A 72,089-nucleotide genomic window follows, 5' to 3' on the forward strand; every position below is an offset into this window, starting at 1 on the left:
GTTAAAGTAAAAAAAGTAAAAGTTAAATAGTTTGTATTTCAAAGTTATGGTGTAAAATTTGTAGTCCCACAATCGAATAGAACAATTAAAGAGTGTAACTCTTATATAGAAGCTCTCACATAGTGTAGTAAGTGTGAAAATATAGGGATCAAGCCCATGTGCTCGTGAGACCCAAGGATTCTAAAAGGGATTTGGACCCATTGGACCAAAAAACCTTAGTGCGTGTGTGCGCATACCTAAGAATCAAAGCATCACATGCCTATAAATTTACATATCTAGAGAGACTTCTATTACTATAAATTCACATTACTTTTCCTCCTTCGAATTCATTCAATTTTCGAGCTTTTTATTTGCATAACGCCCTTCTGTTTTTCAAGAGATTTATTTGTGTCCTTGAGAGTACTAATCTCAGTACAAATTCAATTGTACGTATACACTTAGAGTGTTGTCTTGTACACATGTTGAGCGTTCTGTATCTTGGGAGATAGTCATCAAAGACTATTGGCTTTCATAGGGGCGAAATATATCCTTTAAGGCTATTGTGTTCCAATACAAGCCTCGCTCATTTCAACATTAAGATAGTATATTTTACGGTATTTAAGAATATACTTTGTTACTTTATTTCACATCATTTTTCTATTGATTGTCTGTAATTTAACGCCATAGGTTCTAACAGATGTGACAAACTTTATGAGAAGGAATTTGTTTAGCTAAGCTAACTTAGCCATCCGAGCCATCAATAAAAATATTTTTTTGTTTAGTTATTGGACAACTTCTCCCCTTTATTACATTTCTCTCTTCATCCTCTCTCTTCTCTCTCTTTCTCTCTTTCATCTACAACCTTCTTTTTATGTCTTCTCTACCTCCTTCTGTCCTCTAAAACATCAATCTCCCCTATCTTCACCCTCTACAAACAATTGTAGGCTTTACCCCTTTTATCAATTTTCTTTGTCTCTCTCCATATTATATTATCCACCTCTCTCCCTCTACAATTATGACCATTTTAGGGAGACAGACATCGAAATTTATAATTGCTAGTAAGTTATACTCCATTTTAAAATTTAACATGATCTAATACAAGAAGTTGCGGTTAGGTTTTCTTTCAAATCAAATATAGAAAACAACAAATTGGCCTCCCAAATATGAATAAATTTAAGGTACGAAATAAAGATATAAGACCTGTGTCGTGTTTCAAAGAGGATTTCTATCAAATTTTGAAGCAACCTAACCACATCAAAATTGTAAATCAAGTTATAAGAGATCTATTGATACGAAAAGTGATAAATAATGAAGGTTTTAGTTTTACCGGCCAGCTTGAACCTAGTAAGTCAAACAATTATTCTTCTCGTAAAGTTTTGCCAGTAATCATATTTTAACCGTGAGATTTACACACGACTGGACAAGATTTTGTGTCAAAATTTTGAGTCAACCGAACCTGACCCTTGATATATAATCTTGTGACTGAACATCTTCTAATTCATCTCATTTCTTTTCTTTTATAATAATAATAACAATAAAAAGATGATTCAAGCAACTCAACTAGACGTTAACGGTGTTATGAGATGAAAAAATACCAGGTTTTAAAACCAAGGTTTGGGTTGATCTTTAAAGCTCAAAACTATTATTTTGAGCCCCTAAAATTATGGGGCAACAACCTATGAGCCAGCCACGCAACCGGACCTTACCACCTCCTCATTCATTTGGTCGAATTGCAGATATCAACATTTCAAATCGACCATTGCAAGAAGTGTAGTTTGTTGACTTCCTAGCTTTGGTATTTATGATAAGCTAGGGTGGCAATGTGTATGTTTGTGGTCGTGTTGAGGTAAGGGTATTATAAAAATTTGCCAAATCCTATCCAGTAATATTCTTGTCAAGAATATAAAATCACACCGACACTTTCATTAAATAGGTAAACCTGACTCAACCCATATAACTTGTTTGATAAAATAAAATTAATTGAGAAAAATAACTTTCATTTCCACAACAAAAATAAAATATTATAATTCAAACTAAAATCATGCGACTGTAAATCAATATCTACCAAAGTTTAAAATTAAAATTCAATGGTGAAAAATAACTTACTTTTGATTTTATTTTTAAAGTTCATAGAATTTGATCCTTTACAATCCCATGGCATTAGATCATGTTTTTGGATGTCATAAGGTGGTCAGAAAACTTTCCTTAATAAGTTAGTGAGGAAAATATTTTTTATTATTATATTAGTGTTTTGTCTAAGCAAAGTGTTTTTCATTATTTTGTCTAAGTTAGTGAAGCATGCTAGCCTTACTTAGTAAGATTGAATACTAAGGGCCGTTTTGCCCACATGGATCACCATATTAGGAATCAAGCCTCACGTACCTTTAGATTTGAATGAAATGAAATTAAGAAAATAAGAAAAGTGTTTTTCAGTCCCAAACTAAAAGCTTAACCATTAATTATTGAAAAATATCTTTAAACACCCAATAGATTTTATAAATTTGAAAAAATATATATACACTATGAAAAAGTTATACGAAATTCTAACAAAAAAGAAGTAATTTAAAAAATTCTTAAATAATTATTAATATATATTTAGAGAGCTACTATTGGCACCCCAACTTTTACTTATTACACCCCCAATTTATTAAACTATTTATAACACCCCAATTTAAGATTAAAACCCACCATTCAAACATTAGAAAGGTTTAGCTCAAATATAATCTCAACCTTACAAAACGTTATAACATTGGTTCAAACAATTTCAATAGTTGTTTGCAATTATGATTATGCTTGTATATAATCTTAAACCCAAAAAATGGAAACCTACAAGAAAAAAGAGAGAGGGAGAGAGAGAGAGCATCCATTTATTTTCTTTAATTTTAATTGGGGTGTAATAAGTAAAAGTTGGGGTACTAATAGCAATTCTCTATATTTAAAACTACACGTTAATGATAAAATAATTAAATGTATCAAAGTGGGTTAAGCAAGTTGACAACCCTAACCCAAACTTGACCTATTTAATAATCGTGTTAGCTGGGTCAACACTATTATGACTAAACCCAATTCGGCTAACCTACTTATTTCTTATCGTTTTTGAGTCATGTTCGCACATCATGTTAAGATTGCCACCCCTATGATAAACCATCAATCTCTAAGGGTACATTTGGGTGCAGATCTTCATCCAAGGTCAATTGCCTTCCTCTCTTTGATAGTGAATTCCAATTATTAAACTTTTACTCTATTGAACCTATGAATACAATCGAACAATCAACTTGGTATAAATTTTGGCAACGTAATAAGATACTTTCTAGATGAAATTTCATATATTTGGCATTGACACCTTCATTTGTATTGCATTTTTTTTTTTAATTCATGTTATATCATCGTGCACCTCCTCCGAGATATTGTAGCTGAGGCTCTTCTGCACATAATGAGTATATGTTGGTATTCCACAGTAATATCTATATTTTATCTAATTATTAGGATATATATTTTCTAATTGTGTCATCATTAGCTAATTAATTGCAAGTGCACATCACCACTTTTCTAACATTTAGAATTCGACACTTATCCTATCTACATCACTTTTATCATAGTCCACTTTCCCGATTCGGGGACCATGGGTGTGGTCCTCTTCAGGTCTAGCCAGTCCAGTAACTATGGTTGGCTGGACATTTCCTTGTACCTATATATAGTATGTGTTTTAGGAAAATTAACTTCTTCTGAAATGGTTTCTTTTATAGGATATTTATTTACATTCGATTGCACAAAGTAACATTTCTTTAGGACAATCACAAGTAAACGTTATAAAACCTTTTAAAACTCCTCTACATAGTTGAAACTCTGGTGGCCCTAAAAAATAGAAGGGTACAAATACAATAAGTGCCACCCACCACAGAATGGACCACAACCAACAGCCATGAAAGTCCTGTGAAAGTAAAACTGAAAGCCAACACAGAGTGGACCACTAAGGTTTTGATATAGACATCACTTCATGACCCTAAAAAGAGATCATTTCGCACAATTAACACCTAAATGCTTTTAGTGTGTTAACTAGTAGAATGCAACTATGAGATCAGACAAGTGAGAGAAAAACTAAAGAAGCTGAATTATGTGTGCTTTGTAATTAATCCACCATACACTAGAGGTTGAAAAACTTGAAGATGACAGAGAAAATCAATAATTTTCTACTACAAGTCGAAGTTGAGTACTTAGTATTGGGTCAACATCCGTAGACTCATGGAAGGGAAACTCATATATCACTCAGTCCCAAGTAATTACGAAATCCAACAGTTGGGATAAATCTTAAGAGAGATGCAAAATATTATCTAGACACAGTTGGGATTGTGAGTGAACATATGAATTACCTTTCCACAAGTCTATGGATCCCAACCCTCTAGTATTTACATCATTTTTGTTAGCATTTTAGAGTGACTGAGGAGTCGGTCCAAGAGGAATATCATCAGTTTAATATACAAATGCAGCACAAAGTGGGAGGGAATGTTTAAATGACCCTTAAAAATTTTAATATGCATACCTTAAAAGGAAGATGGGTGATTTTGGTTACACAAGATTAGTAAGTACAGACATACTAAAACTCATTTTATTCTATTTCTCTTTCAAGGAAAAAGTCTGATACAAAAACATTTTTGAAATTTAAAACTTAAAATCATCTATGTTAACAAACCATTTACCCCCGATGATGGATATCTGATGGGAATGACGCAACTATCAATATAAAAGGTTCTCGAGTCGATTTGGAACACAATATGTGAGCACATGACATCAAGAAGCAGTGGAGGATAATACAACACTCCCCCTCACCCATTAAGATGGAAAATTCCTTCGAGAGTAAGCACAAACCATTTATTACCCCCTAAAGACCAATCTGATGGGGAAGCCGTAATTAGGAATTTAAGAGGTCACGGATCGAACTGGGGCACGATACATGAGCACACCCATCTCCCTAACACACACTTAATTTAGTCCGCTTACCAACCAAGTGAACGACACCTTCAAAATGAATTCAAAACATTCTACCATTTCTTCTCAGGGAATTTGTCATGAGTACAAGTGTAGCCGATGGAAATTACAGGGCTCAAAATACATCCACAAAAACATCAACCAAGACCTATATTGCCACCAGCAACTGCTCCCTTTGTAGCCACCAATGAACTACAAACCTTACAATTACCTATTCTATACAAGTACGAATCGAGAAGGCATTAAGTAAACAAAAGAAAGAAATTACACCTTACATGTGGCATGCAAACTGGTTAACCATCATCATCATTTGACGACCTCTTTGCTTTCTCTCTCCTCCCAGTAAGCTGCCTTCAACGCCTCGTAGGAGAGCTTCCCACTTAACCCTTCTGATGTGTCGTTCAAGATTGGACCACTATAATGTTGGTGTTGCTGCTCAGGCCACATCCTTCCACTTCTGCTACCTGTATCATACCCTGGGGTTGACATGTAGTTGGAGTCGATCACCATATCACCCTCCAATATACGTAGAACCTTTTTTCCCAGGGAACAAAATTATGATAAAGAATCAGGAAACAGTCACAGCAAAAGAATGGCTGTTTATAAAATAATATATGATGGTCTTAGGTTATAATAATAATGAGAGAAATCTGATGTACTTATTAGGCATTATTACTAATACAAGTGACACTATTATTGTTTGAAAACTTTTTGCCCGGGACTAATCCGTGAAAGAAGTCAACAATTCTTGGGAGTCTTACCAGCTTTAGATAATTTGGATTCTCTATGATGGGGATACAATCTGTACAAGTGCGGGGTTTTTTTATTTGTTTTTACAAATTTATGTACATTGAAAGATGACTTCAGATCCTACCTGAGACATTCGAGGTCGTGCATGGGGATCTCTCCGGATGCACAAGGACGCAGCATGTAGCATGCAATAGACCTCATTTTCAGAATAATGATGCTCCAATCGTGGGTCCACCAGTTCATCGATTGCATATTCTTCTAACAAAGGACGTGCCTGATCCAGATTTTAAACATGAGCAGCACCAATCAAGGGTTAAAAAAAAGACCACAACAACCTATATTCTGATGGAATATAATAAAGTGGAAAAAATTTATGCCCATTTCCTAATTATTTAGAGGGAACTTGTTTCTAAAACATTCATCCTTAATATTTTAATTGTATGGATAAAATTATAATTGACCACTTCATACCCATTCAGTTAGGCACTGCTGGCCCTTGGGCCGATTGATGTCAACAGCTTTCCGTCCCGTAACAAGCTCCGCCAATACCACTCCAAAGGAATACACATCAGCCTTTTCTGTGATTTGACCACTTTGAGCATATTCTGGTGCCAAGTACCTAAGTAGAGGAAGAAGAATGGCTCCAACTTTGTCAATGCTAGCTGTGAATTTAATTTAAAAGTTTTTTAAAAAAATTACTATCCTTTGAGGTTTACCCGAATGTTCCGATTACTCTGGTTTCCACACCCAAATCTCCATCTGGCTGCCACCTTGCCAAGCCAAAATCTCCAACCTTCACAAATCAGAAGTTGATATCAAATCCCAATCACTATACATATCTTACTACTATGGGTAAGCACATTAAGACGACGATATGAGAATATATGGAAGCATGGACAGGTATAACATTTTGACCACTTAATTTTCCTCCAATAGTATTATTTTTTTACGTTTAGAATGAGGATATATTCTTTAAGAAGAATGGCTTGAGTTAAACTTGGATAACGAGGCATGTTTTGTTGTCAGCTAATATTTGTATTTTTGGTCTTTCAATGACCTCCATATCTGTGTCCTGTGCATATATTTGATAGTCTCTCTAATATGCAATGTTTTATAGAGTGATTTATATAATCTCTCAAATTTTAGAAAAGAAATATGGTCATATAGATTATATTTTGGCTTAAACTTAATATAATTATTTTTTGCATTTCTTTAGAAATTCAAGACAAGAAAAAAAAATAGTACATCTTTAAGGTTGGTTATAATTACAATGCTGTTTTGTATACTGAATGAGATGCCTAGGAATATGCCTATCAATGAAAAAAGAATGTCCAGGAAGCTGTTCATGAAATCCATCTAAAATTGTTAGAATTCCACCAAGGTTCCAAATGAAATAGACAACTTAAAGGTTCAAATTTTTGTCGTTTTTCTAATACGAGCATTCCCCTTCATGTGCAAGGATTTAGAGGTGGTGGTAGCCTTCAATACTAAACCGTCTTGTAACACCTATCCCTGTTCTTCATTACATATTCCTCTAATTCAAGTTCCTTCATTAGAGTAGAGCCTATCCCTGTTCTTCATTACATATTCCTCTGAATTCTAGTTCTTTCATTAGAGTAGAGCCTCCAAAAAATATTTAGAAACTTGCATTTTTTTTTTTTTTTCAGTTAGAAATTATACTGGATGATGTATTAAACAAGAAAATCATATTTAAGTTTTCAAAGCTAAAAAACTCTTCATTGTTAGGGATGACGTTTAAATTTTTTTTTTAAATCTTCAAAATGAAAAATAATATGTGTTGCATTTCGAAGGTCATGGATTTCAACCTAGCTTACCAACAAAAATAGATGTGTTTTAATGAAATTCTTGAATTTCCATGCAAGTGAAGAGAACTAATACCGAACATTTTTATGGTTATGATTCATAAACTTATAGGGTGCATTGTATTTGTCAAACAAGAAGTTAGATTGCTGAATATGCACCTAAAGGCTCAATGCAAGTAAACTAATACCACTAAATCCAATAAAATACAATATAATAGAAAAAGGAGGGAGAGCCATACGAGTGGTTCAAAATCATGGGTGATGAGAATATTGTTGGGCCGCATATCACGGTGGACAATGCGTCCTACTCTACACTCTTCATGTAGGTACCGCAACCATCTAGTAGCCCCAACTACAATTTTTTGCCATACAAACCATTCTAGCGGATCTCGATTACGTCCTACACATTCCCAAACCCTTATTAAGAACTCAACACAAAGTAAAAAACATAACAAACATGATAAATCTCAAAATATAATCAATGAATAAATGCATGCCCTATTTCCAAACAGATTTACACAACACATCTTAACAAGTTTTATGAAAAAGATGATCAACAACTTAAAAGACCAAGAAACTTCTGATTTTGGAGATGGCCAACAACGTGTTTTACAATTTGATTTAGATCAGTAAGTACACTAAAATAAAAGAAAACCTTAAAAACATGACTATTGTTTTCTTTGATCTTCATCTATCCTAAAAGATGTGACATTTACTGTAAATTACCATTAGTTTAGTACATTAAACATACAATAATAAAGTTAAGTTTCTACAATGGATAACAAAGAAATTACCATAAAGATGAGAATCTAGTGATCCATTGCAGATATATTCATAGACCAGCAACCGTCTTTTATCTTCAACACAGAACCCAATCAGCATTACAACATTCCGGTGTTGTGCACAGCTTAGTACCTCCACTTCCGAGCAAAATTCAAGATCCCCTTGAGAACTAGCCAGTTTGTGTTGCTTGACAGCAACTGCTTGGCCATCTGGTAAAACCCCCCTGTGAACAGATCCAAACCCACCTTCGGCCAAGAAATTTGCTTGCGAAAATCCACCGGTAGCAAGTTCGAGCTCAGCATAGCTGAACCACCTTGGAGGTTTTCCAAAAACAGGTGCCTTGTGCTGACATATTGAACACAGTGGAGGTGGACCAGGAGGGGCATTTCTGGACAGTGAAATAGCTTCTCTGACATTCCCACTAAAATCCATATCATGCCTATAATTCAACTTTCCAAGTCCAGCTTCTCGGTCAAGTTTAGAGAATTTCTCGAGCAGGGCCTTGGTTGTGGATATCTGAGCTCTATCATTATTCCTTTGTGAGCTTTCCTCGGCATGCGTTGAAGATTGGCGGCTTGAACTGAGAATTTCTGCCATCCACGGTTGGAAACTTAGACTCGTTGAAGGTGGACTTAGATTTTCGCTGTCTGTGTCAGAGCTACTATCATCCAAATTCCGATTTTCTTTTGTGATTATCGAGTCCTCTTTCTTTAGGTCTCCATTTATTTCAGAAATGAAAAATGGTGAGGTTCCAGGATCTGAGCTTGATACAGATGATGTTCCAACTTCAGTTGCAGTGAATGGTGTCCCCAGCTCTGGGCTACTACTTGGAGTCACAACAGGCCCTCGAATCGAATTCAACAGATCACTGTCCTTTTCCAGATTTTTTTCAGATTGTTCTTCTAACTCAGAAGGCAATGGACAGGCCATTTCAGGATCCGACATGGGTGATCCAACCAAATTTAAACGAAGAACCTTTGGATGAGAACGTTTCATAACCACAATGTTACATTGGAGCGCTTCCATGCAGCGTTTCTCTTCGTGTTTGAGCTGTCTATAAACAAAAGCCTTTAAATTAGGAAATGGTCGAAGAAACATAATCAAGGGAAATGAGAGAACATAAATGATGACCCATGAAATAAAAAATTGCAAAAAGCTTGATTAAGAACAAACAAAATGTTGGGCATTAAATTGTTCACATCAATAAATAAATCCACATGACCAAATTGCATTCCTTGAAGCTAAAACCAAAATTGAAGGATATATTAGTACCATTACCTGTCCAACACAACCCAGTTAGCTTGAGCACGCTTCGATTCTGCAGCCACTGCTCCACATGGAGATCCAGAAACAATCTTTATCTTGACATTTATCTTTACAACAAGGATTGAAAAATAAAACATTCAGTAGTGATTAGGGAGAGTAAAAAGCATTATGTCACGGACCTAACCCGCTTGGTAACTAGCGCCTGTGCGCCATTCAAGTTAATCCAATAATCCCCATGATCTAGCTCAAGTCCGACTTTTCCCAAGTGGCCCCAACTCACTCAGGAACGCACGCATGCACAATGCACTCTCCCCCCCCCCCCCCCCAATAGCACATACAAACAATCTCTTGAGTTGAACTCTTGAAAGCTAATCCTAGAACCCTTGGACACATACTCACACGTACCATGCCCACATAGAAGTCATTCTGCCCCTTGTCCCCGAACACCCACACACATCCCCATGCCACACCCCACACCTACCCCCTCCCATACACACCCACCCCACAAGAGATAGCACACACAAACAGTCTCTTGAGTTGAACTCTAGGAAACTAATCTTAGGACCCTTGGAGTGAGGCTAACTTGAGTTAGATCGGAGGGATTAGCTTCAGTGCCGCACAGGCACTAAGTAACAAGGGCTAGGTCCATTAGAATTGAATAAAAATAAGTAAGATACTACCCTGTTTGGATCATAAACATCATGGAGCTAAAGCATCATTTGAGAGTACGAATCTGTAATATTGCACTTCTGCTCTGAATTGGTTCCCAAGTAAGACTTGCGGTGGCCACTGGTACAATCGCTTGCAAACAATGGGAAACCCCATAGTTTTCTACCTGTACAGAAGAATAAGGCTCCGTAATTAGTCATCAGCTTCACCTGCCAATTTACTGGGTTGGCATGGGAAATAAAAGCAAAACAAAGGATATCAAAAAGACTAATATTCAAATGTTCAGAATTGAACAAGGTTTAGATGGTCGTATGCCTAAATATATACTATAATTTGACTTAGTTTAGAATTGGGTTTTGCACGATCAATTTGAAAATTTCCCCACAACATGAAACTGATGAAAGATTTGGAAATTTCCGCCCATGCTTCAAAGGAAATTATTGCTAAGATAAGTGAAAGAGATTCCACACACTATGGGTTCATCCCAAAAGAAAGTTCCGTACCAAGTCAAATAATTCAAATATTTACCCTTCAAACCAACCTCTAATCTATAAGAAATTACAGGGCAGATATGGAAATTGAAGCACCCACTAATCAGATTCAAAAGACAAGAAATAACTTTTCCCTTCTCAAGAGAAAAGAAAGATGAAATAAAACATTAGTAAAATCAAAGTGGAGTTATACAAACCTGCCAATCCATCCTAAATCTATTAAAAAACAAGAACCCATCAAACTTAAAGGCATTTTATCCATCAAATAAGTCAACATTTATAAGTTAAAGAAGGATTAATAAGGCTGAGAGAGAGAAGAGAATACCCGAACTATGTGCAGGAACCACAACCAGTAACGTTATACAGTCCCCAGGTTGAACAACATGAGTCAAAGCCCACACAAGAGCAGTTCTTGGGATTTCTTTGGACGCCTTAACAGCCACGACAACCTTCTCCGCCACATCAGAACCCTTCTCCTGCTTCCCACGCTTTTGTTGAATACTCATCAGAACAAAAATTTCAAACCACACCTCTTGGTTCAGCAGATTCAATCCATCAAACCCATCAAAATAGAGATTGATTTCTCCCCAACAGAGGCCGAAGAAGATGAGATGAGATGAGCTGAGCTTCTCTATTATTAAAAATGGAGACACAAACCCTGGCAACTTTTATCTTGCGATCACGGATGACAAGACGCTTTTAACCTGTTTAGACGAAATGCTCAAGAAAAGGCAACCTCAAAGATGCTTTTTTTCTAAGCGAGCTGTAACTATGAATAGAAATCAAAAGATATCTTCTTCTCTGAGAAACCCTCAAAGGTCAGGTGATTTGACAGTCTTAAACCCTTCGATTTCCATTTTTTTTCTTTCTTCTTTCTTTCTTGATACCACCACTGAAAAATCCCACCCGAATCTTCTAAAAATATTAATTAATTTTCTTCAAAAGAACAAGAAATCAAAGATAAATGTCTCAAAAGTAATGTAGAGTGTCGTATACGAGAAAACGACACGGATCTCACTATTTCGAACAGCAATGGCTTTCCAATCGAACCTTCAAATCGCAGAGTCAAAAGAGGGGGAAACAAACAGTGAGAGAGAGAGAGAGGTGAAATATACAGGATTGAGGTTTCTAGCTCGGAATCTTCATTTTCAAATCTGACAAAAACAATCAAATCGATTTTGATACTTGAATAGACTTTGAAATTTGGAATCTATCTTATAAAACTACAAAACAACAGAAAAAATGAGAGAAAGACAACAAGAAAGATTAAACTAAAACTTCCGGATCAGATTCAAGATATTTCTTGCAATTAGTCAAAAAGGAACAGTTTCCCAATGCAGATAACCTGAAATCTTCGATCTGAAGTTCAAAAAAAAAAATTGATTCTCACAAATCAAACACTAAAACAACACAAAATCCAACCGAGATGGAGTTCTCGATCCATTTCTTCTCCTCTCTTACAGAAAGTACAGCTATAAGGATCAGCAAAAACAACAAAGACGATGACCTTTGATTTCGAGATTAAACTAAAAATGGACAAAATAATATCAAAATCCAGCTGAATGCAGACGTGTTGTCAACCTTTATTGGCTCTCTCCTTTCGCATCAAACCAACAACAACACGCCAACAATTTAGTGAGAGAGAGAGAGAGAGAGATATTAGGGTTTGAGGCTTAAATCTCAACAACCTCACTCACTGATCCTGAAACGAAATACGACCAAAAACAGAAAAATATGATCAATAAGAACAAAGTCATTTCTCTTACTCAAAACAGACTGCAAAAACTCATAATCATCTCTCTCTCTCTCTCTCACACACAACTGCAGATTGCAGATTTACAGCAAACAGCCGTCTAAGGTCTTTAATTACAATATTATCCTTATTTGTGAAGGAAATTTCGAAACTGCCATTCCCCTTACTCTCTTTCTCACTCAGTACTTTTAACTTGTTGTGAGAATTGATATAACGTTATAATTATGGGTTTCCGCGCTTCTTTTTTTCCTTCTATTTATTAATTTCCCAAAATCAGGACCTATGTAGACGGTAAACATTGTTCTATGTTTCGCTATGTTTTTTATACTCTGTAAGAGGGACCTATGACTTTTAATTTTCACAATTATGACAACTATCATTCATTCATGTATGGTCAAGTTTTACATTTATTTGCCATAAATAATAGGGATTTTACTTTTTGTAATTTTTTTTTTTTTTTTTTTTTTTTTTTTTTTTTTGGATTGTCGTGTGCGCGCGGGGCAGATTGTACCTTTTAAAACATCATATCTCGCCAAATCCCACTGGTACATGCAATTTCCCACCTACCACACATATCAGGCAAGATGGGATAAATCTTTGTTGGTAGCCAACAAAGGGACTTACATTTAGATCGTATCATACCAGAAACTCAATCATTCCAATCCCATAATTTTGGATTTGGATTTAGTAATGATGATTAATTTTTAATAGGCCATCCAATCCAATCGGCTCCTAATTAATCAATCCTCGATTTGACAAGATCTTGGTCAAATAAATTGTGAGAGTATGCAAATTATGATATATATAGATTGTTTAAATATAAGAAATTGATTTACATATTTATCAAATTGACTTTGATCCAATTTGGACGTGATCCAAGGGTCAGATTTGGATTCAAATATCGAGAACTAACAAAACCTAATTTGATTCTTATTCTATTGGTTCTAGATTCATTTTAAGAGTCGTGATGACATGACTCACCAGGTGGCATACTCAATCGACTCTCTAACGTGACAAATTTGGGAACCGTAGATCTGTACCCCTCATGATACACGACTGCACTTCCCCCCATAAAAAAGTGTATCCCAAGGGAATCATGTACCCTGATGCATAGATATCTACAATTCCCAGACTTGTCCATGTCAGGGAGTCGATTAAGTATGCCATTTGGCAAGTCATATTATCAAGACTCTTATTCTAATCTTTACCAAACTGGTCATTAGCCCCGAACCGATTCTTGAATCTATTATTAATCACATGCATTCATTATAGTAGAAGATATTTGATGTCAAGATCAGGTTAGAACAAATTATAAGGAAAATGTGATTTATTGGTGTTTCATTTGTTAGTTATTGCAAATAATAATAATAAATAAATAAATAAACATAATTTCTTTACCATTGAAAAATTAACTTTTCCTCTCGATGAGAAAATTTGCACTTGACTCATTTACGTCACCATCCCAATCTCATCAATTTTCTTTGCAATCAAACATACCAACATTGGACACATGAGAGTCTCTATCATAAATGGGATGGATGAGGCATTCAAATCATTAAACAAGTCATGGAGACTATTAATAGACTAATTGGGAAGGACATTTGGAGGTGGGTTGTGTGTGATTTACATTCAATAGGGTTGTTGAATTGCTACAATTGTTAAGTTCATCCTAATCAAGAAGTGAATTGCTGTAAGGTTCATATGGGGGGCACTATGGGCCCCATTTAGCTTCTATTATCTAATTATGTAGTGTTAATTAACAACTCTAGCTATAATCGTTAATAAAGTTGTTAATTATGATGAAGTGAGACGATTGACTTTGAAGCAGTCTACTCAATTCAAAATTTTGTAGAAACGCCCTCTTTTATGTGACGTGTGGTTTTTTTTTTTTTTATATTGATAATATGCTTCTTTGATCTCGATCTTTTCATCATTTATTATCGTCACATCTTATTAAGAGGTTGAAGATGACTAATTTTAAAAAGAAATCATTCATTTTTCATTAGTTTATAATACAAGTCAATAAAAGAGGATCAAAGTCAATGACGTGTCATCAATTTTTTTTTTTTTTTTAGATATAGGATTAATGGTTAGCAAAAGAAGTTGGATTCAAAGGGGTTCGAACCTAAGACATGAGGACAACATTACTCACGTCTTACCACTTAACTACGTTGTCATTTTAAAAGGTCATTGGGCTCACCTTGTGGCATCAAAAAACATAACCTGATGCTTCATCATGGTTATAGAGAGGACAAAATTCTATGAAATTTGAAAAAAAAAAAAGAATTAAAAAAAATATTTTTTTTTTCACTGTTGAATTTCAATTTTAAATTTGAGAGTTATGTAAAAGTTTAATAACTGTCTATTTTCAAAATCTTGGATCAAACTAAAAAAAAATTGATTTTTGAATTATTATTTTTTATCTAAACTTTTTATGAGACACAGAGGGCAGTGTTGATATAGTAATCCATTTGAGCAAAACGACATTTAGTAAGGTTTAAAATCTTTATAAAGTTAGTAAGGAAAATGTTTCTCATTTAAAAACATTGATATTCATATAAAATGCCACGTGTCAGATAAAGACAATACACATTCAATTCTTTGAAGCTGGCAGACCGCTTCAAATTTTTTCCAATTAGGATGTCGGATTATATCAACGAAGTGGCAACTATCGTAAATAAAACCCAAACAAGGGGCCATCTCATTATTCCTTCTGGCTCCGTTTCGGTATTTGAACTTGTCATTAATAACATGATCTTAAGTCTTAACCACATCCTCAGGTTAGCATTCAAATCACCTACTCTAACCATAGTTAAAATTCCAGCTCAGGTATCAGGCTCCAGTCTCCGTATGGGACCCACTTACCGTTATCTATCTCCGTCAGTTAGATTCAGTACAGATTTACGCAAACCCATAACCAATAAGAACCTGACACAAACATTTACCGTCTGTACTACTAACGGCAACGTTACCTTGAAGCCATCACGTCTAAGGCGTAGTAATTAATTACTGCGGCTTGCCATGGATCGGATCAGACCCTAAATTCGATCCATACTGATCCAGCAATTTTTCGTCTAGATCAATCAAGGATTTAAAATTTATTTAGATTTAGTATATCAAATCAGATCTGACCCGATCCGAACCTGATCCAATTTTTAATATATAAGGTTTGGATTTTAAGATCAAGATCCAATAAAACCCAATTCAATAAGAATCCGGTCCCTTGTTCATCGGATCTGTTTCAGGTCCAATATGATTCTGATCGTTATCAAATTGGTACGAAATAGATCCGATCCGGATTCCGGACCATATCCATTGACAGCCGTATTAATTATTGTTATTTCTAAGATATTTCCTTGTTTCTACGAGACGTCGACTAAACGGCAAGCGTTTTGACGGCTGACGTCGTCAGTTTTGGCGTTACGCATAGATTTTGTCATAGAGTTAGAACCTCCGAAACAATTGATTATGTGCTTCGAGACATAAAATAAAAAGGTAGGACAAGTTTTTTTATTTATTTATCTGTCTTTGGTTCCTTTCTGAGCGTTTGTCCTCACTTTAGTTTACCAAAACCAAGTCATTCATTTAACTTAAAGATAAAGAGTTCGATTAATTTAATATAATTTTGTTTTTTTAAGTTATATTATAGAGCAGTGTAACATGCAAGACAAAAAGTTTCTTTTGTTTTTTCTCAAAAAAATTAAATTAAATTAAATTAAAAAAATTGGAGTGTGGGAGGCAACGACCATGAATTTCCCAAGTTAATTAATTTTTAAATTAAACTTGTGATATTAGATATATTCTCTCTTGAGTTGTTTTTCTCCATTATAACATATTAAAATTTTGTTTAGTAAACTCTTTATATTTGCAATTTTCACATGCCTGCCTACAACTTCATTAAAAAAAAACTTAGTAATTAACTAAATCTTAGTTTTGATTCTAACCATTCAATATTTCGAGGTTAAACCATGAAACTACTTAATATTAAAAATTTCACAAAACCCATTAAAAATAATTTTGAAATGAAAATAAAAATTTGAAAAAAAAAAAAAAAAAGGAGGAATAACGGACTAGTAACTTTTTTGGTTGAGTAGAAATACATTTAATATCGAAAGCTATCTTAAGTTTAGGGTTGACATGATATCAACAATCCAAAAGTTCAATATTTGGAATTTATACGATTTTACTCTAATGGATATATTATAAGCAAGACCATCAAACTAATCTTGAAGATGGAAGGATATTCTGAGAAGAGATTCCCAAATGAAATGGGAATCTCAACTATATTTTTAAACATCATTTGGGGATGAAAAAGTTATAGAGAGAAAAAAAGAAGAAGATGAAGACATGGTTTGAAGTAATGGAAGACTAACAGTATACGAATACACTCCAATTAATAGAAGGTGTGACTTTATGTTAGAAATGAATTGATGGACAAGATACATTCATCTCCCAAAGTTATGGAGGTATTAATGAAAATTTATTATAAGAATTTTTTTTTTGCCTCATTCAAATATTTCTATTAATTAAGGCTTTAGACATGAAGTAATTTAAGAGCAAAATGATTAATGTTTCTTTTGAGGTCCCAAATTGCATGAATTTCTCAAAAGTAAAAAAAAATAAAAAATTGTAAGAATAATTTAAAAATATTATCGACTAAAGCAAAGTCAATGAATCTCGAGACGACTCGTATGAATCATATAAAATATATATTAAATTTAAAAATAAATAATAATATCTATAATTTTGTTCTCCACAAAAATTACCCATATTCTCAAAAGTCAATAAAGTTACTTGCTCGAATCGAAGCATTTTTCAGCTGACTTGGTGAGTTAACTCAACGGTTTTCCCAAATTGACATGGTGAATTGATTCCATCAAGTTTTGGGATGAGTCACCTTGAAATCCAATAGAGTCAATTCAGTTGAGTTTAAAGTTGCCTCTATAAATTGTAAAACTATAATAGTATATATCGCGGTGCCCACCATTGTGTAATAGTGTAATACCATTACATTTTCATTGAAATATATATAAGGTTATGTAAATATTGCTTAATATTCCTTCAAAGGGTATCTTAAATATTCACAAAAACATGGAGGGGCTTCATGTCATTAAAGAAGATAGTTCCATCAATTCTTTAAAATCACCAACATCTTAAGAGTTTCTAGGCCCTAATTTTTTTGAAATTTTATTTTATATTTTTTATATTTTTTTATAGACTAATGATAATCTAACGCTCTTTTTTTAAACAATCCATATACGCTCCCTAACCTAACAGTTACAGAACTATAAATCTTTTTCTTGTGTATCATGTAGCAAAGGATCTATGGTTATATGATGGGAACATACAAAGAGCATATGAAAAAAGAGTGTCGGATTATCATGACTTCGCAATATTTCAAACAACTGTAGTATAAGTCAAAATATTAGTAATATGTGCTTATACAAGATCACTAAATATATTTTTTTTCGATCAATATTTTATTAAAATATTTATTGTGCATGTAAAAAACATATGATGTTGTAGGGTGTATTTATTAATTGTCTTTAATGAGATAAAATATGATCTTTATGTAAGATAGCATGTACACAATAGATTGTTTACAAGAGACATGTCATGTCAATTCATTGTGAACTTGAAATAGTCACAAGAGAGTATGGAGCCAAATATCTCATTTAAATCGATGATGCTTTAGTGTTTATATAGGACAGGGTGACCTTGCAACAATAATTGAAATACATGCCCTACTTGTTTTCATAAAAAACTCCCACAAACTCGAAACTTCGCTTTTACAAATTTTTCTGTCTACTAAATTTAAGTTGTTTTGAGATTAAAGTGCTTGGTTGTGTTGTATCTAATGCAGAGTTTTACATTTACTAGGTTATTATACAACCATATAAAAACAATGCAATTTATATATATATATATATATAATTTCACAAGTTAATTAATTTTTAAATTAAACTTGTGATATTGGATATCTTCTCTCTTGAGTAGTTTGTCTCCATTATAATATATTAATATTTTGTTTAGTAAACAGTTTAAATTTGCAATTTTCACATGTTACTTTAGAATATTTGTAAAAGCTGCCTGCCTACAACTTCATTAACAAAATAATAATAATAATAATATAAATACTTAACTAGTAGACTAAATCTTAGTTTTGATTCTAACCATCCAACATCACAGAGGGTGACCTGTTTAAATCATAGAAAAAAAAAATCACAAAAATTCTTTACATCATGAAACTACTTAATATTAAAAATTACACAAAAAGTATTAAAAGTAATTTTGAAATGCAAAAAAAAAAAAAAAAAAAAAAAAAAAGAGGAATAACGGACTGGTAACTTTTTTTGGTTGAGTAAAAATATGTTTAATATCAAAAGCTATCTTAAGTTTAGGGTTGAAATGATATCAACAATTCAAAAGTTCAATATTTGGAATTTATAGGATTTTACACCATGGTTTTTAAACTTGTCCGAGACCGAGACGTATCGCTCGGGTTAACTCGATATCAGAGCTGAACGAGACCAACTCACAAAGTCATTTTTTGGCTGAGTTTTACGTCTCACGTACAATTTTTTGAGTTATCTCACTAGACGTCTCAAACTTATCGAAAAACTCGTCCGAGACGAGATGGGATACCGAGTTTAAAAACCATGTTTTACACTAATGGATATCATAAGCAAGACCATCAAACTAATCTTGAAGATGGTATAGTTTTAAACGTCATTTAGGGATGAAAAAGTTAGATAGTGGAAAAGAAAGAAGATGAAGACATGGTTTGAGGTAATGAAAGGCTAAAAGTATACAAATGCACTCCAACTAATAGAAGGTGTAGCTTTATATTAGAAATGAATTGAGGGACAAGATTCATTCATCTCCCAAAGTTATGGAGGTATTAATGAAAATTTATTATAAGAAAAAACTTTTGCCTCATTTAAATATTTCTGTTAATTAAGACTCTAGAGATGAAGTAATTTAAGAGCAAAATGATTAATATTTCTTTTGAAGAGGTGAAAAAGTATTTGGATTTTTTTTTTGTTGTCAAAAAATAGAGAATAATATTTGGATAGGAATAATATAAATCCTACCCTTACAATATGCAATCCTTGTTGGATTAAACACATGTTCTAAGGATATATCATGTATCTCTAAGAGAACTGACAGCATGGGCAGAGTCAGGAATTTGCTCATGTGGGGGCAGCCAAGAGTAGAAAATTTTTTGTGGGGACAATTAAGAGTGAAAACAATATTTTTAGGACAACTAAAAGTGGATTTTTTTTTTTTTTTTGTGGGGGGGGCAATAGTGACAAATTTCTTTATCCTCCGCTAAAACTTGTCATAATAGTACATTAATCCATAGAATTTGAAAACTCTTGGGGGGGCAAGTGCCCCCACTCTAAATTCGCCCCGCACTGCTAATTGAGTTTCTTCTTTTAACTATCATGACTGCGTATTTTTTTATTATTACATTAGTATTAAATATATCCAACGTTGTTTTTTTTTTTTTTTTTTTTTGCGGTCCCAAATTGCTTGAATTTCTCAAAAAAAACAATAATAGTAAGAATATATATATATATATATATATATAAACTTTAAAAAAAAAGTGTTTCATTTGTAAAATATATTAGCAAAATGTAAAAGGTAGGGTTCGTTTTTTGTGTTCTTTCATGGTTCAAACTTAAAAAGTAAATGGTAATTGAATGAAAATAATTTGACTTTAGATAATGGTAATAGAGGTACTTTTAATGGACCATAATTACATTATTTTGGAGTAATAATATTTTTTGAAAAATGTTTTGAGTGTTGTTATTTAATTTAAATTAAAACATTAAGTTTCATTTCAACAATTTCAAAACCCGAAAAGTCTCAACTTGATGTCTATCAACTCGAGCAAAGCAATGAATCCCGAGATGACTCGGATGAATAATGTAAAAAATATATTAAATTTAAAATAAATAATAATATATATATTTTTGTTTTCCACAAAAATTACCAATATTCTCAAAAGTCAATAACGTTACTTGCCGGAATCGATGCATTTTTCAGCTGACTTGGTGAGTTAACTTGATGGTTTTCCCAAATTGACATGGTGAATTGATTCCATTAAGTTTTGGGATGAGTCACCTTGAAATCCAATAGAGTCAATTTAGTTGAGTTTTAAGTTGACTCTATGAATTTTAAAACTATAATATTATGTATAGCGGTGCCCACCATTGTGTAATAGTGTAATGCTATTACATTTTCATTGAAATATATATATATAGGTTCCTACGACCCCCATTACGACTCACATTGCGACACACCGTTTGTCTTATATGGGCAAAAATATTTGGAATGGACTAATTTTTTGTGAGAATGATCTCTGTGACGAGGGGATCATCCTTGCAAAAAATCATCACATTCCAAAACTTCTAACCCCATCAAAATTGATTTACAAAAATTGGACGGTCTAACATTTTTCAACTTGTAAACATGGAGCTAGAAGTTTCATAATGAGCTGATTTTTGGCAAGGATGATCTCCTCACCATAGAGATCATCCTCACAAAAAATCAGCCCATTCCAAACATTTTTGCCCATATAAGACAAAACGGTGTGTCGTAATGGGGGTCTACGGAACCCGACCCTATATATATATTTTAGATATATATACAAAAAAAACATAAATAATAATCTGTAATATGGAAAAAATTGTGCAATCAAGATTAATTAGATTGAGGTACCAGTGGCTATGTGATTTTCAAGTCTGAAGATCACCACCATGTCGATTTGAAGTCGCCACCATTTCTTTTTAGAAAATGATGTGAATAGTCACCCAAAAAGTATTTTGTGGAAAATTAACGTTTTGGACATTTTAGTAACTCTTGTACATATTTGGACATTGATCTACCTAAAATCTAAGTAAGGATTCGATTAAAGATCAAGGAAGGTGTTAGGCATCCCTCTGTCTCCACCAAAAGGTGATAATCTTAGAAACGTGACCATTTTTTTAGAGAAATAAAAAAAAGGACAAAATTTTTTGTATATACAACAATTTTGTGCCCTCGCATACGAAGGACTTTTAATGTTGGTTTAGATCATGATGATCACCTCATTAAAAGGGGGCCCCAAACATGTCTTGCCTTAAGAGAACACATTTTAAAAAATGTCAACTTCGTGGTTATCAGTCCACTCTCATAAAATGAGGAGGGCTTAATCTCCTTTAGCCTCAAAACAAGTTTTGCGAAGATTAAAAAAGAATTCTTTTGAAAATGGTTACAATCCCTATACTTTTGATCGAGTTGTAGCCCGATTTATTATAGGTAAATGAGGGTATTCATTGCATCCTAAGGTGTTATAAACTGAAATTAAAAAAAATGGAAGGCAGATAGAAAGGGATATAAAAAAGAAAGATGGAGGACGCAAAAATGAAAATCCTACTTTAAAACCCACCTTTAAGCTTTTACTTTTTCTTCTTCTTAGGTTCTTGATGAAGTGTTTATGTTAGTCATTTGTTTTTTATAGAGAAGAGAGTGGAGGGTTGAGTAATGGATTTTGTATAATTTTAGATTGAGAGGATGTTTGAAAGAGATGAGAGAGATGAGACTTGGTGGAAATGATTCAAGTATGGGGAGATTTTGTGAGAGAGGGGTGGGCTTTTATAGGCTTTTGAGGTTAATATTTAGGAGTAAGATGGGGTAAAAGTAAAAGATGGTTGTAAATGAGAGGTTTGTAATTTAAGGGGGGGGGGGTAGTTTTGGAAAAGGGGTTAAGTAGGGTTGCTTTTGACCCATTCCCATGATTATGATCCAAGTAGGTTGGTTAGACAACCCATTATTTGGTGGGGTGTGTGTATAGGGTTAAAATTTTGATTAATGTAACAGATAGTGATGATATTTTGGGAGATGTGGTGAAGACATGTGGCAAACAAATAAGCATATGTTCGTTTTAGGTGGGCTAGGTAAGTTGATTAAGAGAATGAAATGTGGGGGACTATGGAGATAGCTTATGGAGTGATTTTTGGATAAAGTAGTGGGATTAGGTGGTGGCATGTGGCATGGTGATGGTAATGATGAGATCTTCTTTTGGGAGGTGTATTGTGGTGATGAATGTAGTAAGGGTGATTCGATTAATAGGCTCTGAAATTCAAAGGCTTTAGGATTTGGACATTGGGCTTTGATGATTTTGACTAAAAGTGCTGGATTTATGAGAATGGTTATGAGGATGGGGTTAAGAGATTTGAGTGTAGGTAGGTTGTGGTTTGGGTTTGGATTGTTTAGTAATTGGGTTTGGATTTAGATTTAGTAAGTATTTAGGAAATTGGTGGCTTTAGGGAAAATGGTTTTGGAATTTTGAAATAGAGTTAGGAATTAAAATAAGTGGATTTTATGGTAGACCCTTAAGTTAATTAAGGCCTTAGAGATCCTTTATTTGGGAAGAAAGACAACTTTCAGGGTTCGGGACTGTAGACACCCCATTTTTTACATTCGCTTGATTAATCAACTCATTAACCCGATTGTGATGGTTCCCAATGATGTGTGATTATTCCAATGCTTTATTTTGTTACTAGATATGTTTCAGAAATTCGGATGAGGTATCTCAAACTAACAAAACTGTAGAAATCACGTTACACTAGGAAAATATGACTCCAAAAATATAGAAATCATCATTTTTCAAACAAAAAGAAAAAAAGAAGCTTTACGATAAAAATCACTAGAAATTGATTAAATTATCAAAATACCCATAACATCAAAACATCCTTAGATCCCACATCACACTTAGGAAAACCCATTTGAACACATAAAATAACAAAGTGAAACCAAATAAATCATTCCGTCAATTTTCACCAAATTTGATAAAATTATGAAAATACCCTTCATAGGGTCCACGATCATTTCACATCAAAAATCCATAAATGACACAAACTTATAATCCCATTGAATTCCTTATGAAAAATTGATTCTGAAATATTCCGGAACATCGAAAATCGACTTGAAACGCAAAAGTTCTCTTAGGGGGCAAAACGATATTTTTTCAATTTTTTCAATTTTAAAATTTTAAAATTAATAAATAAAACATTAATTAACGTAAAGCGAAATCTCAATAAAATTAATTTAAAAATCTGAACCAAGAAAATTAATCAATCAAACCCTCTGACAAAATTGTTGATAGTTGCCTACTTATTTAAGTGGAGCCCCCTTTATATTTATTAAAAGACCCTTCCATCTGGGGTCAAAATAATTAAAGATATAATTAGGGAGTTCTCCACAAAATTTAAAAATATATTCTTTCGTTGTACGCAAGATTTAAAAAACCTAATTTAAAAGACTAAGTCAATTTCATAAGACTTAAGTCAAACCCCTAATTAAAATCATATTCTAAAGAAAAACCTAGTCAATCAAACAAGACTTAAGTCAAAACCCCAATTCATCTTTATCTAAAGGAAACTTAGTCAAATCCTAATTCTTTAAAAAAAAATCTATAAATAGGAGCATCTACAATCTAATTTCGCAGGTCAAAGAAAACCCTAGAAAAAGTAGGTCAAAAAGCCTCCCTAACATTTCCAAAACCCTAATTTTGAAATCTTAACCCTTTACCTATCATCCAAACCCTAGTTTTTGTTCACAAATTCCCAGAAACTCTTCATAAAATACCCAGAAATTCATCAAAAAATTTAGAAAACATTCAGATCTAAGAAGGAAGTACTTCATCTTGGAGATCTGAAGCGGATTCAATGACAGAAACAAAGCGAGGAGTATCTTACGAAGAACCATTCTATCAGTTATGAGGGAACAAATCGTTGCGATCCTATAGGTATATTTTCTTTTTATCTTTTTTTATTTTATTTATTTATTTTAGGTTTTTTTAGTAATATAATCTTCTTGAAAAATAGTAGAGACCGGCGTTTGCCGGGCAGGATTGGTGCCTAACACCTTCCAACCCCATAACGTGATTCCCGAACTTAATTTCTTTTTGTAGATTAGTTGTTTTTATCTAGCTTGAGTCAATGCTCGGTTCCTAGACCGTAATAATTAGGTGGTGACTCCTAAACCTCAAAAATCAAAAGCGGATCCGCACACCCCACGGATCGAGGGCGCTTTCAGTGGCGACTCTACTGAGGATTATTGAGGATTAGACTTGAAAAGCCTTAAGTATGGGAAGCATTACCGTAACGACCTAGTTTTTTTTTATTATTTTATTTGTTTATTTATTTTTATTTTTTATCATTATTTTTTGCTCGATTATTGATTACTTGTTTGAATGGTGAATATTTTATTTTGGCACATTTTTTTTTATAGTTTAATCTAAGGTCACTCGAAATGACCCTAAATAATGCAAGATTTCAAGAGGGTAATGATATGAAATAATGATTGTTGACTTTTTTTTTTTTTTTTATCTAGTTTATTTTACTTTTTGGGTTGTATTATCCTCTCTTGGCATTAGTTGGATTAATTTTGAACATGTTATTTTGGACTATCACTTTTCATGATTTAATCTAAAGTCATTTGGGATGACCCTAAACAATGAAATATTCAAATTGACATAAAAATTGAGGATGGAATGATAGTGGTTGGGATGAGAGTTATGATTTTTTTTTTTTAAATTCTTGGATGAATTTTTTTAGCACGTTAATATACATGGGTGATAAGTTGTAAAATAAATTATTTGTGAGTGATGTGCTAAGAAATAAAAAAAATACTTTTTTTAATGTTGTTTGGGATAAGGATAGAATTCCAAGAAAAAAAATCATAAAAAAATAAAAAATAAAAAAAAATATTTTTATGCGTGGTGTGCCGTTAGCAGAAAATGACTTTTTATTTTTCATCTTCTTCTCAAATAAATTATTTGTGAGTGATGTGCTAAGAAATAAAAAAATTCTTTTTTTTAATGTTGTTTGGGATGAGGATAGAATTCTAAGAAAAAAATCGTAAAAAAAAAAAAAAGAAGTATTTTTATGCGTAGTGTGCCGTTAGTAGAAAATATTTTTTTATTTTTCATCTTCTTCTCAAATAAATTATTTGTGAGTGATGCACTAAGAAATAAAAAATTTACCTTTTTTAATGTTGTTTGTGATGAGGAGAGGATTCTAAGAAAAAAAATTCAATTTTTTTTTTGCGTGGGGTGCCAATAGTGAAAACGTTTTTCTTCTTATTTTTATCTTCTGCTCCAATGAGAAAGAAGATGACGAAAAACAACAAAAAGAGATAAACATCTCTCTTTCTCTCTCTCTCTTTATTGATTCTCGTCAATAGCGATTTCAAAAATTTCGATTTGGATTTTAATCTTCAATTTTAATATTATCAACAATGATTAAAACGAAGAAAATATTAAGAAATCTGAGTTCTTGAAAAAAAAAATGAGAATTTCCCTTTCTTAAAAAATAAATAAATAATATATCAATTTATTTATAAAAAAAAGAAAAAATTCATAACTCCCTATCCCTACAAATATCATCCTATCCTCAATTCAATATTCATTAAAATCTCAATTTATTTTGGATCGCCCAAAAGGAACCCTTGATTAAACCATAATAAAAAAAAAATTCTTTTGTTTGGATTAAAAATAAAATTTTTCTCATTGCTTATTTCAATGTTGGATCATATTGATTATTCTTGTGCTATAAATTTTGCCCATCTAACATGCTATGATTTTGATATATATATCCTTGATGTATATGCCTTGATTCGCTCTTGATGTTATGAATATTGTGTGTATTTCTTGATCAATAATTGGAATTCATACTCTTGTGATCTAGTCTGGCCTATATGCCCAATTATTTGAAAAATGCTCCAGGTGCACCCCACCCTGTATCGCATACACCATTAACATGTTTATTGCTTTGCACGTTTGCATGTCCCTTCTAGCCAATGTGACACTAGTGTATGGTCTAGTCTCCTCGTGAGATGTGACGTCATGCGTGAAGACCGCAACTCTAGTAACGTACCTTTATGGTATATAAAACTGGGGCATCAGTACCGTTCGATCAGGTGACAAATATTCAGATCAGGAAGTTACAGTTTTGTCCTCAAGATAACCAAACGTTTTATTTAATCTGATTCGAGGTTATCACTGGGTGCATCAACCCAGTAAAGAATCCATTTTAAATGTGGCAATAATCCATAATAACCCAGTCCATCTCAGTCCAACAATCATGATGGGTTGGACCATTAAACCAAAGTGGTATTCAAACTCTTTTTCTAATTCGGATCCCAACCCATTTTGAAAGAAAGAAAATGTTTTCCAAAAAAAAAAAAGGAAGGAAAAATGATTTACAAAAGATCTATTTTTTGCATGGACCTTGAAAAATTTTTGAAATATGTTTTTTAAGGAAAAAAAGATTTTTACAAAAAATCTATTTTTTGCATGGACTTTGAAAAATTATTAAAATATGTTTTTCTAAAAAGAAAATGATTGCAAAAAATAATCAGATTTATGAAAGTTTTTTATTTAATGAAAACATTATTTGTCAATAATTTTTAAGAGTGCAATAGAATTATTTTCCTTCTGAATAATCATTGCATGAATGGATTGGTGCACAAAATTCAATAAAATCTCAAGATTCATTAAAATGTTATCAAGGGGGTAACACTAGAATTCAATTTTGATAAGGTTATCATTTACCTAAGTTCAATCGTTCACTGTTTTGCTAGGATCGTAAGTTTGGTCAATTAATCGTTCACCGTTTTGCTAGGGTTGTAAGTCTGGTCAAATAGAATGAACGTCAACACCAAGTGAATCTTCAGAAATGACCCTAAAATCTTTTAAAATTACACAGTTATTCCCTGAAGATCATAGTACCTCAGTTCTGTCGGTTGTAAGCAATGTCTCAGTCCTCAATCCTAATCCAACCCGTTATAGGTACTTATCTTGAATTTTCATGAGTCATTTGGGTTAGTTCAAGTCCTTTTTTTAACAAGGTCATTCTTCTTTTGGTTGAGTCTATTCTTTTTTATTTCTGTAAGTCAAGTTCATTTGCCAAGTCTAGAACGACGTTTGTCGTCCCATTTGAATAAAGAAAATTTTTGAATACCTCAAGCGCATTAACTGATTAACTAATAATTTGACTTCAAGGATAGATTTGTTTCCTAAACGAGAAAATAATGGTTGGACTAAACCTTTAGGTCATTGATCTCAGAATAAAAAAATTTCCAAGAAATTTAAATAGAAACCATCCTATTTCTAGAAGAACATGAGGATTTAATGAATTTACTCAGAAATTTCAAAAGACTTGTTCACGTGGTTTGATGATGATATATTAGGTGCAAGCTTTGGTATTATCCAACACGGAATAGATACTCGCTCGATAAAATGAAAATACCAATGAGATCAAAGAAGATCTTACAAAATGTATCAATGTTGTCCCCACTGTCTTTCGAATGGCAAAGTTCATCCAAGCAAATATCATAAGTCGAAATACCTTTGAAATTAGTTTATGATGATGGATCACATTAGGATATCACTCTACGTTCAAAGTTCAAGATCCGATATGACAAATCATATTCCTACCGTCCTTAGGCTAATGGAACGGTTGAAGCAGTTAATAAGAGTCTCAAGGCAATCATTAAGGAAATGCGTCAATCGCACCAGGATTGGTCAGAGAAGCTATCATTCACACTACGGGGGTATAAAAATAGTCTTACTAGTTGAAAGGGAAATCACGTATCTCAAGATCTTGATGGAAAGTCAATTGTTAGAAATAGACTAGGCTCGTCATTGGGTACGGAGAGCTAAACTTGATTGAAGAAAAATAACATTGAGTTTTGTACCACGTGCATACTTATCAAAGAAGAATCGTTCGCATGTTTGACAAGAAGGTTAAAGTTCGCCACTTACAGTTCAAGGATTTAACCATCAAACTTCAAAGAAAATTAAGCACTCATCCTCGATTATAGGAAGAAGTCTGAATCCAATTAGAGAGATTAATTCATTAAGAAAATACTATCAGACTTCATGACCGTGATGGAATCAAACTACTAGAACCAACCAACCTTGACCAAATCAAGCGGTACTACATTCAAGGAGGCCATCTTTGGCCGAATCAATTTTCCTGTTATCCAGTTCAACATATCCTTTCTCAGTCCTTTGCAGTCTTTTTCAAAAAAAAAAAAATTTTCTTTCTCAACCCGATCACTCAACCCAGGGGAGAGAAAAATTCGAACTACGTTTTGGTCTAATCCCAAAATTCTAGGGTACATAGGCAATCTGAGAAGTTACTTTAGGCTCGATCACATAAAAAAAATAGATTTTCAAAAAAAAAATCTAGAAAAAAATTCAAAAGAAAAAGAAATATATTCAAAACGGGGAAAGAAAATTCAAAGAAAAATAAAAGAAATGCCACACAAGAGGCATTTGAGTTTTTGAGTGTTAAAATTTCTTTCTTTTTATGCCCATTCCTAAACTTACCCATGAAAGTCCTCCTAAGTACCGTGTGAAAAAGTCAAAGAAGGTATCAAAGCATGATTAGACAGTAACTCTAGAATTTCAAAAAGAAAAAGAAAAAAAATGGAGCATGCTATATTGAAAACCCAAAAGGGCGACTTAGGCAAAAATTAAGACAAGTTCGCAAGGTTGAAAATGCAAAAAGACGACCTTGACAACAATCAGAACAAAGAAAAAAAAATTGAAAGTTCGTTAGATCGAAAACCTGAAAATGTGATCTAGGTAAAAGCTAGAGCACGTTTGCTAGATTGAAAACCTAAAAGGACAATCTAGGCAAAAGTTAGAGTAACAAAAGAAAACCTCTATTGAGTTGAAAAGCTAAAAGTAGTCTGAGCTGAAACATCAGAAGTCCGAATGACCAAGTTTTAATACCCAATTCATACCAGGCAAAAACTCAGAAGTCACGAGCATCGTCTACGATTGATTTGAAATTTTTTTACTTCCCTAAGTGAACCTAGAGAGAAAATGTTGGATTCTACAATGAATCTCAAAAGGAAATATTTTTTTCTCTTGAGCCCGACTTAAAATCTTCAATATAAATGGTCAAAATTAAAAGTTGAATCTTTATTACGCTTGCGGTAATCAAATATTTCATACCTTCATAACAAGGGGAACTTCTCTTTTTTTTATAACGTGTAATTTTTCCCTTTACACTAGGGGCATTTAAAAAAAAAACTTTGTTCAATTATCTTCAGTGCAGTGTTGCCTATCAAACTTGTTCTCAAGCTTGATCAATGTTAATCCTAAAGGATAATGGGAACCCCGAATTTAAGGTTACCCTCTTGATAGTAATTTGTTGAAAACCCCTAAGGTACAAAGAAGTTAAAAAATTCATAAATTTTTTGAAAAACCTTGAGGTTCAAACAGAAACGTTTCTGATCTCATATTTGATTTTGACTAGAGATTAACTCATTACCTTTTTCACATAGAATAAGAGATAGGGCATTCTTTCTTTCCTAGATTCATTGATTTCTTCCCAGATTTGTTCATTCTTTCTCAGATTCATCCATTTTTTTCCAGATTTATTCTTTCTTTCCCAGATACTACCGAGGATTTTCTTGAATTTTGCTCAGATGCCGCCGAGGAATTTCTTGGATTTTGCTCAGTTGTCGTCGAGGATTTTCTCGGATTTTGTTCAGATGCCGTCAAGGGTTATCTCGGATTTTGCTCAGTTGCCACTGAGGATTTTCTTAGATTTTGTTAAGATGCTGCTGAGGGTTATCTCGGATTTTGCTTAGATGCCGCCGAGAGTTATCTCGGATTTTACTTAGTTGCCGTCAAGGGTTTTCTCGGATTTTGCTTAGATGCCGTCGAGGGTTAACTAGGATTTTGCTTAGTTGCCGTTGATAGCAATCTCAGATTTTACTAAAATACTGTCAAGGGTTTTTCAGATTTTGCTCAGTTTTGCTCAGATGTTGCCGAGGGCTATCTCGGATTCTATTCATATACCGTCTAGGATTTCTCGGATTTTGCTCAGTTGTTGTCGAGGGTTATCTCAAATTTTACTCAAATGCTGTCGAGGGTTTCTCGGATTTTGCTCAGATATCGCTGAGGGTTATCTCGGATATTGCTCAGATGCCACTGAGGGTAATCTCAAATTTTGCTCAAATACCGCCGAGGGTTTGTCGGATTTTGCTCAGATGCCGCTATTTCAGATTTTGCTCAGATATTACCGATGGTTTTTTGGATTTTGCTCAGATGCTACCAAGGGCTATCTCGAATTTTGCTTAGATACCGCCGATGGCTTCTTGGATTTTGCTCAAATGTCGTTGAGGGTTATCTCAGTTTTTGCTAAGTTGCTGCCGAGGGTTATCTCGAATTTTACTCAGATGCCGCCGAGGGTTGTCTTGGATTTTGCTCAGATACCGCCCAGGATTTCTAGAATTTTGCTCAGATGCCGCTGAGGGTTATCTCGGATTTTGCTTAGATGTTGTGGAGGATTTTATCAGATTTTGCTCAGTTTTGCTCAGATGCCATCGAGGGCTATCTCAGATTTTGCTTAGATAACGCTGAGGGTTTCTCGGATTTTGCTCAGATGCCGCCGAAGGTTATCTCAGATTTTGCTCAGATGTCATTGAGGGTTTTCTCGGATTTTGCTCAGATGCCACCAAGGACTATCTCGGATTTTGCTTACATATTGTCGAGGGTTTCTCGGATTTTGCTCAGATGTCGTCGAGGGTTTTCTCAGATTTTGCTCAGTTTTGCTCAGATGCCGTCGAGGGTTTTCTTAGATTATACTCAATCAGTTACCACCGAGGATTTTCTTGGATTTTGCTCATATTTTACTATTTTTTATTAGATTTTGATCAGACCCCCTTGAGAATCACCTCATATTTCAAATGCACACACTTGTACTTTTTAGTTAGGGAGAATTTTTCAAAATTCAAGGATTTGACATCGTTAGTGAGAGTTCACGTTTGAGGACCTAGCAATTTTTTAGTTCGGGGAGAGTTTTACCCTTAGGGATCCGAACGCCTTGACAAATTGCTAAATCAGGTACCAAAATGAATTGTCACTAGCTTTGACATTCGGATATCGTACTATCTACCGAAATAGATTTGCTATCTAGTTTGCTTTAACTTTTTGCCAAAGAAGGGCATTTGTAGACACCCCATTTTTGCATGCAGCTGATTAATTAACTCGTCAACCCAATTGTGACGGTTCCCAATGATGGATGAATATTCTAATATTTTTGTTTGTTACTAGATATGTTTCAGAAATTCGGATGAGGTATCTCAAACTAACAAAACTGTAGAAACCACGCTACGCTAGGAAAATATAACCCAAAAAACATAGAAATCATCGCTTTTTAGACAAAAAGAAGTTTTACGATAAAAAATGATCAAATTATCAAAAATATCCCTAACATCAAAACATTCTTAGAGGCCACGGTACGCTTAGAAATTTTTTTTCAAACATATAAAATAACAAATTGAAACCAAATAAACTATTTCGCCAACTTTTACCAAATTTGATAAAATTACGAAAATACCCCTCATAGGGTTCACAATCATTTCATGCCAAAAAATTCATAAGTGACACAAATCGATAATTTCATTGAATTCCTTACGAAAAATCGATTCCAAAATATTTCAAAACATCAAAAAACGACTTCTCAACACAAAGGTCCTTTTCGGGGGCAAAACGATAATTTTTCAACTTTAACAATTTTAAAATTTGAAATTAATAAATAAAAAATTAATTAACATAAGGTGAAATCTTAATAAAATTAATTTAAAAATTCGAACTAAGCAAATTAATCAATCAAGCCCTCAGACAACATTGTTGATGGTTGCCCACTTATTTAAGTGGGGCCCCTTGATATTTATTAAAATACCCTTCATCTGGAGGCCTAAAGAATTAAAATATAATTAAGGGGGATTCTCTAAAAATTAAAAATATATTATTTTATTGTACGTAAGAATTAAAACCCTAATCTAAGAAAACTTAATCAATTAAATAAGACTTAAGTCAAAACCCTAATTAAAATCGTAATCTAAAAAAACCTAGTCAATCAAAAAATACTTGAGTCAAAACCCTAATTTACCTTATCTAAAAGAAATTAAATCAAATACTAACTCTACCCAAAAAATTCTATAAATATAGAGCCTCCACAACCTAATTTCAGAGGTCAAAATAAACCCTAGGAACAGTAGGTCAAAAAGTCTTCCTAACCTCCTCAAAACCTTAATTTTGGAGTTCTAACTCCCTATTTATCGTTAAAACCCCATTTTTTATTCAAAAAACACTCAAAAATCCTCCAAAAATACAAAAAAATATTCAGATCTAAGAAAAAGACACCTCAACTTGAAGATCTGAAGTAGATCCAGTGTTAGAGGAAAAACAAGGAAACTCGTACAATGACGCTCCCCGCTAGTATTGAGGAAACAAATCATTACGATCATCTAGGTATATTTTTTTACTTCTTTATTTGTTTTATTTATTTATTTTAGGTTTTTTAGCAATGTAATCTTTTTTATAAAAAAGTAGTGACCGAAATTTGCCGGGTAGAGTTGGTGCCTAACACCTTCCAACCCTGTAACACTGTTAAAGTCAATATTTGGTTCCTAGACTGTAATAATTAGGTGGCGACTCCCAAACTTCAATAATCAAAAGTGGATCCACACACCCCGCAGATCAAGGGCGCTTTTATATAGATGAATATAAAATGGATCAGGTTAGTCCACGAATAACAGGTAAGGGGTCAAATTATGAATTTCGAAAGGTATTAGGCACTGTACCCGCTTGATCAAGATGATCAGTTTCTACTACTATCCAAAAATATCCTATGGTCAACATTCAAAGACTAAAGGTCAAGCTAAGGTCCAATCATCATCAAATTGCATCGGATTTACTAAAAAAATCTTACAACTAAAATAATTACATGGATTTTTGAATTTCACATGGTGGAATCCTACGATTAGTAAGGCTTATGTGACATCAAAATTTAATGAATCGATTCAGTCACATTTGAAAGAATGTGAAATCAATTTTTAATGCCATGTACATAAAATTAATGAATTGGCTCATTGACGACATTTTATAAAAAAAAAATAAAAAATAAAAATAAATCTGATCTTAAACTTCCTATGTGCACAAAAAATTGATGAGTTAGCCCGCATATTTTTAATCAAAAAATTTAGTTTTTTGAATCGCCACGTGTACTAAAATTAGTGAGTTAACTGACAAATTATTAATCAAAGAAATCTTGATTTTTTAAATTGTCACAGGTATTAAAATCAGTGAGTTAACCCACAAATTATTAATCAAAGAAATCTTGATTTTTTGAATCGCCATGTGTATTAAAATTAATGAGTTAACCTACACATTTTTAATCAAAGAAATTTTGATTTTTTGAACTACCATATGTATTAAAATAAGTGAGTTAACCCACAAATTTTTAATCAACAAATTGGTTTTTTGAATCGCCACGTGTACTAAAATCAGTGAGTCGACTCACATGCCCAATTTCATAGAAAATTTCAATTTGGAACTTCCAATGCATACAAAATTAGTTAGTCGACTCATTAATCGATGATCAAGTAAGTTTCTTATTAATTGTCATATAATCTTTGATTTAACTACTAAAGATGTGTCAGGGTTGTTGGTATGTGCGGCCCATCAAAGCAAAAAAAAAAAAAACAAAAAAACAAAAAAACAAACAAACATAATCTTTGATTTATTTTCTAGAATTACTAATCAAAATTGATAACATCAAGCCTAATTAAGAGAATGGATATCAAAAATCTATTTTAGTGGAATATAGGATGATACGAACTCGATTCAAAGAAATGATTAATATTTTGCTCTTTTAAAAAAAATTAATTAAATAGAAGTTAAAAAAAAAAATAATAAATAAAATTATAGAAGCTCTATTTGGTGTTTCCGCCTGATAAGTTTAAGCCCCTCTGCGAGTATGACATCATGTTTTATTGTTTAAATCCATAAAAGTATAGTCCCTACCCATACTACCAATAATTCAATATGATATGCTTTAGCATGAAAATTTTCAGTGTTTATAGGCATGAACTAAGGATCCATCTCATAAAATCCAATACATGTAAATTACTTCTTCAAACTCAATAATGCAACAATTCACAAAATAATGCATAATTAATTTACAATAGAGATGACAAATGCCAAAGAAACCTAGGTGTTGATTAGGTGGGGAATTGAAATTTGGTAACCACATGAACAATACAAAGGCTAGTGAACCGTAAAAGTAGGTTTCATCACTAATAGTATGAACTATAAACTGTGGAACTTGAGATAACTTCATATTTAAGTGCATGTATGGAACAGCTATTTGTCTCTGTACATTTTTTGGAAACTTTTAGATTCTAGACACTTGTTTAAATGGTGGGCCATGTGCATGTTAATTGACGTGGTTGATTTGATGTGTTAATTATGAAGAGAACAAATACTTAATTTAAGAACCCACCCCTATATTGGATAAAAAATCTGTCAAATTGGTTAGGCCATAATTGAATTTAATTGGAAAAATTTGTTCTTATTAGATTATTTAAAACTATAAATAGATTTTCATATAGAAATTAAATTCTTTTGTAAAATTAATCATACATGTGTAATATTTTAAAACTTTGTATTTTTGTAAAATATTTATGTCCCAATTTGAATTGAGTTGATTATATTACAAAACCCGATCAAAACATCGACTTAGTATGATCTTTATCATACTGTTAGAGATCAATTGCATGTACTTCAGGTTCTCTTCTTGGAGCTAAATCAAGTCAAGATCTTGGAAACTAACCTTAAATAATATATAAAGGGCTAGAATTAGTACTTTGGTTTATAGTATAGTTAAGCAAACTCCACTTGACTTTCAATGAAGGGGGCAAATCTAATATAAATAATTTCAGGTAGGGGTGGAGCCAAGATTTTATTGTAGTGAGGGCAAATTATAATTAATGGTATAGTTGAAAAGCTTGAATATGAATAGTTTTAAGGAGAAATTCAAAGATTTTTAGTTGGAAGTTGAAGAAAAGACTATTTAGGTCTTTTTCAATTAGTTCATGAGAGAAGGTCCAATCAAAAGACAATGTCATCTTCAAAAATTGTAAGGGGAACCGGGGGGGGGGGGGGATTAGAGGGAGGTGATGGGATGGGGGCGGAGATGATTGAGTGGAGACAAATGAGGCATGTATTTAGTTGAAAATACATGACTGTCTCAAAGTTCTATGGGGGCAATTGCCCCACAAACTCCTTAAGTTTTAGGGAAGTGTAACTAAATTACCCTTAAAAATTAATTAATGGGAATTTTTCTTTAAAAAAATTGTTATAGGTAAAAAGTAGTCGATTACAACTTGTTTGAGGAGATAAAATTAGCTGATATTATGAGAGAATGAAGAAGAATATCAAAGATGAAGTGATCAAAACAAAAGATTTTCAAATATCTGATTTGATTGATAGTGCACAATACAATCGACCCTTGCACACAACCAATCTAATCATTAATCTTAATTGGGCCTAAATTCTTCGAAGTATTGAATATTATTCCTTTGTAAACCCCACCCTTATGGAAGTCCTTAAATAAGGGTGTGGGGGACCATATATATTTATAATTATTTGATCTTTTAATTTTATCAATTTAATTTTTATATTATGTTAGAGTATCTTCAACGACAAGCTCTAGGATTTTAGAGAGAAAATGCTTCTTTATATACTTCTTAATGATTAATTGATGAAAAAGTAATTTTTTTTTTTAATACATATTATCAATTCTTAACATAATCTTTGATTTATTTTTCAGAATTACCACCAAAAATTTATAATATCAAGTCTAAATCAATTCATTAAGAGAATGGATCTCAAAAATCTATTTTAGTGGGAACATAAGATGATCTGAACTTGATTTAATGATGTGATTAGTGTTTTACTAATTTATAAAAAAGTCAATTAAATATTTAGTGCTTCCCGGGATAAGTTTAAGCCGCTTTGCTAGAATGATACGATATTTTAGTGTTTAAATCCAATAAAAGTATAGTTTCTACCCATACTTCCAATAATTCAATATGACATGCTTTGGCATTAAAATTTTCAGTGTTTATAGTCATTAATTAAGGATCCATCTAATAAAATCCAATGGATAAAAATTACTTCTTCAAACTCAATAATGCAACAATTCACAAATTAATTTACAATGGAGCTGACAAATGCCAAAGATCCTTAGATGTTTGGTTAATTAGGGTGGGGCATAGAAATTTGGTGACCACATGAACAATACAAAGGCTAATGGACCATAAAAGTAGGTTTCATCACTAGTAGTATGGACTATGGAGCTTGAGATAACTTCATACTTAATTGCATGTATGGAAGTATGGAATAACTATTTGTATCTGTCCTTATTTGGAGACCTAGATTCCATACACTGTTTTAAATGGAGGGACATGTCTACATTAATTGAGATGTGGAAACTGTTAGGTTGATTTGATTTGTTGGCTATTAAGGGAGCAAAGATATTTAATTTAAGAACCCAACCCTATATTGGATAAATAATCTGTCAAATTTATTCTTATTAAAAAAAATTTAAAACTATAATTTTAATTTTTCAAAATATCTTTTTATTTTTGCAAAAGTAATTAAATATGTATTATTAAATAAATTTTTGTATAGAAATTAAAGTCTTTTGTCAAAACTAATCATAAATGTGTAATATTTTACAACTTAGTATTTTTGTAAAATATGTCCCAACTTTACTTTAATTGAGTCTATTATATTATTAAACCCAATCAAAACATCGTCTCAATATGATCTTTATAATACAGTTAGAGATCAATTGCCTGCACTTCCGTTTATTGTTTTCTTCTGTAAAAACTAAACTTGAACCTATAATCTCAAAGTTGCATTTTATATGTCAATCAAGCTATGGCTTGTTAATTGCTTACATTGAAATGAGTGAAAAAATAATTTTCCCCGAAATTATAATTTTCAAGTATGATTGCACATTTACCCTAGAATTCCTTCCCCCCCACCCACCCCAGAGCAATTTTCCCTATACTATGTAGACAATGATTTTTCCTCCTAATTTTTTTTTTCTATCATGATTATTCTCATCTTCAAAACTAAAAACCAACTCTCTTTTTGACATTTTTCAAGATAATGCAATGAAACGCTATTACTTTTTTTTTATTTTTTTATTATATGAAGAAATTCATGTTCCTCTGAAATTAATTAAATTTCGAGCTATCATACAAACTTGAGTGATGGGTCCAAGTCATCCTCCTCCATTTCCTTCTTACCTTTTTACAATGTCAATATGGTTTTGTTCCATTGAATTCACAAAAATAACTCAATAAAAATCATATGATCACAATGCATTGAATCCGCATTGAATCTAATAATAAGGATTTATATGTAGTGTTACTATGTTGGAGTGACTGCAAAATTCACTGTGCTTCTTATTGTACAGACGTGGAAGTGTGTATAAAACCACATATTCTTTTCTTTGTGATAAGAGTGAAAAAGCATTTATGGTTCCCTACACACATCCACGTCAACATGGTATGAAACTCAATGAATTTCGTAGTCACTTTTTCATTTTCCTTTTAGAAATTTATCAAAACATGATCAACTTTTGACGAAATTCCAAATCAGGTTCATTGTTTATTTTAATTACTAAAACTTGAATTTCATAGTCACTTTTTCATTTTCCTTTGAGAAATTTATAAAAATGTGATCAACTTTTGACGAAATTCCGAATCAGGTTCATTGTTTATTTTAATTACCAAAACATGAACGATAACAATCTTATAGGTTTTAAACTGACAATATCGTAAATTCAAAGTGACAATCTCATAGGTATCAAGTAACTATCTTGCAGGTTTACTAATTTTAGAGAGATTGTCACTTTAAACATGTGATCTCGTCTCTTAAAAAACTTGCAATCTTGAACGTTCACGTTTTGAGAATTGAAATGAACAATTAGCCGGAATAGGAATTTTGTCACATTCGTCTCATGAAATGGTAATTTATCCTTTTCCTTGATATGTATATTGATAATACATGTTTTGTTGATACTTATTCCTTAGATAGATCATACCTTTTTAATTGATGTGAATTGGGACCTCTTTGACTAAGTTCAAAACTAATTCAAATTGGCCAATGTTTTGAAAAAACTTGACCAGCTTTTAAAAACTCAGCTCATTCAATTAGTTCGGACCAACTCGACTGAGCCAACTCAAACCTCCGAGTTTTAAAATCATGCCAAAAGATTACCACCATCAAATCATTGACTTCTTGCTCTACATTTGAGTTGACTATCGCAGCATTTTCAAACTTCCAACTTCCAACTTCCAACGGGTACAAGGACTAGAAAGTTTTTATTAAAAAAGTCAGGTGCATTTTAGTAATTTAGAATCCAAAATTAAAGACAGAAAACCCAAGACTCCAACGGTCATGCTAGGGGGCTTAGGGCAATGGGAGTGAGCGAGCTCTCATCAAGATTGAAGAGAGAAGACTGTAAACGAACCAAACACGACTCTGTTTTCTCTGAATGGAAGGTTAGAATCTCCTCTCGCTCTCTCTGTAGCCCTAATTGCTAAGATTATGTACAATTAAATCTGATTATCTTCAATTTCTTACCGAAAATTTACATTTAGAAGTCTCAGATCTTAGTTTAGTTACTCTTTTGGTTTGATTATAACTATAATTCTTATGCGATATTTATATTTTAATTTCGTTTTTTTTAAAAACCTCTAATCCATTGGTACAGTAATGGCGTTTAAATCTGTGAATATTTTGTTCTAATTTGCTCTGAATATTTGTTTGGATTGATGGGTTTATGATTCTATTTGTATATAGTGATGATGTTTTTTTTTTTCCCACTGTAATAGATTATAGGAAAATATCGTAAAATCTGCTTCTTTCAATTTGTGCTTGACATATATCTATCAATTTATATGAGATCTGTACACACATGGCCATATAAATTGTAGAGCTCAATTTTGTGATAAATTGATCTCAATCACGATTTCATCATTAAGTCTACAAAATAATATAACAAGCATGAAAAAAAAAGCAACACAAAGGTTTTTTACATAGTTCGGTGAATGTGCCTACGCTCATGGGCTCGAGGAGCCATTCCACTATAAATCAGACGGTTACATGACCTCCTCTCCTCAGCCTCTCACTTTCCTTCTTCTCCTCTCGATTTTTTCCTCCTCCCCCTTTTACAATGGCATTAAAGCCTTCAAATAAAAAAATCTTAAAAAGAATCCTAATCTTACTTAAATTATAATTGACCATATTACCCCTTATCCAAATTAATAATTACATAAAATTGGAAGAATCCTCTTAAATTGAGATTCTTCCCTAATAAGATAGAGTCCTCTTCAAATGATGCTACGCATCCACGTCGAGATGCGTGTTAATGGGTGCAAATGAATGATTCAGGTGGGAGATGATTTTATCCCTCCACATAGTCTCTTCTCGAAGGTGGTGATTGATGGATTGAGATCCACCTTAGAGAAATAAGAAATACTTTTGATCTAAGTGAGCACCTTCTTTGATTTTCGAACTAGTATGATTCCTGAGCTCCAAAGTTTATTTTTCGCAAATCTGATATTTCTTGTAGGTTAGATTTGGATCTCAGAATTATTTAAGATTTTAAATCTAATAAATTGATCAAACTGGGGGTTGAGTTTGGTTCATTTGGAAGAGTTGAGTCTTTTTTGTATCCTAACCGACCAACAAAGAGGTCAGACTCCATTTTATGTATGATCAGTCAATCAACAATTAGGTTGGATTCCCTCGATGACCGAGTTTAACCAACTCAACCTCAAAAGTAGGGTTCAATTTCCTCCTTATTTATCCATTCTAGCTTTTTTCTTTCATCAGAACATAATTATGTTCCCTCATTGAGCCGAACCACCTTACTTAACCATTTTAATCATGTTCAACCAATAAAATATTTTTCTTGATGAACCGAACTCAAAGACTTGAATCTTCTTGAACCTACTTAATCTCATATGAGTAAGGTTTGGTTTCCTCAATGAACCGAGACTTAACCTTCTTGAACTTACTCAAATCACATGGGTAGTGCTGCAGTGGTGCTACCAAAGAGTAGAGATAAAGTCAGGTGCTCTTTACTAAACATGTGTTTAATAGATAAAGTATAAATAAGGTAAATTTTGGGTACATCATTTTGGATGGATGTATGGGATCTTTTCTTTTGTTTAAAAAGCAACCAAGGTTAAGGATAAAAGAAATTAGATATCTTCCATCACACCAATTAAAGAAAAATTAAAGGATAAAGGAAATTACGCGTGCTGCTATCTATGGCCAAAGTTTTGTAGCCATCATAAACAAGAGGGGTTCCATTTTCTTGGGCTTTAGGTTCCAGAATTTGGGTCGATAAAATCAAGAGGATTGGGGGCGATGATTTTAAAAGTTGCAGCAACGTAAGAGGGGTTTTAAGAGAGAGAAGGCATCGTCCGTGGTAGTGTAGAGAAGCAAAAAATTAAAGAAGAAAAAATGTTGTAGATGCCATGCGTGTGGGCAGCTATAGCAATGAAGATAAGCTTCTTTCGAGGTTTTAAAAAAAATAAGAAGAGAAGCAAGAGGGGGACGTGATGTGGGCTGCTACTGTGGTGACGTTGCTCTACAAGAGGGTTCTAGAACATAAGAAGGAGATGGTGGCCGATCGTATATGACAACAAGAAGAGTTCTATTCCATCTCGTCAATGTGTTGTAGCAAGAAAGGAAAAAACAAAAAAAGGTTAGTAATAATAGTTTATTTAGATTGTGTCTCATACACATCAAACTAGATGTGTATGGAAGCCTTACAGTGTTGGTAAAAGTTATGAAAATTTGAGAGGTCTTTGGTGTATCACATGCACATCAAACTTGATATATGTGAATCTAAAGAAAGAAAGGGCAGAAAAAAGATAGGAAGGAAATAAGAAATTGGTGGCTATATCAGATTATGAATTTAACATGGCCATGTGTTAAAGAAGAGAGGGGGTCAAAAGAAGATGGTGTCAAGTCTCACGTTCTCCTTCGTCCTTATCTGTAAAAGAATAATAAACTTAAACAGGGGATGAAGGAAAATGTTAAATAAATTCTGAAAAAGGCAAGTATAAAAAAGGGTTTGATCGGATGCTTGGCATGTACATCATGTTTGATACATATATGAAACCTTTATTCCTTCTAAGAGGGGTCAGAAAATGGGTAAGATGAGAATTAGGTGTTTAGCATAACATCAATTCGTTGATGTGCAACCATGTGTTGGCAAAAAGGTGGAGGGTTCATTAGGATATAATATGACCGAGCTTCATATGGAGGTCAAAAGTATGCGATATTGTCAGATACTCTTTACTTTAAAAAAATTAATTTACTGCTTGACATGTACATCATTTTTTAGGTATGGAAATCCCTTCTTTATATTTGAAGAAGGAAATAGGGACTCTAGTTAATGTGTATATATATATATATAAAAGGTTTGGGACCTGTACTACATGCACATTATTTTCGGGGAGCTTAATATAGTCCCAACTCTGTGCGCCAAGTCACTTAATTGTTGAACCGAGTCAACTAATATATTGCACAGAGCCAATAAATTGCTTGGGGGCTTAATCACACTGATCCAATTTGTTAGTTGGGTCGACTTTACAAATAAGGTTGGGGGACAAAGTATAGTACCAAGCGATTATATTGCTCGGGGGCTTAGGTCACACTCACGATAAGGGTCCCACGTGACCCAATTTGTTATTCAAATCTACTCAGATCAAATATAATTTTGGGATCTTGAAGGGTGTACAAAAGTGAATTTGACCTCCTTGTTTGTTGGGTACAAAAAAAGGAATCCCGACCTCGTCGTTGGGAACACAAAAAAGAATCCTGACCTCGTAGTTGGTAGGTTGGTGCACAAGGTGAAAATCCGATCCATCAAGTTAAATGGTACACTTGGAGGGCTTAATGTAAGCCTGATAAGTAAGGTAAAATGGTTAATTTGTACTTGGGGGCTCAGTCCAAATATAATTTTAAGAACTTTGAGGGGTACACAAAAGTGAATCCGACCACATTGTTGATCGAATACACAAAAAGAATCCCCGACCTCGTTGTTAGTAGGTTGGTACACAAGATAGAAATCCAACCTCTTTGATGATTAATGCACAAGATGAAGATTTGATCCATTGAGTTAAGTTGTATACTTGGGGGATCAATGTAAGGCCTGTTAGTAAGGTAAAATGGTTATAAGTATGATTTTAATAAGCATATGGATTTATTTAAATTGCTAGTAGGGACTATGTTATATTATTAGATTTCATGAGACAAAGGATTCTGCTTTAAATGTTTTTAATTGGGCTAATGTTAATAATAAAGATGATTATCTTTTGATTTATTTCATATTATCGAAAGGTAGTTCGGTTCATTGAGGGAACCGAGCCCTACTCATATGAGGGTGATTAGGTTCAAGAAGATTAAGTCTCGGTTCATTGAGGATTGAGCCCTACTCATATGAGGTTGAGTAGGTTCAAAAAGGTTAAGTTTCGGTTCATTGAGGGAATCAAGCGCTACTCATATGAGGTTGAATAGGTTCAAGAAGGTTAAGACTCAATTCATTGAGGGAATCGAATCCTACTCATCAGGTTGGGTAGGTTCAAAAAGGTTAAAATTTGGTTCATTGAGTGAACCGAGCCCTAATCATGAGGTTGAGTAGGTTCAAAAAGGTTGAGACTTGGTTCATTGAAGGAATTGAGTCCTACTCTTAAGGTTGAGTGGGTTTAAGAAAGTTTAAGTCTTTAAGTTTGGTTCATTGAGAGAGTTGAACCTTATTTTGTTGGTGGAACATAGGGTTAAGGGTGGCTCGGGTCAGTCAGGGAACATAGTTTTGTTCTGATGAAATAACAAAGCTAGAATGAATAAGTAAGTTTTTTCGATTCAAGGAAGAAATTGAACCCTACTTTTGAAGTTGAGTAGGTTCAAGAAAGTTTAAGCTCGATTCATCGAGATAATCCAACCTAGTTATTGGTTGGCTGGTCATACATAAAATGGAGTCTGACCTCTTTGTTAGTCGGTCGACATATAAAAAAGACTTTGTTCCTCCTATAGAATTAGGTTTAACCCCTAGTTTGATTAGTTTATTAGATGAAAAATCTTGGATCATTTTGGGATTCAAATCTTACCTACAAGAAATATCAAATTTATGAAAAATAAGCTCGGGAGCTTAGGAATCATACTAATTCAAAAATCATAGATGGTGCTCACTCAGGTCAAAAGTATTTCTCGAAGGCAGATTTCGATACATCAATCTCCACCTTCAAGAGGAGGCTATATGGAGGGATAAAATCATTTCCCATCTGGACTGTTTATTTGTACCATTAACACACATCCTAAGCCGGACACGTGACATGATTTGAAGATTACTCTATCTTATTAGGGAATAATCTCAATTTAAGAGGATTCTTCCCCTTTTATGTAATTACTAATTTGGATAAGGGGTAATAGGGTCAATTGTAATTTAAGTAGGATTATGATTCTTTTTAGGGTTTTTCTATTTAAAAGCCTTGAGGCCATTGTAAAAGGAGGAGGAGGGAGACTGAGGTGAGGAGGTTGTGTAAAAACTAAGATTTATAGTGAAGGCACGTTTGCCGAATCACGTAAAAAACCCTTGTCTTTTCTCTTTTTCATGTTTTTTCTATTATTTTGTGGGTTTAATGATGAAATCGTAATCGATATCGATTTACCACAAAATTGACTTCTACGTGAATCATTCTTTTAAGAGGCATGGTACTTCGTGTACTTTTCACCATTCGTCATCTATGATTTATCGGAGACATTGAGATCGACAATATGAATCCTATTTCACAATTCAAATTTATATATAGCCATTTCTTTAGTTAAAGAATGTGATTTTGGATCTTTTCTTGATATCTCAATCTGCATTTTTGGCATTCTTCTTACCCTTTTAGAGCCTTTAACTTATACAAAAGCTCTCATTCTCATTGGTCTTCCTTGCACATGCCCAAGCCATCTCAAATGACTTTATTTTATTTTACCTTCTATTGGGGCTATTCATGTATAATTTTTGTAATTTTTAAGTCTTACCACTCATCCACCTCAAGTCTCAACACCTACATGCATTGTGCATTGAAGGATCACAATAAACTTTGAACCTTTTGAAGGCAAGGTTTTCATGCATAGTATATCCCAATTGTTTATTTAATAATTGTTTCTCAACTTAAAGAATTTGAAATTAAAGGATTCTCTCTTAAGGAAAAGTGTGGTATGGGCATCACATGGACAAGAGCATTTTCCACTTGGCCAATCCAGATGCTCATCTTAGAGATAGACGATTCAACATTGTTTGCTCATCTTTTCAAATGGGAAGGATGTTTGTGTTAATGAGGAATCAAAACTTTTACTCAAGGAAACTAAAAAGTTGTCAAATTTAACTACAACTTTAATAAATCCAAGGTCTCCATCAAAGACCTAATGTCTCTGGTTGATCTACAAAGATTTCTGCTTCATGTTGGTTGAAATTTTCTCTCATTATTAATAAGTTTTCATGGGATTTTCACTTGCATTTTTGTAATGAGAATATGGCCTTTTGGAGCAAAGATAGAAGCAAAGCTCAGCATGTAGGAAAAAAACTAGGACTTTTTAGAGGTGATGTCTTTGTAGTGATTGGAGAATGGAAATAATGTATCATAAAGTGTATGTGGGTCTTTGTTAGCGGAACATAGCCTCATATTGGTAATGGAAAGAGAATCCAGTTTGGGAGGATGACTTGATTGAGTTAGGCAACTTCAGTGATATTTGCTTTTGGTCGTACAGGGTAGTGTCCACATAAGGACCATCGAGAGCCACTACATTTTATAATTGATGGAAGTTTAGTTTGGCAATCCACTTCCTTTTCTATACATATAAATTCATTGAAAACAAAAGGCAGTTGAGGAAATTGCCACATGCAAGAACCCTAAAACCCCCCAACAAGCCTAAGGTGGTAGTTCCCTAAACACAAGATCCCATCTCAATAAGAAATCTTCAAAAAATAACCCTTTAAACTTTTCTAAACAACTTACACAGAAAATCATTTCCTAGACCCTTACTCTCAACAACTCATTTGCTTCGGGCCATTGGATATTATTAAATGTACCCTATACCAAATCATTCTTTGATTTCCCCAACATAATACAGTCTCCTACACTTTCACAAAGGTGGAACATATGAGAATTTTCCTTTGTTGCACACATGTTCAGTATTTGAGCATTCAAACTCAATCAAATGTTGCATCCAGTTATCGTGTTGGCAACTATGTGCATGCTTCCCAGGTGGCATCAATTGGGGTACTACATCAAAAACTACTGTGCCTGCTTCTAGCATATGTAACTATAGGGATGATACTATCATTATGTCCTTTTCTAGCCATTTATCACCTTCATCAATAGAGAGATCGCCAATCCACGTCTCCCTATCTGAATTTTGCCTTATTGAGATCCACCCATCATGCTTGAAATAGGATCGCCTACGTCCATCAAGCCTCCCAATTTGGATTCTATTATCCTGAATATATGTGGTTTTCAAATATTGAAAATATTGAATGCGAGTCCATCAATCTCCAGTTCTCCACCCATCATGTATCAGAAACATGCGAGATTGCACACCACAATTTAATGTCACCAAAGCTTCAAAAATTCTAATAGTTTCAAATAGCATCATTTTAATTATTAGCCAAAGACACCTTCTTTTTGCAGATGGCTAGAACTATTCAATAGGAAAATTTGCATAACATTGACATGGTCTCCCTGACATCTTCTACAAGAAGTCATTTGAGGGGTTTTAACAAATTACCACAAACATCCAACGTCCAAAAAGCTCCAGGGGGGATCTGTAACACATGAGTTTTGGAGGCGAGAAAATTGGCATGTCATCTTGAATCCTTTGCTCTCTCTCCTATTGTTGCAATCCTTGATCTCAAAATTCGTTTTGGGTATTTAATTCTTTTGTTTTACCTGTTTGACAATCTCCTAAGACAACTAGTCTATGTTTTTTTTTTCAACCTTTTGCTAGTCCTTTCTCTTTTGCACCCTCTAACAACTCACTCCACCCTTCTTTGTGTAATTTAACAATCGCACATAATAGCAATTCTGGTTTTTTTTCATCTCTCCGCTAGTAAGTGCACGTCAATGCAATATTGATATCCTCCATATCCCTTTGTTGTCTCAGACATTATTAAAAGGCTTCCAAAAGAACCTTAGCTAACCATAGAGCTTCCTCATGCAACAACACTAATAATCTGGTCACTTTTTGTCTAGAATGATCGTTAATCTGTTCTTAAGCTATCTTGTCTTGATTTTAAATACTTTTGAAGCAATAACAACACACATTTTCATTTTTTTGTAAATTCAAAGAAACATTCCTTATCCAACCAACCCTCCCTAGCCCTAGTTATGCAATAAAGCTAGCATAGCTATCTTTGAAAAAATGGAAAGTTATTGTCTTTCTTGATCACAGAGAGGGGTAGTTTCTTAGGATTTTGGTTTCAGGAGGGCTTTTAATAATTGAGAAATAGAGAGTTTAGGGGGGTTGTCATGGTGTATTAGAACAACCCATCTACTGTTGATGCTGAAGATACTTGGGTTTGGGAAGGCATGAGGGGTGGTCAATTCATGGTAAAATCGTTATATAATGCAAGGTTATCAGATATGCGGATTGATTTTCCTCATTCCTTCATTTGGAGGAAGGTGCCTTCGGAGATTTATTTTTTTGTTTTTTTGTGTGTGGTTGGCTGCCTGTAGGAGTCTACCGACTTTGGACCAATTAATCAAGAGAGTTTTTGTGACGTCGAACTTACCTGGTCTTTGGAAATCAAGCGGAGAAATGACTGATCATGTCTTTCTTCACTGTTACTTTTCATTTTAGATATGGGCTCATTTTTCTCTTTGTTCAGCATTGGTGGGTTGCCTTCCATCGTCAATTTGCATTCTTTTTGACTCTTGGTTGACCTGGGGGAACCATTTCCATAACTCAAAGCACATCACTTGAGGTTTGATTCCGTTGCGATTTGCTGGTGTATTTAGGAGGAGAGGAATCATCGTATTTTTTAAGGAAAGGAGTTTTTTGTGCAGGATGTTATTGTTTCTTCTTTGGCTTTGTTGTTTTTTGATGTAAGCTTTATAAAGAGTTTAGGGTATCTTTTTTCGAAGGCTTTCTTGTAAGGTGGGATAGGGTGTGTGATCTTGTGGAGTTGTGGTTGAATAGTCGCTTGTGTACTTGAGTTTTGGTTGTCGTGTTGGGTATTTATATTTTCTTTTGATTGATCATCTCGACCTCCTTTATGAATATAATTTTTCATCTTTACTTATCAAAAAAAAAAAAAAAAAGATGGATTGGGCAAAGCTTGTTGGAGCTTACAATACCATGCCGAAGATGGTGATTGATACATGCCATTACTATACCTCATCTAAGTAAAAATAAAGAAAACTACACATGGACATTTCTTAGTCATAAAACTTGAAATCCCAACAATAGCTTCATTATTGCTCAACTACAACTCAATTGGAACTGTATCGAAATGGATCCTAAAAAATTGAAGAAATATTAAAAGAGTGGATAACACATATCATCTTCCTCATGATGTAAGAATAACAACACCAACCCATGAGCAAGATCCATGTGTGTGTGAGTGAGTGAGAAAGAGAAATGGTTCCTGTGGAGGCATTTTTTGGCTTCTACTCCTCGAGATGAAAATAATCCTTTGATGGCATGGTTGATCTTGATCTAATAGTCTGCACCTTAACTTGATGTTGATTTAGTTGGTTTTGTCTCTTTTGGTTGTAGAAGGAAGGAGAGAAGGATGAGACCCCGATGTAGTACCTGCCAACGATTCTCTGAAGATTAAATTAGTAAATAGAAAAAATTGAGAGTAAATGAAGTTGAAAAATGGATATGATGATGAATACTAGCGTTGTAGAGTACCTTTTTTTCTCTTCTAGGTGAGTAAAAATAATTTTTTAGTTTCTGAGTCTTTGAGAGGGGGTTTTATACCCACAAATTTAGGATAAGTGTCACCACATGGTTGATATTGGTCGGATGCCACGTTAGATGATAACTGGATGGGGGTTGCTAACTTTCTTTGGGAGTTGTGCCTCCATGCCTCATTAATGCGTCCAATTGAGTTTGATTAGTAGTGTTTCAATATAATTAATGCTAAGTTGTGGTTTGATTTCATTGTTTGGGGGTGGGTGAGTTAGAGAATGTCTTAATCATCTCTATTTTGAGAAGTATTTGTAGATATTGAATTACATGAGAGATTTTGTTCAAGAGAGAACTCAGGTCGTCATTTAATGTTTTGTCTTATAGAAGCTGAGGCCTTGAGACCAAACTAATAGATCCATCGATTTGTGCCTCTAATTGGATCACCTCGGTGTAAGAATGTTCGGGTTTTTTCTTTGGTCATCCTTGTTTCCATGTAGGGTGGAAAAAGCTTAACCCCAATGCTCGATTTTTACCGTGCTCATTCAAGAATTGGTCTAGTAGGGATGAGGTTCTACTTTTTCTTTCTAAATGTTCTTAGTTCCTAAACTCAGTCTAGGTAAATTCCTGTCACAATCTGTGATGACCTTACGGTGTTTAGAGGTTTAGATCGGTATTTCTCATTGGGCCCATTCAATCTTTCGAGACACGTGTCCTTATCACATAGTGTGACAAGAATGGTCTCCACATTTCCCTTCAATGGAGGTGTTTGTTCAGATGGTTGTTTTAGGCATCCAAAATTTAAGGAGACCTTGTAACTCTTTAAATTATCGAAAAGTTCCTAAAATCAGACTTGGGCCTACACATTTAAATTAGGACCCATTGATCGAGACATACCTCATATGGTTTGGGTTTGGGCTTTCGCAGATAAAGCCCATGATCTAAACAAAATCAAGTGATCCACATATACACCTAAATAAATGAGTTTGGCCCACCAACAATTCATAGAATCCTTAAAATTGGATTTGGACGAATTTGGCTTTTAAATAGAAAGCTTTTTAAGTCAGGACATAACTGGGAAGCTAAATTATCCTTAAGTCTATAAATACTAAAGCCTTTTTCAATTGGAGGGGATCGGGATCACTTTTCCTCAGAAGGCAATCTAGAGAAGAAGAAGCTCACAAGCCTTCCTCCAGAGACGAAGCAACGTTATTCAAGAGATTTAGACTCTGATTAAAGAGAAGATCAAGCTTAAAGCCCTCCTCTGGAAACTGAGAAATCATTTTTAGTCGATCAAATGCAAAGCACGGAGAGAAGAAATCCACACAAAGCCTCTATAGAAAATCAAGCACAACAAAGCCGCCATCAAAGCAACCTTCTCAACCAATCACGTGCGAAGCACGGAGTGAAGAAAACTACGCATACGTCAAGATCTTTATTTTTGTATTTGACTGTTAATCAGAGGATAACATTGAGATTTGTAACTCCATTATTATCAAGTCAATATAAAATCATTTGCGATCTTGTTTCATGAATCTCGAGGTAGATTTGTGAAATATATTGTCGACAGTTGTGTTGGATAAAATTTTATAATTGATCATCTTAATAACCACAAGGTGGCAATTCCAATGGTCTTTTATGTTTAAATTTCATGAAGAAGGGTAAATCATCCATTTCAAGTTTTCCTACCAGGTATGGAGCTTTTTCCTTTCCATGTTGGAGGTTCCTTTGGTCCTTCCAAAATACATTATGGATTGTTTTTTCATCATGGTTGAGCAACAAATATATGAGGTTTGATCTCGTTTACTATACTGGGAAATAATTGGGTCTTTGAAGATAAGAGAAGGTTGGTTATGGAAGTGTGCATATTTTGAAGAGGTGTAAGGCTTGGGGATTTCTCATCATTGTTAGGGAATAAATGTGATGTGAGTATCAGGTCCATAGGCCAATTTTTTTTTAGGATGTTTAGGTTTGATTTTTGTTATTTTGTTATTTTGTTATTAATAGTGGTTCACAATTTAGTGAGGAGTATTTAACATTATTATTATTTATTAGCCCCTTAATTTGTTGGTCCACGATTAGAGAGTGCGCATGTGTGTGTGTGTTTGTTGGGGGAGGGGGGAGCGGGGTAGATTTAATTTCATTGTTTAGTTTGCCTACTTAGTAATGTTCTATTTCGTAGTTTTATTTAGGGTAGGGATTTCGTTGCATTGAGAAACCCTATATATTTGTAGTTTTCTTTTTAAAAAATCAATGAATATGCATGTTTTTACAAAGTTTCTGACTTTTTTCTAGTGATTGATGTGGTGTGAGGCCATTGATTGCAAGATAACATTAATTTCCTCTATCAACTTCTTGTTTTGAGGCAAATTTCTGCAGCTTCTCTAACTCCATCTCCTTCTTTCTATCTTTACTTTTTATTATTATTATTGTAAATATATATATATATATATATATATATATATATATATATATATAGGGTCAGGATCAAGGGCCATATGAAAAAACATATGTAAAAACAATGTAACATTAATAAATTTTCAAAATATGGATTAGAAGTTTCGGATTGAGCTGATTTTTTGTGAGAATGATCTTTATGATGGGAAGATCATCCGACAAAAAAATCAGTCCAATCTGAAACTTCTAACCCCATTAAAAGTGATTTAGAATGTGGACCGTCGATTTTTTGCCAATTTTTATCAGTAATTTGTAAATCACTTTTGATGGATTTAGAAGTTTCTGATTGAGCTGATTTTTTGTGAGGATGATCTTCTCATCATAGTGACCATCCTCGCAAAAAACCAGCTCAATCCAAAACCTCTAACCCATATTTTGAAAAACCATTGTTTTTTCATATGTTTTTACATATGGCCCTTGATTATATATTTTATGTTTCTACTCATCAATTCAAACTGATCGAACATTTTTGGACTATTATATGCCATATCCAAACTGCCTACATACAACATGCAATTGCTGCAGGAAATTGACTCTGCTGCCCAATATTTGAGAAGAAGTCTGCCGAACAAAAATTTCAGCTGTAAATCCCTTTGTATCCAACCATAGGCCGAAGAAGTCAGCCGAACCCAAATTTCAGCTCTAAATCCCTTTGTATCCAACCATAGGCCCTTTCAATAGGCCAATTAACCATTCTTTTGGGTATACATTAAATTCTTGCTGTTGGTTTCACTTTGAATGTTTACATCATGTTCATAATTCTATAACCTTGCATTTATTCCTTCAGCCTATGGCAATTGAGAAATTTTAAACTTCACAATGGTTAATTAAAATACTTTGAGCCTAATTAATCATTGAAATCCTTGGAAAAATCAATAGAATCCGAATTGGTTATTGAATTGCAACACTTGGCTAGTTGAATTTCCGAATATTCATTCAAACCCTCTTTCCATATTTTAAGGATTTGCTTTGGAGGACTGTACTTAGCCTAAAACTCTTTCTTAATCACTTATTTGATTTTTTATTCAATTTATAGTAAAATTAGCTTCTTTTATGGTTTTCCTTGTTCTTGTTAATTTAGTCTTGATCTCATATTCAACATTCTAGGCTAGCTGCATCATAATGCTCTAATTTCTTGTCAATTGGTCTCTTGTGTTTCTGGTTCTATTTTCTTATTTTTCTTCTATAGTTAGCGGAATAATTATTCCTTGCCGCACACTTTGGTTTTCTGTTTAAATAAATCTCTGGTTTTCTATTAAATAAAATCGAGTTCATCATAAAATCAGTCAACTTTTTCTTTACATCAACTGTTGCCGGCATGGATGGATGGACTTTCGAAGCCAAAGTTTCCAATTCTAATAAAACCCAAAAAAGAAAAACCATCTTGATGCATTTGAACTTTTCATCAATGATTAGGATAACAAGAAAATATTTAATAACAAAATAGAAAATCTAGTCCAAACCCAAGCTTGTCGGAGTCTTCTTGTAGAACCCAATTCTTCTCTTGTAAATCCAACTCTTATGTTGAGAGGTTGGTTTCAGGTTTCAGTGTAGTGCATATAAAACATATAAAGTCTATTATTTGGATTAATTAATTAACACGACAATATTATAAAGTAAGATTTCTCTAGCTAAGACTGTTAACATGTGTTTGATATTTAGTTTGATCCTTTTCAGAAAATGGAGTGTTCTTGTAATACTCATATTCATGAAGGTTTGTGTAGTTGTGTTTAGTAATTTCGATTCCGCCGCTTTAACATTTCTATGAGCTTTATTTATTCTGGTTTTTTATTTTCTTTTTTGATAACTGTTGTTTCTTTCAATTTATTGTTTGTTCAGATTCTAATTGGACCATCTGATTGGGAAGACCATTCCCTGGGCAAGGATGGGATTGAGAGGTATAGGATGCATAACCTCCCCATAAGTTGTTCATGCCCTGGATTATATGAGCTTGGCATTACTACAACTCGAACTGATTTAGGCTGCAATGTTCGTAAGCTTGATCAGGATTCTATCATCGCTGTGTACCTTGGGCAGGCTGATAACGTCAGGACAAGACTGCAACATTATGGTCGTGCGGGTTCTCATTTGGATAATGGCAACCCAGTTGGTTATTCCCTTGACATTAAAAGCTTATGTTTCCAGAAGGGACCTGGATTGTTTAGGGAGATATTCTCTAGGGGCTTTCCTATTGTGTTTAGATGGGCCCCGGTAAGTATAGATCACTTCTTCCCTTTCAATATGTCTACTTTGGGTGGACTTTAAAGAAACCAATCTTTTGATTATTTGTTTTTCCTACTCGAAAAAAAAAAAAAAATTTCTTTTGATATTTATCAGAAACTCATCCACATCCATGAATATGTGGAACTTGCTCAGGATTAAGAATTAACTCTAGATCTGGTATCTGGGTCGAGTTAACGATTGTTAATGCATGATAATTATTATCTTTATTTGAATATATTTTTTTTGGTAAGTATAGGGTTAGTGGTTAGCAAATGAAGTTGGGTTCACGGGGGTTTAAACCTATGACGTGGGAACAACACTCCACTTGTCTTTATTTGATTTTGGATGGTCAGTTTTAAATGATTTGTCTTACAAATTGTCCTATGTTAATCCTTCTGAAGGTGATTGGATCCTAGGTTACCTGGATTCTTCAAAATGGGCATTCTATCCATGTCGGATACCACATTTAAGTGTAAATGTTGTCAATGTTGTGTTGGGGCTGTATCCTAAGTATCCATGTAAACTAGGTTGAAGTATGCCAAGTTTAAATAAAAATTAGAATGTAATCCATTTTTTGTTATTTTTATTAATAGTAAACAATCTTCGGTGGTCAGGTAAAGAAGAACTGATACAAAGGAGCCCCGTAAAAAAAAGTAGCCCCTAAATTCATTAAACAATTTTACACCTACATGCCAATGGTGGAACTGATCACTTAAAAACTCGTTTGCTCATTCCTCTTGAAGATCGGCTGTTTCTCTCCTTCCAAAGGCTCCAACAAATAATAAATATAGTTAGAAACCATAATATTATTTCTTTCCCAAATAGATCGAGATGGACAACATTAAATGGATTCATTTCAACAAGTAAAACTACCATACTTGTCTATTGACTGAACCCATCGTCTTCATTCACTTCTGCTTCGGCTACCTTGGTCTTGTATATAGCCTAATGATTATACTTTATTGGACATGGACATTATTTGGTGTATCTTAGAATTCATTTAGTATATTTTCATATATCCATCAATACAATTGTGTAAGCTTATTGAGATCCTTCTTTAGTTTCTCTTACTGTCGTTCTTAAATATTATACAGATGACAAACAAAAGGGAAGCTGAGAAAACAGAAGCTCAGCTGCTTGACATCTTTGATTACGCATGGAATAAAGGAGGGAATGGTGACCGTCGTCCCAATGATATCCTCCTAAAACTCAACAAAATTACTTCAAGCACCATATATTTTCCTAATATTGCCAGAAAGCTCCAGCAGTGGATTTGGCACCACCATTTTGGTCAAAAGAAAGAGGGAATCAGTATCACCGCTAGCATTCCTCCATTGATGGAGACCCAATCCAGCACTTGTAATGATAAGGAGAGCAGTCATCCCCGTTCTCGAATTTTCAAGTTTGGCAGATCTCAACCTCGCTTAGTCTCAGATAAATGTGGTGTCAGTGAGGAGTCTAACCCCATTTGTGGGGTCACCTTAGGAGATGGATCTGTTTGTGAAAGGACACCTGTTAAAGGAAAACAAAGGTGTGGGGAGCATAATGGGTCGTTCTCTAAGTCAGTTACAGAAGGAAAATTACTTGTATGTGGTGTACATTTAGAAAATGGGTCTGTCTGTGTGGAAGTCCCGGTGCATGGAAGGAAGAGATGTGAACTACATAAAGGCAGAAGGGTCGGCACTTTATGTATCATTCCCGAAAGAAAAGTATTCAAGGATGAAAATATTACTCTTTGTGGGGTTGCCTTAGGTGATGGGTCTGTTTGTAAAAACAGACCAATTGAAGGAAGAAAAAGATGTGGTGAGCATAAAGGGATGAGAATCAATGGGTGCATCATTAGGTCAGTAAAAGAAGGGGAATCACTTTTAATTGTATGTGGTGTAAACTTAGAAGATGGGTCTTCCTGTATGGAAGTCCCGGTGCATGGAAGGAAAAGGTGCGAATTGCATAAAGGAAGGCGAGTCAGAAATTAAACGTAACGTTCCCAAGTGAAAATTACTGACTTTGTATGTATGTTGTAAGGGGACCCTATGCTAACTCTTGGAGATTGAAGAGAATTAATGTTGACTTATTCTCAATCACTTCGTGACTCGTCTCTATGTTTCGATAACTTTGATCATGATTGATGTTCTTATGTGTTCACCAGACAATTTTCCAGAGAAAACACGGTCCACGGTCCACGGTCCACAGTCCACATACCCAGATATTGTAACAAGGTTGGTGTCCAGACTGTTATGGTCATTCCATCTTATAAGGGACATTGGGCAACTTGACAGTGGCATGGTGTTGGGAGAGGGACATTGTTTGGAAAACCTCCTTTGAGAGAAGACAAAAGGCACATAGGAATACTCAACAAACAACTTTTCGGAAGATTCATCTTTAGCTATTTTGATAAATACATTGTTTGCAATGAAGATAATCTTGTATCGATCTGATCAATGATTAGATCCCAAATCACCTTAGAACTTTTTCTTGCATGCAAGGGAAGCCGATGATAAAGAGTTTGGGAGTCTTCTCTCCCTATGTGATGCTCTGATGCAAAGTTTCCACAATGTCTTAGACCTAACCAAATTTTGTTTTATTTATGTTTACTGCCATGCCAGACATTCATCAAAACATTAGAGATTCCCAATCTAATTGTGATAGGCTTCAAGAAACAGAAAGATGCTGTCATAGAATTGCAAGTGTAATGTCATTGCTCAAATCCTCTTTAAGTATCCCCTACTTCTTGTTCTAAAATTCGTTCTTTTCAAAGCTTCGATAAATGATATCCTAATCCCAAACCCTAATAACTCCTAAAATACATTGTAGTATTCTATTTACCATAATTTAGAATGAGAGAGTTGACACCATGGTTTTAAAACTCGTTTTGATGTCTCATCTCATCATTTTAGGGTTAAATAGGTTTTCTTTTTTCTATAATAGGACGAGGGGCAATGTTTGCATTAGTTATAACCACCAAAAAAATAAAAAATAAATAACAAAAACAGTGCAGAGGTCAAAGGCATTGTAGGTGAATCTTGGGACACTTAATAGATTGAAATCAATGAGTCATCAAGGCCACTCAACATAGTGCCAATGAATAAATGGAGGGAGAATGAATTGTTTTGTTCGTGCCCTAAAGACCTAAATAAAATAGCACACATTCACCATGTCGGCCTGACCTAGCATGGCACGATGAGATATGGCTAGTTTGACACATGTTTGTGTCTTGGACTAGCTTCCCTACGAGGAACTGGTAGAGGAGTAGGTGCCCCTCAGGGCCCAATTCCCCTACTTTTCTGACTTGCCAATTCATCTTCCCGTTGTTACTTGTTTTTGGTGATAAACGATGTTCTAGGAACCCTTACTAGTACTTTGTGAGATAATTCTACGAAAACAAGTGATGAACGATGTTCTAGGAAACAAAATCCAAAATCCGAGACATTACTTCACTTATTAGAAAATATTTCTGTGGCTAAAAAACTTCAATACCAAAAATGAACTTTTCTTAGAAAAAATCTTTTACCCTTTCGAAGATGACTAAAATACCCATATCCCCCCATTAATTTCCGAAAATTCTCTGAAATCTTTGACACAGAAAAAAACATCTTTAGGACCATTTCTGGACTCTTGGATCTGTTTTTCATTTAGTAAAGTGGTTTTTCTATTTAAGTGAGTTTTTTTGGTTTATGTTCTTGGAGTAATGAATCACATAAACATTTGTCAAACATTCTTAAAGCTTCCATATTTTATCATGGGGTCTATAATTGATTATAATTTATTACCCCATGATCTATTATAATAATCGTTACCGAACCAGTTTATAAATAAAGACCATTGTCAAAAGGGCATCTTAGAAGTTTGAAAATTTAGGGAAATATCTCATCTCGAGACTGGATTGTATGCACCCAAGGTGCAGGATTGGAAACCCTCCTCCCATACCTCAACGCTGGCCACGTAAACCACAATTCAAGAAAATTTTGAAAGAGAGATTTTAGGCATTAATACCTTGGATTGTGGATTACGTGACACCTCAATGCTGGGTTGGAGTGGATCGAAAATAATTTAAGTAAAATGATGAAATTCACTTGATTCGCGAACCTAAAATGAACTGTACCTTGAACTGGGTTGATTCGTGGTTCAATACCTTGATAAAACCCACGATCTGAAAGTTGCTTTGCAATGTGTCAAACCAACTGAGCTATGGGCATTCGCATGCACCGCACCTTTAAAAAAGGGAGAGACCAATGCAGAATTGTCTAAGACTACAATGAGATGTGAGCTAGCTCCAAAACCAAAAACATGTGTTTTTTTTTTTCTGTAAAATACCCTTGAAAAATACTCTTATTATGTCTTTTTGGTTAAGGGTTTCATTAATTTTGCAATGACATTTATGTAAATAAAATTTTGAAACTTGTCATAATTACAAAAATACTAAATTATAAAATGGTAATAAAATCCTTGCTTTTTGTAGTAAAATAAGAGTGTTTTTAAAATAGCATATGCAACATAGTTCCAATTTTTTTTTATTGTAAAAAATAAAAAATGTGAAAATTTTGCAATTATTAAAATAATTCTAGTATATATATATATATATATAGTTTATCATATGGGTAAGTTTTACGAGTTTGTAGTAATGAAAAAAAAACAAAAAAAAAAAAAGATCTTCAAGATTCAATTGAAGTCTTGGATGGCAACACATTTCTTTTAAAACAAACTATTTGTGATAAAATGTGAATTCGTGATTTACGTCCTACTTGGTACACCTACAAATCATTGTCAAATCCCGTAATGAATATTTTAGGGGAGTTCGATTGTTTGCAGATGGTCAGTAATTGCAACATTTTAAAGTGGGCCTACATGTAAATCATCCCAAAACCCAGAATGGTATGGCACCTGATTAATTACTGAGCCAGATTGCTAACCCTACGCATGATGGGTCCCCAAAAATTGCTAACCTACATGAAATGGGCTCCCCAAGCCCAACTTTTTCTCCAAGTAGATTCCTTGGCTAGCAAGTAAAGGGGTGACTGAAGGAGAATGTCTATTAATTTGGTCCACTGTGACCAATAATTGAGTGCTTAATAATGCTCTTCAAACTTTACCTTGACATTTGGTGTAGGTGGGGCCTTTTAGAGGACTGAGTATATTTTCTCACAAACTTTACTTTTCCATGACATTGGGTGGGGCCTCTTTAGATTAGAGAGTATCCTTTATTTGATACTCAATAATGCTCTTCTTACTTTTACCATGACTTAAGTTAGGACATCTTTAGAGAAATGAGTGTCCTTTCTCTCAAAACAATGCTCTACCTTTGTCATCACATTAGGTGTGGCCACTTTTATCCCACTTTATGTCTTTTTTTAATAGTAATTAGAGCATCTCTAACATTGTTGTTTAAAATAAAGAGCATCTTTTGAAAATATGTAACAAAAATAATTTTAACTAGTGAAAAATTTGATCTCAACTACAAGAGACTCAACAATTCTTTTTTATTGTTATATTTAATATTATTTTACTTTTCAAACAAATATTTGCTAAAATCTAGTTAAATCCTATTAAGGGCCATGAACTCACATTTTGACATCCATTTTCAACACTTTGGATCTAGCTCAAAAAATACATTTTTTTTTATATGATTTTTTCCATGAAATCTTGAATGACGTGTCCATGCAACATTTTCCTTACATATATATAATCTTTATATTTTCAATTTCATTATAGTTTATGATATTTGTAAGTTTTACGAGTTTGTAATAATGCAGGGAAAAAAACTGAATTTTTGATTTTGTTAAGATTCAATTGAAGTCTTGGATGGTAACACTCTCCTTTTAAGACAGATTATTGTGATAAAATGTGTATAGACACCCTAATTTTTTCGGACCGAGCCCAAAAGCCAGCAAGAGAAGGCCAATTTTTTCCCTCCTTGCTAATCTTTGATTTTCCTTGGGATCACTTCACTTTTCTTACCCGCCTCATCATACCTTGCAAAATTTTCCTTCTTTGGCCTTGAGGTAATTGTGTTTTTGTCTCAAGCTTAACCCTTGGTCACCATTGGCCCCACAATTAGGTTTTTACAATTCAAAGCCAATTCCATTGAGTCCAACACAAATTGACCATTGTCATGGGACTTTAACCTTTTTGCCCATCCTCAAGAAATTTCTAGAACTTCACAAGTATTTACTCTTTCACCTTCAATTTGTTAGGAGCTATTTCAAGCCAATAAACCAAAAAGCCCATCCTCCTTGACGACAATTACCTACCATTGCTCTTGTGTTTTTTGAAGTTTGACCATTGTCGAAGGACCTTAACATCTTTGCCTTGTAAAGAGACAGCTCTAAAACCTCAAAGGATTTGACTCTCTTATCATTAGTTTGTTGAGAGAAATGACAATTGACCTTTTAGCTCCAATCCTTTTTTAAAATTTACTTGCCATTGCTATAGCTATCTTTGATATTTGTTTGCCTTCAAAGGGTCATGACATTTTTACCCTCCCCTAGAATTTTTAAGAACCTTATAAGCTTTTACAATCCTACCCCTTGAATTGCTCAGTGGAGAAGTAAAAATTATCAAAGACAAGTTGTTGGAAGGCAATTGAAGTCATTCTTTGAGGTTTATTTGAGAATATTAGGAACTTAAGGAAATTTGACATGTTTATCCCCAATGATCTCCCCAAAGCCTATAAATAGAGACTCAATCCAAAGCATTTGAGAAGAGGGGTTCTGGCACACCCAAACTTTGTCAATTTTACTTCTAAAAGCCTTTTAAAACTTTAAAATCTGTCCAAATGACTACCCACCCTTCTTAGAAGTTTTTGAGCACGAAGAACAAAGAAGAAGAATTTCAAAATAAGTAAAGCTAAGATGGGGAGAAACACAATTTTGTTTAGTTATACTTTTACACCCCAAATCCCCTTTCTATCTTCCCATTATTTAATTTTAGTTCATTTAAATTTTAGCAATGTAATATTTAATTTCTTTGCTCTATGGCTTGGGTGGTAGAAAGTAATTCTTTGTGTGAGGTGATTCCCCCAATAAGTCCATAATAAGTCCCTTAGTGAGTATTTTAAGTTCAAGTTCTTATTATTTCAATTCTCTTTAAATTCCAAGCACTTTATGTTTCATAACTAGATTTTCTTTTCTTACCATGCTTAAGGAGGAAGATAGTTATCCCTCTTTCTGAGGTGATCTTTCCTTTTATAAATTCATGTAATAAGTTCCTTTGTGAACATCCCATACATACGTACATTTTGAACACACATCACTTTCCTTATTAAAAAAAAAGTTATGAGTCAAAGGTATAGGTCTTTTAGATCGATATCTAACGCTCCAAACCAACAAAAATAGTTACATATTCATGTATAAGATTAAAGTTTCACCAAGTTTATGTCCAACTCATGGACATATCCTAAGGACTAAACAAACAAAAATAGATTCTTCTAAGAGTATAATAGTTTGTGAGGATAACTTTTTTTTTTTGAAGAGTATGTGAGGATAACTTAAAGGCAAAATTAGTGAAATCCATGGTGATTGACACCAAATCCTCAAACTTACAAAAAAATCCAATCAGTATGACATTTTATTTTTAGCTCGCTCATCATCTCTCTTTGAGTCTTTGTAGGCCAAACTACTATCGATTGGACTTTTAACTCTTCTATCAACTCCTTTAACTTCAAAAAATACAAAAAAATAAAAAATAAAAAAAAATCAGTTTTCAACTTCATTTTGCCCATTTTTTTGATAATCATCATTTGATGAGTGGGACAAAGTGCCTAACATCTTCCTTGTATTTTAACCGTACCTCCCTATTTAATTCTTTGGTGGATCTCACACTTTCCATTGTTGTGAGTCACTACAAGGCAAAAAATAAATTTATGAAACTCATTTTTATGGTGTCCATTCACACCTTAAACATTGAATGGTAACGAATCCTAAACTCATGTAGATGAGATCAAAGCCATTTGAACCTCAAGTATCTACAATGTGAATTCTTGATTTATGTCCTACTTGATACACCTACAAATCATCGTCAAAACCCATAATAAATTTTTTAGGAGAGGTCGACTGTTTGCAGATGCTTGGTAATTGCAACATTTTAAAGTGGGCCTACATAGAAACCATCCCAAAACCCAGAATGATATGGCAAATTACTAAACAAAATTACTAATCTACGTATGGTGGGTCCTCAAAAATTGCTAACCTACAAGACATGGGCTCCCCAATCCCAACTTTTTCTCCAAGTAGATTCCTTCGCTAGAAAGTAAGGGGTGACCGAAGGAGAATGTCTATTTGGTCTACTGTCACCAATAATAGAGGAGGGAGGAGTGAGTATCCTCCTTTCAAACTCAATAATGATCTTCAAATTTTATCATGACATTAGGTGGGGCCTCTTTAGATGATTGATTATATTTTCTCACAAACTTTACTTTTCCATGACATTAGCTGGGGCCTCTTTAGATGAGATAGTATCCTTTCTCTCATACTCAACAATGCTCTTCTTACCTTTACCATGACTTAAGTTGGGACATCTTTAGAGGAGTGAGTGTCCTATCCCCCAAAATAATGCTCTACTTTTGTCTTCACATTAGGTGTGGCCACTTTTATCCCACTTTGGGCATTTTTTTAATGGTAATTAGGGGTTAGAGGCTGCTCACATCCTCCATAACAATGTCAATCAATTCTCTTGGGTGGGACTTCACTCAACGTTTCCTCATGATTACTCACAAGAAAATTATTAGTTTCTCTAAATGCAAAAATATAAAAGACTTTAACAAGTTGGACTTCAATATCTCTAATTTCCTTGATAGAACGACACATGTACCCAGAGGAGAGGGTAAGATTTTCCCTATCAAACAATTAAGAATAATGATGAATGTGTGTGGTTTTGGTACGCGGCTGACGTGGCAAAGGCATAGAACTACACATCTTTTTTCCTATGTATCCCGATGAAAAAGATCTTTAGTTTCATGCCCTTGCACGTCAACCGCATACCCAACCACGTACCAAAATCACGTGCATTCATCACGACTTAACAATTAATTGCAAAGAATGAGTCTGAAGATAATCTTAAATATCCCCATTTAAATTTGATCGTAAGCTTTAGACCATAAACTTTATAGCCTATAACTTGTGTGTTAAGTTGGTGGTTTACAAACTAGCAGTTGCCACGTGTGACTAACGGTTAAGTTAGTTTTATGAGGTAGCTAAATTGATAGTTTGTTAGTTCCTTTTCTTGTTCTTGATCGGTTAAGGACATGCTGTTTTCTTTGTTGTATTCTCATTCCCTTGATCTATAAAAGGGTCTTATATGTATCATTGTGAGAATCTAATTCATAGGAGACCTATGGGTGTAAAAGGGTTTAGGGAAGTGAAGTTTTTTGAGTGTGTTTCAAGGTTCTTGTTCTAAGAGTCCTGTTTGGCCAGTGAGAAAACCTGTAACAGAGAAGAGAGAAGATAATTGTACTGCCTGAGGGTGTAGTACTTTGGTTCTTGATAGTGGATTGGTGGTGTTAATCCTCTCGGGGATGTAGGATTCCGGTTTTGGATCCAAACCTTGAAAAACCTTGTTGTGTTGTCTATTCTTGTTTATTTACTTGTGTGGTTCTGTTTTGATTGAATTCTCACGTGTGGATTGGTTTTAATCGAACATTGTGAAATATCATCACTAACTTACCTCTTGTTCAACTAGAATATGCATTGGTAATCTCCCTTAATGTTGTTTCTTATCAAGGCACCTTAAGCTCCAAATACACCTCGGATATAGCCATCAATATTTAGCTGTGATGAAACCAAACATAATATTGGATTCTATAATCAAATTATTTATAAGAATTCGATTTTGAACCAAATGATCCCTTATTTCCTTTCTTATGTGTTAGTTCCCTAAAAAAATAATTGCTAAATGAAGGAAAATGTAAGTGTAGATGTTGTAGAGGTTTTTTCACTTATTTCACCTTAAACAATTCAAACCTCTTTGATGATGGGTTCTCTTCCTTCACATACTCATTGAGGCACCGGTGTGATACCTGTCAAATACCCTCTGATGCTCAAGTTAGAAATGAAGTTGTAGAAAATAATAGATTTAGCTCTTATTTACTTCCAAAAGTACTTCCTTTCGAGATCTTCTTTCTAATTTATAGGTTCTCATCTTTCCTTCATCATTCACCCTAAGATGCCACCCTCTTTCCTTAATCGTTGGGATTTGGATTTATTTCTTTCTAAATCCTTTAGGTGAATGAAGAAAAGCCCCACATAATAGAACACTATCCCTTTAAGAAGGAACCTTATTGATACGATCAACCACTCCAAGAATTTCGATATATCTTCCCATTAGAACTTAAACATAATAGGGAAACTGGTCATGCTATCAGGTCCGCCCTTCCTTGCCCAAGGATAGATACTCAGCTCACTTGGTTAAGCATCGACAAGTGAAGCTATTGAGCTTCTCAAGTACACACATCTAGGCAATGTTGGATCTAATAGTGATCTAGTCGATCATCAAGCCACTCTAAGATTTAACTCTATATTTACCCTATATATATATGGGTCCCGTTCAGCAACAAACATTTTGGCAAAACATTTTTCAAAACATGGGTTAGAGGTTTTGGAATGGGCTGATTTTTGGTGAGGATGATCTCTACGGTGAGGAGATCATCCTCACCAAAAATCAGCCCATTCCAAAACTTCTAGCAAAAACTACGCATGTATAATTTCGCACTTTGCGAAAAATGATTTTCTCTAAGCCAACGATTTTCGAAAATTATTCTCCGATCCAATCACCCATGAAAGTATTTTTGATTGGATGAGGAAACCTCATGATATTCTCTCACAATTACCTTTTATCACAAAATATATATATATATACACACACACACACAGACACACTCACACGCAGTTTCATGGGATTGGTCAATCTAGGATTTGTGAAATCTCACTTTCCCATGAGTTAAAGGTTTTTCCCCATAAACTAGAGATCTACTATTGGCACCCCAACTTTTGCATATTACAATCCAAAATTTTCAAATTATTTATCATGCCCCAATTAAAGATTGAAACACACTCTTCAAACATTACAAAGGTTTGGCTCAAATTATAATTGTTTACAAATATGACTAGGCTCATACAAAATCTTAAAATCAAACAATAGAAATATATAGTAAAATAAAAAAGAAATAAAAGAAAGAGGGAGCTTCCATTGGCACCCCAATTTTTAACTTATTCTCAACTATTCACTTATTTTCTTTATATTTAGGGGATTTTTCCCAAATCGTGTGCAACATATGTCAAAATTCCAATTCAGAACACTGTTCATTTTAATTTCAAAAACAAGTTTTCCCTGTGAATTCTTCACTTTTATAATTAACGAATTCGTCGATAAATTACTAATGAGATCATTGATATTGCAAAATCGTTGATATTTTCTCAACGAGTTCGTTGATATTAAAAAAGTGACGAATTCATTGAGAAAGAGGAAACTTAATACCTGATGCAGAATCTGATTTGTCTTGAAGAACATATGAGAGTGATGTAGAAGGAATAGATATATTATGATGAAAGTTCTGCAAGTAACCTGGAATTTTCCTAATTCTAGAGGACTGTCGAATAGGAACATTAGATGGTGATGAAACATCAGGAGGTAATGAAATAGGAACTACAGGAGGTATTGATGAATGAGGTATAACATAATGTTCAAAATTTTCTGTTTCTAAATCAGGAACAGTAATGGGAAAAACAAAGCAACCATATGAATTAGATGTTAACAAATTAGAAGCATAAGGAAAACTATGCTCATAGAAAATCACATTTTTGGAAATGATGATTGACTTAGTTGAGAGATTAAACAATTTATAACCTTTGGTTCCTGAAGGATAACTAATGAAGATGCATGGAATTGCACGAGTATTAAATTTACTTCTAGACCTTTCAAAAGTAGAAGCATAGGAAAGACTACCAAAGACTCTAAGATGAGTGTGGTTTGATACTTTTAAAAATAGAAGCTGAAAAGGAGATTGGTTGGATGAGAGAGGTGTGGGAAGTCTGTTGATGATATGAGTTGATGTAAGGAGACAATCAACCCCAAAATGTAAAGGTAAATGAGCTTGGAATCTTAATGATCTAGACACATTCAATAAATGCTGATGTTTCCTCTCAACTATAGCATTTTGTTGAGGGCATTCGACACAACTTAATTGATGGATGGTGCCTTTGGAACTATAAAAATCATCCATACAAAACTCTAGACCATTATCAGTACAAAAAACTTTGATATTAAAATCAAATTGAGTTTTAACCATTTGAAAGAAAGATTGGACAAGTGGTCGAGCTTGAGATTTGGTATGCATAAGATGTACCCAAGTGAATCTTGAGTAATCATCAACAATTGTTAAGAAATATTGACAACTAGTAAGAGATTTAATTGCAAATGGTCCCCAAATATCACAATGTACCAAATCAACTAAAATCTGCGTTGTTTAGCAAGAGGGCATATTGTACAAACATTATTTTGTTTAACAAAAATTTCAGAAATGAAAGAAGACAACAAGTATAATCTGGAAGATGATATATGACCTAGCCTATAATGCCATAGATCATCCAAAACATTTTTAATAGAATGTACAAAAATCTTAGGACTAGAAACAGGGAGAGATAAAGAAGAAAATAGAGTTGGTTGTTGTAGTAGATAGTATAGCCCATTCCTTTCTTTACCCACTCCAATCGTTCTCCAAGGAATTAGAGTCTGCAAAAAATAAAAAGTATCAAGGAATATGAAACAAAAATGAAGAGACTTAATGAATTTGCTGGCAGAAATGAGGTTGAATTAAAAAGAGGGTACACACAATACATCAGTGAGAATGAGAGAATCTGATATACGAATAATACCAATATGTGTGACTAATGCAAGCTGACCATTGGGAAGTTTAACATGAATAGAAATGACAGCAGTTATGGTTGTAAATAAAGAAATAGAACAAACCATATGGTCTGTAGCCCCGGTATCAATAATCCATGAAAGATTATGATTGAGTGAGATTGCAGCATTGAAGCAATTGGAAGAATAAAAAACAGAATGTTTAATATTCAAGGAAGATATACTTGACATCTTGGAAATAAGATGATCTTTAGGAGTGTGTAAATTGCCAACTTGATGCATAGATGTATGAGGAGCATGTGAATTTGCAGATGGTTGAAGGTGGATTATTGCCATGATTGGTTGAAGTTGCTCCAGAGTTAGAGACAATTGAGGAACATTGCAAGTTTGATTTGCAGATTCAATGTGATTTGCAATTGGTGGAGTAGACCTATTCTTGGTAAATTTGTACCCTGGTGGATAGCCATGAAGCTTGTAACACTTTTCAACATTATGGCCAAAAATGCCACAGTGACTGCAAAGAGAACGATTCTCCTTCTTGTTAAAGGATTTGTTCAATCGTTGAGGTGTTGGAGATGTTGGAGATGCTTGGCTCAGCAGTGTAGTGGTATTATGATTGAAATATCCAACTGAAGAAGAAACTTCACGTTGGCGTTCTTCTTGAAGAACAAGGGAGAATACTTTGTTTATAGGAGGCATAAGATCATACAATAATATCTGGCCTCTTATGTGTGAAAAAGTATCATTCAAGCTCATAAAAAATTGCATGACATATTCTTATTACCTTGTTAGATTACAAGAACAACTAGGAACAGATTGAACAGGCTTGTATGTATGAAGCTCATCCCAGAGAGCTTTGAGTTTAGTGTAGTATATACTTACAGAGAGGTTCTATTGAGTAAGAGAAGATATTGATTTCTGGATTTGAAAAATTCTAGGGCCATTACTCTGAGAGAAACGTTCTTTGAGATTCATCCAAACATCAACTGCAGATGTGATACAGATAATGCTGGCTGCTATATCCTTCGTAACGGAGTTGAGGATCCAAGAAGATACCATTGTGTTGCATCAATTCCACGTCATTTTTGATGCTACATCATTGACTGGCATGCTTAATGATCCATCAACGAAATGAAGTTTGTTCTTCGCAGTTAGAGCCATCATCATAGATTTACTCTATGTGTGGTAATTTTCACCATTCAGCAGTTGAGAAACAAGGATGAAACCAGAACTATCGTCATTATGAAGATAGTAAGGACTGGATTGATCTCCATTAAGATATGGAGTTTCAGAAGAAAATGAATGCAGAAAGGGAGAATGAGGAATTTCACCAATTCTTGAAGAAAACAGAGAATTTACTTAAAAAAAATGTGCTCTGATACCATAACAAAAGTAGAAGGAAGAAGATGAATTAAGAAAATGTATTATGAAAACTGTGTATTTATTACAAAATGTTTACATTGATCTATATATAAACATCTAAGCTACATATAAACTAAATCAGTTAAAACTAACTTTCTAACGACTTTGACAACTAATCAAAACTGATCAAACTAACTTAACCAACTGTATAAATTGAATAAGTTGAAACTAACTTTCTAACTACTTTGACAACTAATCAAAACTGATCAAACTAACTTAACCAACTCTATCTAAGAAATTCATTGGAAAAACATATTCTGAGAATTAAAATGAACTTTGTACCAAACTTGAAATTTTTTCATAGTCAGCACACGAAATGGAGATTGAACCTATTTTTAATGGGGTTTAATAAGTAAAAGTTGAGGTGCCAATAGCAGCTCTCATGAATCATAGCATTACTTTCTACTCGGAAGTCGGAAGGTAGTTTTTTCATTCTAAAGGGGTATTCTCGTCATGGCCGTTCATATTAATTTAGCTCCACTATAAAAACAGAAACCTCCGACTGTAACGGCTCATTTTTTCCAGAGACAGAATGGAAGAGAGCCACTTTTTATGCCGAATTAACAGAGAAGACCGTGAACTGAGCCGTAAACAAGACTCCAATTTCTCCAAATGGAAGGTTACTCTCTCTCTCTCTCTCTCTAGTATAACAGTGATTTGGATAAACTAACAAACATGAGTTTTGATGACTTATGGAAAAAACACATGATCCCAACCTTGTAAACACAACTTCCAATGGTTGAGATTTCTCCAAGAATTTCCAAGATGTGTGTTATTAAGATACATATTATACAAATATTCTCAACCATTAGATATTAAAAAAAAAAAAAAAAAAAAAAAATGGTTGAGATCATGTTTTTTCTCATGATTCATTCTTCATGAATCACTGGAACCTGACCCTATTATAAAAGTAAGATTTCATAAATGTGGCTGTTGATATCATGGTTTTTAAACTCGGTTTCGCATCTCCTCTCGTCCAGGCCCGATGCCGAGTCATCTCGGACGAGTTTTCCAATACGTTTGAGACATCTCATGAGTCAAATCAAACAAATGAACGTGAGTCATAAATCTCGGTCAAAAAATGACTTTGTGAGTTGGTCTCGTTCAGCTCCGACACCGAGTTAACTCGGGTGATACATCTCGGTCTCGGACGAGTTTAAAAACCATGGTTGATATACTATTTTAATGACAGTGAATGCCAGAACTATATTCATTTTAGTGAGCTGGCCAAGACCTCACCTCAAGAAGCGGAGGTCTTGAGTTCAAATCCCACCTTAGAGGAAAAGGGACTCAAATATACTAAAACACTGATGTGGAATGTGCACAAAATCATAGATTTTCTCCTTCTTTATCTTGAGTAAAAAATCTATGGTTCTGTGCACATGCCATGTCAATTGAGTATGTTTGGGTATTTTATTTTATTTTTTGAGTTGGTTTATCTTGACCCTTTTATGGATTTAAATTATGTGTCTTTTTCTTTTGTTTCGGGAAGTATTGCTTATTTAGTTTGTCATTTGTTCAGATTCTTATTGGGCCTTCAGATTGGGAAAACCATTCGCTAGGCGAAAATGGAATTGAGAGGTATAGAATACATAATCTCCCAATAAATTGTTCACGTCCAGGATCATATGAGCTTGGCATTGCTCTAGAAGGCGATGCTCGTAAGCTTGATCAAGACTCTATCATTCCTGTGTACATTGGACATGCTGATAATGTCAGGACAAGACTCCAACAGTATGGTCGATCGGGTTCTCATTTGGATCATGGAAAATCAGTTTGTTATCCAATTGATGATGGTAAACGCTTTTGTATCCCAAAAGGACCTGGATTATTTAAGGAGATTTTCTCTAAGGGCTTTTCTATTGTATATAGATGGTCCCCGGTAAGTATAAATTGCTTCTAATAATTCCCATTCGATACGATGGACTTTGAAGATTTGAGAAACTAATCTTTTAATTATGTTAGACTTTAATTACCTAGTCTATGGATATGTTAAAATATAGTATCCACTTGAGTTAAATGTAGTTAACATGATTTTATATCATGTTTGAGACCGAGATGACTTTCCTGAGTCATCTCGGTTTCATTCAGGAACGACACTTATATACACGGTGTCTCAACATTCTCATCATCTCGTGAGATGAAGGAGATGTATCTTTAGACAATATTTTGAAAATCTCGTATCAACCGGGATTTTGTAGATTTTGATTGAAGTGTTTAATTTTTTTTTTTAGATTTTAAATATTTATTATATAAATAAAGAGAGTTGCTATTGCCACACCAATTTTTACTAATGCCGAACCAACTGTGTGCAATTCTTTGGTGATTTATATAGGAATTAGTGTGGCATTAGTAAAAGTTTGTTTGGCAACAGTAGCTCTCTAAGTAAGACATGATTTTATGACTAAACATTCCCTTATCTATTTTATTTATTACAAAATTATAATTATTTCAATTTAAATATATGTAAATCAATAAATATAAACCGAGTTTAATAGATTGTCTCATCTGAGACAACTTGTTCTCGTCCATGGATGAGACGAGATGTCAACCAGGTTTTGAGACCATGGTAGTTAAGGCATGATATTTTGGATGATTTGTCTTGTGGATTGTTTTATGTTGATTCTTCTAGAGATATTTGGGCCTATTTTACCTTGATACTTCAAAATGGCATCTTATACACATAAAAAAGTAACTTTTTTTACTTTTGAAAATTAAAAAACTTGTTTGGATTCAAAAAACTACTTTTAAAAAGTAAAAATTTTTACATTTTAAAAAGCAAAAAGAAAACTACTTTCTCCTTGCTAAAAGTTACCATTTACTTTCTACTTTCTATGCAAATGGGCTCTAAGTGTAAACATCATTGTTACTGAGCCATGCGGCATGGATACCGAGTGTCAAGGTGTTGAACTGTTGATAGTTGTTTGGCATGCTAAAGTCTGAAAATTCTAAGGTGTCAACTTAGTTAAGGTGGTAAGACTAGAGTAGTGTTGATCCCACGCTATAGGTTCAAATTCCATTAAAGTTAGCTAAGTTGTGGTACTTTACAATTTACATAGTTTTTTCCTAGAAGTACACTTTATTTTAATTTGTCAAAGTGATTGTCCTTGTTCTATTCCGTGGATGTAGGCACACTTCTGAACCACGTAAATCCTTGTGTTTTTGTGTGATTTGTTATATTTTCTATTTCGATTTTTTCACACCTACTCAATTCCCCCTTTCCTAAAAGTACACTTTATTTTAATGTGTCAAAGTGATTGTCCTTGTTCTGTTCCGTGGATGTAGGCACACTTCCGAACCACGTAAATCCTTGTGTTTTTGTGTGATTTGTTATATTTTCTATTTCGATTTTTTCACACCTACTCAATTCCCCCTTGCCCCCCCCCCCCCCCCCCCCCCCCCCAAATTTTACAATCTTCCTCTAATAAAAAAAAATGGCCTACTTTCTATCAATTTCTGCAATCTCCTTGTTCAGAACACCCACCTTCCTATACATCTATCCATTATTTTTCCACTCCAACTTGTAGTTAGGGTCTTTCAATTTTTTACAAAATATAAAACCTACCCTACCAGACCAAATTCATCAAGACATTACTCATTTCCTTCCTATTATGTAAGCCACCTTTTTTGAAAACACTCTATGTGACAATTCACAGGATGGCCCTTTTAAATTCTTATCCAACCAAACGAAAATTTCGGTGGAGCATTCCAAAATTCACCACTTACCACACCAAAATTCAAATCATTTGCATTAAAAAAATGGAGTTGAAGCCTCTCAAGGAATCCATGTCCGCATTGAAGAAAGTTTGGGCTTTGAACCTTGTTCAAGTCCTAGAGGGAAAGAGGTGAATAGGACTTTTGAAAATCATAAAATTTTCTTGCCTTGTAGTCTCCTAGGTTGGTCAAGTATGGGATTCTACAAGCGAAGGCTATTCACCTAATGCCAATTTAAACTTATGGTCTCACCTTAAACATACAAGATTGAACATTCTACCAAGGCAAACAGTGAGACAATGTCATGGCATAAAACATAGAAACTAAATCATGTGTAGAACAAGAATTAAAGCCATTGACTCTTGAGAGAGACCTAGTCTCCAACAAGAGCTTGGTTTTTGGCAGGGATCAAACAAGGAGAGACATGGGGTTGAAGGAGTTCAACTAAGGCCAATGGTCTCCTAGAAGTAGAGAAGGCTTTTAAGGTGGAGAGAGCAACAAGGGAGCCTATTTCTCTAAGTTTGGTGACCAAGAATTTATAGATTTTGAAAGCTCAAAGGATTTTTGGCAGTGACACCACAGGAGCATTCCAAAATTCACCACTTTCCACACCAAAATTCAAATAATTTGTTGGCACCTGGCACCTGGTGGTGGCACTGCAACAAATGGGCTTCTGCCACCGCTGAGGGAAATTTCTGTGGTGGTTGGAGATGGCACCGCCAGCTTGCTGCTGCCAGAGGAATTCTTTGAATAAATTAATTTCAAAGCTTCATGCAATTTTGAAGCTTTTTAAAAATGTGTTTTTGAATTTTGGAAAACATTCGATGGTGGCTTCACTAAAAATTAGTGTATCATCTGCAAATTGGAGATACAGAAATTTTCTACCCACTTGAAAGCCTTTCATTAGTTAGTAATTTTCCATTTTCTTTAACTTCTCCTATGGCTGTTTCAGACAAGGAAGAGGGAAAAATTCACCTTGTCTCTTGATGATCTGAAACTTGTAAAGTACTCTCAAGTTTCAAAGAAAATATCTCCTTTATTCTTAAAGCCCCTCCTCTCCT

The 72,089-nt window shown here is 33.9% G+C and overlaps 4 protein-coding genes across 4 annotated transcripts in view; 2 read left to right on the forward strand and 2 right to left on the reverse strand.

Annotated features, from left to right (window-relative positions):
• Positions 1 to 5,003: 5,003 nt before the first annotated feature.
• On the reverse strand, positions 5,004 to 9,754 carry LOC147410633 (inactive protein kinase SELMODRAFT_444075-like). The gene is made up of 7 exons (XM_086437657.1): positions 9,600 to 9,754; positions 8,333 to 9,375; positions 7,778 to 7,938; positions 6,432 to 6,508; positions 6,187 to 6,334; positions 5,840 to 5,989; positions 5,004 to 5,499 (listed from the first exon to the last, which is right to left on the reverse strand). The coding sequence occupies exons 1-7, from the start codon at positions 9,722 to 9,724 to the stop codon at positions 5,272 to 5,274; spliced, it is 1,932 nt and encodes a 643-aa protein (XP_086293783.1). The 5' UTR covers positions 9,725 to 9,754; the 3' UTR covers positions 5,004 to 5,271.
• Positions 9,755 to 10,107: 353 nt separating this feature from the next.
• LOC147410634 (uncharacterized) lies at positions 10,108 to 12,423 on the reverse strand. The gene is made up of 2 exons (XM_086437666.1): positions 11,073 to 12,423; positions 10,108 to 10,422 (listed from the first exon to the last, which is right to left on the reverse strand). The coding sequence occupies exons 1-2, from the start codon at positions 11,251 to 11,253 to the stop codon at positions 10,295 to 10,297; spliced, it is 309 nt and encodes a 102-aa protein (XP_086293792.1). The 5' UTR covers positions 11,254 to 12,423; the 3' UTR covers positions 10,108 to 10,294.
• Positions 12,424 to 38,816: 26,393 nt separating this feature from the next.
• Positions 38,817 to 55,571, forward strand: LOC147410635 (protein EFFECTOR OF TRANSCRIPTION 2-like). The gene is made up of 3 exons (XM_086437677.1): positions 38,817 to 38,942; positions 52,657 to 53,028; positions 54,135 to 55,571. Exons 1-3 carry the CDS (start codon positions 38,859 to 38,861, stop codon positions 55,014 to 55,016), a joined length of 1,338 nt encoding a protein of 445 aa, XP_086293803.1. The 5' UTR covers positions 38,817 to 38,858; the 3' UTR covers positions 55,017 to 55,571.
• Positions 55,572 to 67,806: 12,235 nt separating this feature from the next.
• The window catches only part of LOC147410636 (uncharacterized), a 7,082-nt gene continuing 2,799 nt past the window's right edge, over positions 67,807 to 72,089 (forward strand). Inside the window, exons 1-2 of the mRNA XM_086437683.1 lie at positions 67,807 to 67,933; positions 68,837 to 69,200. Coding sequence (XP_086293809.1) covers positions 67,847 to 67,933; positions 68,837 to 69,200 — 451 coding nt within the window. The 5' untranslated portion in view covers positions 67,807 to 67,846. The remainder of the gene's footprint in view (positions 67,934 to 68,836; positions 69,201 to 72,089) is intronic.

This window comes from Akebia trifoliata, chromosome 1, assembly GCF_017979445.1.
Source record: "Akebia trifoliata isolate Shusen 1 chromosome 1, ASM1797944v1, whole genome shotgun sequence".
Taxonomy (NCBI): domain Eukaryota; kingdom Viridiplantae; phylum Streptophyta; class Magnoliopsida; order Ranunculales; family Lardizabalaceae; genus Akebia; species Akebia trifoliata.

Excerpts from the sequence above, each read along its gene's own strand:
- LOC147410633 (XM_086437657.1), bottom strand. The coding sequence starts at position 9,724 with ATGTTTTATTTTTCAATCCTTGTTGTAAAGATAAATGTCAAGATAAAG. Across the intron at positions 9,376-9,599 it reads AACTGGGTTGTGTTGGACAG|ACAGCTCAAACACGAAGAGA; the intron begins GTAATGGTACTA and ends TTTTGTTTATAG. Across the intron at positions 5,500-5,839 it reads CACGACCTCGAATGTCTCAG|GTTCTACGTATATTGGAGGG; the intron begins GTAGGATCTGAA and ends CTGGGAAAAAAG.
- LOC147410634 (XM_086437666.1), bottom strand. The coding sequence starts at position 11,253 with ATGAGTATTCAACAAAAGCGTGGGAAGCAGGAGAAGGGTTCTGATGTG. Across the intron at positions 10,423-11,072 it reads GGTTCCTGCACATAGTTCGG|GTAGAAAACTATGGGGTTTC; the intron begins GTATTCTCTTCT and ends TCTTCTGTACAG.
- LOC147410635 (XM_086437677.1), top strand. The coding sequence starts at position 38,859 with ATGGGAGTGAGCGAGCTCTCATCAAGATTGAAGAGAGAAGACTGTAAA. Across the intron at positions 38,943-52,656 it reads CTGTTTTCTCTGAATGGAAG|ATTCTAATTGGACCATCTGA; the intron begins GTTAGAATCTCC and ends TTGTTTGTTCAG. Across the intron at positions 53,029-54,134 it reads TTGTGTTTAGATGGGCCCCG|ATGACAAACAAAAGGGAAGC; the intron begins GTAAGTATAGAT and ends AATATTATACAG.